This window comes from Cupressus sempervirens, chromosome 11 (assembly GCF_028749045.1).
Source record: "Cupressus sempervirens isolate cs-2001-9-10 chromosome 11, ASM2874904v1, whole genome shotgun sequence".
Lineage (NCBI taxonomy): Eukaryota > Viridiplantae > Streptophyta > Pinopsida > Cupressales > Cupressaceae > Cupressus > Cupressus sempervirens.
Genome location: NC_143128.1, coordinates 77,731,458 through 77,803,546, shown reverse-complemented (window position 1 = coordinate 77,803,546; position 72,089 = coordinate 77,731,458). Strand labels below are relative to the sequence as shown.

At 33.7% G+C, this 72,089-nt stretch overlaps 1 pseudogene; it reads right to left on the bottom strand.

Annotated features, from left to right (window-relative positions):
• Positions 1 to 48,353: 48,353 nt before the first annotated feature.
• On the bottom strand, positions 48,354 to 49,674 carry LOC149528320 (mannosyl-oligosaccharide 1,2-alpha-mannosidase MNS1 pseudogene; annotated as a pseudogene).
• Between the last annotated feature and the right edge of the window lie 22,415 nt (positions 49,675 to 72,089).

Below are 72,089 nucleotides of genomic sequence, written 5' to 3'. Positions count from 1 at the left end.
TGAGATTTTTAGGATCATATATGCTAAGTAAAGGAACTCTAGAAGCAGAGTCTATCATGTGTAGAACTTCTTTAGGTAGTGAGTTTTGATAAGCTTAGGGAGCTATTCTCCCTCTAGTGTAGAGAGATAATAAGAATACAATTCAAAGGAAGTAGTGGAAATATAAGATCCCAATCAATTACATTTGAATTTCCCTTTATGTTCATAATTTTGTTGAATCTTAGGATTCTCTCTCAAGACCAAATCATCAACTTCAAAAGCTCTATAATATATTTTATTATTGTAGTTAAGTGATATTATTTTTTGATAAACTCTCATATGATTGAACACAACTTGTCTACATTCATTTAGTAGTTCAATTTCTTTAATTTGTGATATTTAATAGTCTTTGTTCATTACCATCCATTTTAGGGAGACTCTAAGTGAAGGTATTCCTACCTTAATATGTAAGACAACTTCAACCCCATACATAAGAGTGAAAGGAGTAGCTCCCATTGGTGTGTTAATTTTTATTCATAGAGAAAGATTAATTTGACGATGCCCATCCCTACAAGATCTACTAATTCTTATGTGCAAGATCTTCAAAATTATCTTATTTGATGCTTCAACTTATCCATTTCCTTGAGGATGGTAGATGAATGAACAATGTTGTTTGATCTTAAATGAACAATAACTATAGAAGATGACATACCACAGTGATAAATTATGTAGTTCAGAATAAATATGGACACCTTCTTTCTTATAGTAGCAAAAAGTGGTACACCTTCTACCTGCATAATAAAATACTTAGTAGTTCTGATGAATAAATTTGTATCCTATTGATGAATTGGGATGTATCTAGCCTACTAAGATAAAGGCCCACTATTGAAAAGGTAAATGTGTGATAGATGTTATAAGCTCCCTTCTTGGATTATGTATCATATTTCTATGCATTTGAAACTTCTTACAAGATTTAACATATCTAATAGCTTTTTTTTTGCATAATATGCTAGTAGTAACTAGTCCTAGGTATTTTTTAGCTAGCAAAATATCATTAGAGTAAGACCCACATATTCACTCATTGAACTAATCTAATACACATTCATATTTGTCTCTCTCTAGACATCTAAGAATCATTTTTCCTAGATCCCTCCTAAATAAGTCACTAAAGATGATGGTACAATGAGAGTCATTATGGATGTACTTAGATTTTTCTTTGTACATGTTACATTGTTAGGGATTATTTGGTCACATAGATAGGAATATATTTTGGCATAGCAAGAGTAATTGTGACCAATTATGGTGAAAATGACATGGTTATCAAGGGAATTATATGCAAGACATTATAAGTCTTCCACCAAGAATTCATATCTAGTTTCATGTTCCTACAACTATAGGATGGAAGCAAGTGTAGTCATAGGATCAATAGCTTTATTCTCACCTATAGGGAATTGTTTAAAGATTACAAATAAAAATTATTTCCTAACATCATCAACCATCTTCTTGTAGGGAATTAGTTTCTCATATGTGGTTTGATATTCATTACTAGTTTGGTTTATTATAGGAATTGAATCTCCAAAGACATAAAGCTCAGTAATCCTCCATTTACTATCCAATTTGATACCATTTTTTAAGTCCTCATATTCAACAATATTATTTGTATAAGGGAACTATAAATTGTAAAATTTAGGAATGGTGTACATCCTTGAGGTATGACAAAGAGAACTCCAACACTTGAGCTATTTTGCATAGAGGATCCATAACAAAAAAATTTACATGTGTTATCATTCATGTGCATGATAGATGAACCAAAAAATTTAATCTACATAGGTACATTATCTTGTATAGAGAAATATACTATCTAATCAAAAAGAACTTGTCCTTTTATAGCCTTATAATCAATATAATCAATATTAAATTAGGAGAGAAAAAACATATATTTAGCTAAGCAACTAGTAATTGTATCTTTTCTTATTAGATACTTTAATGGATCAATTGTAGTTACAAGTTGTGTAGTATGTGATAGCATGATATCTATTTTTTTGGGATGCAAATACTACTATGAAACAAGATTTTTCAATGTTGTTGTAATTGATCTCATAAGCTAGCAGTGTTTTGTTCATGTAGTAGATAACCATTTTTGTGCATGTTCATCTTGTTGTGCTAGTATACCCTCAAGAATTGTGTTGTAGCTGAAATGTATAGAACAAGAGGTTTCCCAGAAATAGGAGCCATCAAGAGAGGAGGGTTTTCCAAGTGTTCCTTGATTTGAGTCAAGCTCTTCTCACAACCTTCATTCCACAGACACTTATCTCCCATATGAAAGTTATTGTTGAATGGTTGTTCTCTCTAAGAAATTTGAGAGATGAACATCCTAATAGATTGCCAATATCCTTGTAGAATTCTCATTTGATTGATGTTTCTAGGAAGTGGCATTTCCATAATAACTTAACCTTTCTTAGGATCCATATTAATTCTCTTGGAATATATGATGTAGCCAAGTAATCCCATATAAACTTTTCTTAAGATGAAAACTAAGATTAAATTGTTCCATGTGATCTAAGAATAAACCCAAGTCCTCAAGATGTGTGTTTCTTTTCTTAGACTTCACCAAGGTGCCATCCATGTCATCTCATAGTAATATGAATCATATCATTAAAAAAATAGTGGTCAAAGCTCATTGATATGTAGCTCTAGAATACTTAAGTCCAAATGGCATGACATTCCAATGGAAGGTTGTCTATGCACATGTGAAAGCAATTTTCTCTTGACCTTTAGGAGCTATCTTGATTTGGTTAAATCTAGAGAATCCATCCATTAGAGAGTACATCTCATAGGCCACACTCATATACACTATTATTTCAATGTTAGGGAGTGAAAAATCATCCTTTGGGAAAGCTTTAGTTAGATCTCAAATATTAGTTTAGACCCAAATAGATTTGTCATATTTAGAAATAGGTACTATATTGGATATCCATTTAGCACAATTGATAGCTCATATAAACCCATCTTGAAGGAATTTCTCTAGTTCATCTTTGATGAGTAGAGCCTTGTGTGGATGCATTTTTATTTTCTTTTTTCTTTATAGGTTTACCACCAGGAGCTATGGATAAGTGATGCATGATAAGGCTAGTGTCCAAACCTAACATATCTTAATAAGTCCAAGTGAAGCTTATTTTCTTATCCAAGAAAAAGTTAGTGAATTTTTAATTTTCCTATTTTGACAAAGACTAAGCTAAGTGTATGATGTGAGGTACCTCATATGTCTCAATGTTGATTGTTTAAATAGGTTTTATTAGAATTTATGACCTCTCTTGAACTTAATTAGGCACACTAGCAAGTATCTCATTTGTGGGCACATCAGGGAGCTTTTCACCCTCAAATACATCTTTTTGTTTTACTATTTTTGTCTCTGACACCAATACAAAGTGGTTTTCTCCATCAAAGCACCTATTATTTATCATTTTTGTTATTTTTTGTGACTAGGATACTTGATGTATAACTCAGTCATACTTATTTTTGGTTCATTAGTGGAAGAGACCGCAAGTTTGACAACATTAAAGTAGCAATAAATCTCATATCATTCTAAAAGGTTAATAGCTCAAGTTGTTGGTTTCGTTGTGACCAATAAACAAGGTCAAAACATATCAGTAAAAATAATGCAAGAGCATCTTGGGTCAATAAGAAATCTTGCATCACCCAAAAAAATTCTTATTTTTTGTACAAGTTTACTATTTGCAATGTAGCCATTGTTTCCTTGAGTTTTCTATTATATGTAATTATTATCTTGTTGAGGACCTAATTTTAGTCCTTATTGCAAGAGCTGAAAAGCTAACATTTCTTGTTCTATGAATTCTATGTCATTCTTTCTTATCTTTATTTCTTTCAATTTTTATCTAGCATGGTCTATTATTTCTTTTCATGCAATTTTCTATGATGAAATGGCATCCTATGTTGTTGGAAGATGACTCCTTGATTGTGTTTGAACCTATCCAAAATAGAATGTGAGAAATTGATACCTATTTCTTGGGTTATAGATTATATCTCCAAGGTAAGAACTATATAATTAAATGCATGATTGGATGACTTATGGTCTAGCTAGCTATATAAGAAGCTTGAATTACATGTAGGGAAGTAGAATCAATTAGTTAGTAAGAAAGAAGGAATATAAATATTTCAAACTTGGACTCTAATATGGAAATTTATTTGTATATAGTCATAACCTAGAAGGCCCCATAGCTAAGTGTGAGTGTGAAATACAGCCTCTTGGTCCACACACACTTCAATATGATATTTTTTTGTGCACTATGACACTGAAGTGAACATAAGGTTGTTCATTTGATGTGTGTACACAAGGTGATCTATTTCTTTCTAACTAGACAGGGCGACTTGATACTCTCAAACTCAAGAGCCCAATAACCATAGACCATGCTTAGAATGAAGGATTTGAATAGAGAATGAGTTGCAATGCATTTACCCTAGATGAATATGCATGTTCATTCCAAATGAAGATAAGAAATTAAGTGAGCATGTATGCAAGTATTCTAGAATTGGAAGTATGTAAATGAAAGCCAAGTATGAAATCTAAGGATATTTCAATAGTATTTTACTACTTCTTCTCCCCCACTTTCTTCCCAAATGAGTGTTGCATTTATAGATTTTGGCAAGGCCCTTGGGTAGAGTTTGATCCAACCATGGTGAGGCTAGGGGTTGATTATTTTATTCATGGTGGAGATCCCATTAGAATAAATATTGTAGAGTGGAGATCCCACTCAGAATTGTTTAAGAATATACTTGGACCCCATAAAGAATAAAATTTCCATTCATGAATAGGGGATCCCTTATTAATATTAAATTGATTTTTCAGAATAATGACTCATTAATACTTATTCTAAAATTAATATTCATGTGTCATAATTGAATGGGTTCAAATTGATTTGGCTTGTTTGATTTATTTGAACCTATTCCATTCCAAGATGTAATTTTGCATTTAAGGATGTGACCAATTTTTCATTATTACAGTTTTCCCCTCTTTGAATTAATGTGCAAGTAGTGCATTGATTCAAAGATAATCATGAATTTGAAGCATTTGGTGAGAACTGAGATTGATTTTAGATCTAAAGACACTGAGACCAATTGATGAGATTCTAGGGTTATCTCCAAAACAAAGCTTAGCCCTCTAGAGTCTAGATAGAGTGCCTAGATACCGGTCTAATAAATTGAAGATTTATTTTATAAAATTGCTCCAAGAATGAGATTCAATCCTCAATAATTAGGGTTAGAATGCCCTGATACCAATATTTTTGGTTCAAAGATTTCCATGATACCTATTTGATTAGCAATAATTGAATGAGATTCATAGGATCATCTCCAGAATGGAGCTTAATTCTCTAAAATTTAGATAGAACACCTAAATATTGGTTCAAACATAGATAACAATGTCATGTCATAAGTCACATGACTATCCCCAAAACAAAGCTTAGTCATTAAGAGTCTAAGTAGAACACTTAGATACTTATGGTAATGAATGTTATAAAATTGATTGAATAGATAGCGTATGATGCCAGAAAGGGGAACAAAGTTGCCCCAAGTATTGAGATGCCTTGAGAAGTTAGGACATTATGTTCAAATTTGAAATCATACTTGAGATATTTGATAAGGATTCAATGATGATATCATGATTGATGTTATAATCGTACTACCCCCTTTCAAGAGAAAAATCAAAAGTTGACACCTCAGTAGGAAGGCAATTTAGATCAGTTTGGAGGTTGTGGTTGACCACAATGGACCATAGTTGACTTTTTTTTCTTCAAAAAATTAGGAAAAGGTTGAAGCAATGGTGTTTCGATGATATGCCAAGATTCACATGGTGTCAAAAAATCAAATTGTGCAAGCATGTGATCGCGTCAGTCCCAATATTTCAAAGTGTGATTTTGAGAAATTTACGTGAGTTAGATTTCAATTTTGGTCCCAAAAATGGATTTAGAGCTGTCAAATCAGCTAGCGGGGGTGATTTTTACCTCCACTTTGAAAAATTAGGTCAACTAGAATATAAGGACCCAAAAGGGTTATTTTTAAATCATTTGTGCATTTGAATTTTGTGAGAAAGGAGATTTGAAGAAGAAATCATGGTGGTCCTAGTGCATTCACATAGGTTTAAGCATTTGAGGCATCACAATGAACTGACAAACTCAGGCCTCTAGTAAGTACTCGATTAACTAAGATTTGACGCAGTTTAGTTGAAAATTGTGAATTTTTGGCCCTTTATAGGAAGTCTCACCCAGCTTTCCACATAAGGAAATAGTTTTCTCGTGTGCATCTAGGAGAAAGCTCGTGCAAGAAAGTACCACAGAGTCACTTTCTCATGCTTGACCCTAGCTTTTCTCATCTGAGGGCCACCCAAATCTCACACAAGACTATGCACAGAAGCATATCCTTGCACAAGACTTAGCATTTCCTTGCTTGAGGAAAGCACTTTCTCACACAAGGAAAGCACTTTCTCATGCAAGACTATGAAATCTTGTGTGAAATTTGGCAACAACAGCGAGCAATTTATGAAGTTTTAAAATGCCAATTTAGCGGTTAATTATGTCGTGAGAACTTTTTAGCATACTCCATGATGTTTTTAGATTGTAGTAGTAGTATGCATTTCACTCATATTGAGTACTGATTGGTTTTATGTTGATTATGTGTACATAGGTGGTCTTTCAGGATATATCATTTAGATAACACTACCTAGCCATCAGGGTCTTGATCAGATAGTTGGATGTAGCATAGCTTACAGACATTGACACTCTTGGTGTTACATATCTCTATGATATCCCCTCACTTGTGGTGAATCATGCATTATTGATGGTCCTTGTCAAGCATTTCCATTTTGAAATGGATACTTTTTATCTACCACTAGGAGAGATGAAAATCACTCTTGAGGATATATATAGGATACTTTGGATTCCCTTCCATGGACCGAGGGTCGAGTATGACACATAGCCATGTCTCGGTACCTTGTCACTTAGAGCTATATTCTAGGAGGATTTCATCATGGGGAAAGCCATCCGATGGGATGATCTATTGTAGAATTTTGGTCCTATGCATAGACTGGCCACCATTCTTAGATGTTTCTTGGGTTGCTATCTGATGTTAGACCTAAGGCAGAATGGGCTTGAGTGCAGATGGGGTCAGATGCTACAAAGGATGTTAGAGCACCCAATACACTTTGGATGGGATTAGTGTATGTTGGCCCATATATACCATGAGATGCTAGAGATCTCCTATAGGGATGTAAGGTCTATGGCTACAAGAGTATATGTGCTATAGGTATGGGCATGGGAGTACCTTCCCATCACTAGGCCTATATGCAAAGATATGAGGTAGTTGCATGAGCCATATATTTGTAGGTACAAAGGAAAGATGACCTAGATTGCTTTGGGTAAGACCGATCAGTGGTGTGGGAAGCTTGATGATCTTGTGACACTAATATGGTGGCCTTGGAGGGAGATAGAGGCTTGTGATGACACACGAGCAGAGCTTGGATACATGTTTGCTTCTCAGCCACTATTTGGCCATTCTTTCTAGGTGATCGAGAGATTTTTGTTGACATGTGTGTGGCAGCAGTATGGCCAGCCACAAGATATCTCCTAGGAGTACTGCACTTACACTCACTTTGCCTCAGAGGAGGCAAAGGGATGGTCTATCAATTTGGACACTAGGTGATTGATGATTGAGATACGAGCTCTAACCATTGTACGATGAGATTATATGGCTGCAATTGTAGATAGGGGTATGACCCTAGTGTATAGAGAGTATTTTGTGAGCCACCCATTTTCTAGGTTCATAGATCTTGTGGGGATGGCAGTACTAGTATAGCTAGTACATGCTCCACTGCCATAGCAGCCACAATAGCATGAGCCATGATAGAGGACTACATAGGTCTAGATACCTCCCCAATAGATGAGAGTGGATCCTGGTACTAGTAGGAGTGGGGCTATATATATGAGATCTCATGGTGAGATGGGTGCCCCTAGCATATCAACAATGATACATAGAGGCCACGAGTTGAGGAGCAGTCCACTCAGTAGGATATGGGTGAGAAGGAGATGCCAGACCAACCTGTGGCAGATCCACAAGATGGAGACCTTATTGAAATGCACCCAAGATGCCCTTAGGAGGGCTAGGGATTGAGCCAAGATAGTGCAGTGACAACTGGCAGAGATGCAAATGTAGCTTGTAGTGAGAGATACATGCCTAGCAGAGCAAGATCAAGAGATTTTCTTGCTATGAGAGTAGCTGGAGTACCAATAGGATGGGGCTCATCTCTAGTCATCTAGGGCTTTTTATTATTATGCCACTTATGTTGCAACAGTACCTAACCCATCAGTATAAGTTCCAAGAATCTCTAAGTATGTGAGAGAGTTTGGTGTTGAATGCCCACTAATGATACTAGGATATTCTACCTCCTCCTCCTAGACAGAGGGAGTGGGAGAGAGTTAGCTTGATTACCTTTGATTTTATACTAGCTATGTATTTATTTGATGTGCTAGCATTAGGTTTTTACCATTTTGAGATTGATTGTCCTTGAGTAGCACATAGGTTTGTATTAACACACATTAGACTCCATTGGATGTGTGTGTGTGTGTGTGTGTGTGTGTGTGTGTGTGTGTGTGTGTGAGCTTAGATTTTCATACCATGTGCATGTGTTACACCACTATCTCTGATGATTGTCTATTTATGAGCAAGGTAGATGTGATTGATATCATTTTCTTAGATGCATGATCTTATAGTGTATATATCCCATTAAGATATGTGACTAACATATGATGCAAGTTTTCATGTATACTCCTTATGTAGGTGATTGACTAGATTTACCAAGATCAATTAAAGAGTAGAACTCTTGCAATGCAAAGATGGGTTGTGGCATATTAAGACTCACTTTAGTTGAGAGATAGAAGTGAAGGTGTATTTCATCCTGTATCAAAATGCAAAGCTAAAAAAAAATCCAACCTAAGTGAAATGCAAGCCTTAGGACTAGTTATTGGACCCATAATATTTTTTATTTATTTATTTTATCCTCACAGAGCTTTGAGTAAGACCCAGGCATGTCCTTCAACTCACACTGACATTACAATCATGTGGAGATGTATATGACATGTGTCTAGTTTTCCAGGATTAAATGTAAGCATTCGAGGTAGAAGAAGCCATCATGTCTAGAACATTTGTCCCTTTTAATGTAGCAAGTCAACATAAGCATCAAAGCATAAATGCTAGCATAACCAAAAGGTTTATTGCATGAAAAACATGCTAGACATGCAAGAGATCCCTCTCATGCTAAGTAATTAGTAGTGTTCTGTCCACAACAACCCTATCGTTCATGACCTAAGATAGAGGTATGGTAAGCATACTCGTAGTGACCTATACGTTCACTTAATAGGATGAGCATCATGATTTTACTATAGCATGAAGAATTCACTCCAACAAGCAAGGAGAAGAACCAACCCTATCAAAAGAATTCATATAAAGTGAGTCAAGGTATACATGGCCATCCAATATGAGATAGAGGCTCTTATAGTAGACACCCATTTAATAGGTATCATTTGGATCATTGGGACTAAACCAACAAGCAACAAGAAAATAAAAATCTTGCCCCCAATCCTTGCTACTCTAGTCCAAAAGAGACGTCAACAAGTTTCTCATGGGGAATGACAAAGAAAAAAAAACCACACACAAAGAAAAGCTTAGCATTGCTCAAACAATGTTATCATTTTTAGTTCAAAGTTGTTAGAAGATTGATTTGATATGATGAGATCTCTTCAAGAAAAGGAAAATAGTAGGTAGAAATAGTTATAGGACAAGAGGTGACTGAAGTTAGAGAGATTAGGCGATAGTAGACAAACACAGCAAGAACAATTGGTGACTGACACAAAGAGGATCATTGTGGAGAAGAATCTTGATAGTAAACTAAGAAACAATAGGCAGACATAGTTAGGACAGTTGGTGACTAAAACTTGATGGATTCTTAATGAATCCCATGGTGTTTCTCCCAAGATGGGGATGAACTCAATTCAAAGAAACTATGAACAGAGTATCAACTAGAACCGAGAGTGTTGTTGATTCATTTTGGTCTAAACAGTGTCTCATGTGGTCATCCACTGAGGGGACAATGTCAATTGAGAAGATCATGACTATTTAGGAAATTTTAGAAATTTGCAAATGTTTTTGGTTTTTTTGAGAATATATGAATGTTTTTGGGATTTTTAAAGTTTTACAAATGTTTTTGGAGTTTTTAGAGGGCTAGCTTGTGTACAAGAAAGAATAATACACCAAAGCAAGAAAGGCACATAATGCAAAGCACTAAAAGTAGGAAAAGTGACAAAGGAAATATTTTTGGTGCTACCAAGGCATCTAAGGCCAACCTTTTATTAGGGTAACCAATTTTTTGGGACATTTTGCAATTTTTAGGCATTTTTAGAGATTTTAGAATTTTTAGGATTTTTCAAATTTTTAGATTTTTTTAGAGATTACCAAATGTCAAAAAAGATCATATTGGCTTTTCCACCAATATCTAGTAAGGAGTGTAACCAGATAGATGACTATCAAAGCAAATGGAGGAGAAGTAAATGGGCCATGCCAGATGGCATAGTGAATGTTATCCTCAAGGAAAGTTTCCATAAGATTGCCCAAGCTAGTGAATAGGTTATAACAATATAAGACCATGGTTCCATGGGAGGCAACAATCTTTGATATTGACCTAATGTCAAAAGATGCAAGTAATTCAAGAGAATGGACATATCAAGAGTTTACTAAGAACTAAGTTCTTTTTTTTTTGTTGATCAAGACTAGAGGAGTAAGTGAATGAGATAGAAAAGTTTTTTTTTTAAAATTATGGAGGTTATGTGTGAAGTATGCAAGGAATAAGCAAGATCATGATAGAATGTCATGGATGGAAGAATTATGCATGACACCTATTTACCAGGTTTTCATCATGGTATTTATCCCAAATACCACAAGAAGTGGTTTTTACATAGGATGGATTATTTCTCTTTAATTTTTCTACCAAGGTGCCACAAGAAGTGGTTTTCACCAAAGCACTTTTTTGTTCTTTTTTTAAAATTATTTTTGAATTTTTAGAAAGAGCTCAAGCTTTTATTTCAAGTTAAATAATGCTCTTATAAGAAAGATAAGTTGTGATAAGTCAATGCTATAGCTAGGCATGCTCAAAGATGCTGATAAGGTAATCAAAGGGAGATGTTAGGAAAATGAGAGGTAGATGATGGATAAGGTTGTTGGTTTTGGATGGATTGAAGGAGGATAGATAAAAGGGAAGTGTAGGCTTAAAAATATTGTAGAAGGGTAGGTGCAAAAGTGGGAAAGATCAACAAAGGCACAAACCTCAAAGGGTAGTATAAGGACTGAGTAGATATGGATGAAATAGCTCAAGGTCTAGATATATAAGTTAGTGGAGCTATTTTGGAGGAAGGTGGAGTGAAAGGATTTGAAACCTTTTTAGGAAGATGTTTGGAAGAAGATGGTGTGGAAGCATTTGGAAGCTGAAGTGTCAACTTTGATCTGTTTTCATTATTCAAGTCCTTCAATAGAGACTTGGGAATCCATATAGCTTTTGACTTTTCATTATATGCTTCAGAATGCATTCCTTCAACAAAAAATTTAGGAACCTATAGTTTCTTTGGTTGAATTCTTTGAATACAGACCTTTGTGGTCTCTTTGCATATTTTCCTTCTTAACATTCACATGTTGATTAGAGGAGACACAGTGAACCTTTGAAAGTGGATTCAAGAACTTATGTTTGAGTTGATCATCCAAATTTCTTTTAAAAGACTTGGGACTTGTGGATGAATAAGGTCTATATGACTAGTTTAGAAGGAAGGGTGAATGTGAGGAGTTCAAATATTTGTACCTTTGTTGATCTTTGGGTAGTGTAGGAGGAATACATAATGAGCTATGAGTGGAAGTAGGAGATAGAGGAACATATGGTTGCAATATGGATGGAAGACTTGAAGGTATTAGCTTAGATGGATAAGGAACAAGGATATATTTGGAGGATGCAAATGGAGAGTGAAAAAGTATATTAGCATGTTTAGAATGAGAAATGTGGCCAAGGCCAATGATAGACTCATGAGTGACTTTTATAGGTGCAACACTTGTGATATGAGTACTTAAAGCTTGAGCATAGTCTTGAAGTGAATGTAATGAGGTGGAACATGAGAGTGACTGAACACTTTCCTCTTCAAAAGGAATTTTAGATAGCATAGGAAAAGTATTTTTCTCTTAATTGTTAATAAAAATCTCCTTAGGGATGGTGGAAAGAATATCTTGATCTTGCTCAGTAGAGGTGCATGACATGGGAGATGGAGGACTAGGTGGCTCTTGAGATGGAGGCATGAGATCTTGGAAGATTTGGAAGTGGATGAAGGACTCTCGTTCTTGATCAAAACTTGTTTCTTCATCTATTAAGTAGTCCTCTTGAAATTAAACCACTCTTGAGGAGGAGGGAATATCCAAATCTATATTTGAATCTATTTTAGGAATCTGTATAATAGGCTCTTGAAGTTTAGTAGGAAAATCACTCAAAGTGGACTTCATAGGCATAGTAGTGCATGAAGGCGTATGAAATGTGGAGGTAGTGAAAAGACTTATTGGAAAATCCTCCTTAGCTTGATTTTCTTTTAAAGACAATCCTTGAGAATACACATAGTCAATAGGAGGAATAGTGAGTTCTTTATTGAATGAATATGCATTGGAAAGACTAGAATCTTTAGAGGGTGAAAGTATGTTGGAAGAAGTGGAAGTCACTTTTAAGCCATAATTAGACATGGTTTCATGATGTTGATCCTTCTTGAGAGTGGCATCTTTAGTAAATGAGAGCTTAGATTTTTGAATTATGCCTTTATCAAAGAGATCTTCTATCTTCTTTTTCAGCTCTTTACAATGTGAAGTTTTATGCAAGTTGTGTCTACGATAGGCACAATAGTTGCTCATAAAGGAAACCCTCACTAAAGTAGCTTTAGGTAAAATAATGAGTTTTTCTTCAAGAAGTTCTTCCAAGGTTAATTCGTAAGTTTTTCCCAAAGGTATGAAATCACGCTTTGGTTTAGGCTCCCAAGGTTTTTATTCAAAGATATTTCTATAATTCTTGGGTGTTTGTGTATTATTTTCCAAAGATTTGGTATCAAAATTGTAATAAGTTGATGACTTGTTGTCATTAGAGGTATTGGAGCTACCTCATAAGGAGAATGTGCTCAATGATGTGTCTTCTTCTTCTTTTAGTATTTGAAGTTGAGCACCTATTATTTCAATTTGTCTCTTCATATTTGCAATTAGAATTGTTTCCTCCTCACTAGAAATGTTAGAGTGAGTATATTTTGGTATAAGCCATCATGATAAGCTCCTACTACAAACAAAGGAATGATGCAATGTAACTAGCTAAAGACCAAATTGATGCTAAATTTGGATGATGAAGCTTAGAATAGCTTGTTGTTTTTGACAAAACCTAATAGTTTCATGCAAGGAAATGATAGAGAGGCGAGAAAATGCAAAAAGCCAAGCAAGGAGATAGCTCTGACAGACTAGTTTGATAGTATGAAGGTAGAAAATTACACAAGGATTCAGGTAGATGTGCATGAGAAAGTGCAAGATAGCACATTAGGATTCAAGATAGCATTTTTCATAGTGTTTGCTAAAGTTGTACGAAGAAGTACTGAATTGGTAAATAGAGCAAGTTTTCTGGCAATTTTGGCCATAGAGGTCACTTTCTTGCATAAGGATTCTTTGGGAACCATGCAAGGTAGTGCTAGTAATGGAGTCATAAAGTGATTGAAAGGCATTTTCTCGGATGAGATTTGCAAAAAAGTAGGCAAACTTTTGACCAAATTGGTAGATTTTGACTTCTTGAAGAGATTTGATGATTTGGACTATTTTCCAGATAATTTATGATAGTGTTTGATAGTTTTCAACCAAATTTGAATGTTGTTTTTAAAGCTTTTGGATAGTATGTAATATTGTAAGAAAATAGTTGATCTTCATACAAGGGACATATAGAGTAGTCAAAAATAGTCCAACCAAGGAAAAAGAAACTTGGAAGGATGAGGGGAGTCTTGACCTTTTAGCCTAATTATTTTGGACAAGTTTAAGGCTTGATAAAAAAACATTCTCTATTCTTATAACTGAAAATGGCTTAGTGACCAAAACCCTTGCCCACACTAAGTATCTCACAAAACTGACATGTTGTGGGATGAGTGAACCTCAAGTTCAAAGAAACCCCATTCATGTTTTCATAATTGTGGAGTACAAATGGTGATTGTAATTTCTTTGAGTGATCTGGGTAATCCACTTGGATCAATCCTTGCATAAGGATTATGACACTTTTAGAGGTGAATTGGGTAGAAACTATCTACAAAGTGTTTAATAGGATTACATTCACATTAATCCCTAGTAGCTTCACAAATGAAGTTGAGGCTAGCAGCCCACACCAGCATTTGTATGTGCACACACTTGACTAGCAAGACTGGGAGTAGTACCACTCAGTGCAACATACATAGCCTCTTCTTCATATGAGATATCACAATGAAGAAGAGGAAATTAACATGGCTTTGGAGTCTTTAGCTCAACAAAGCTTCTTTATTATAGTAAGGTAGAATCACTGGTGAAAGATGTGTGCTCACTTGGGTCATTCCTAGAGGTTGGATCACTCCAGTAGGACCTCTAAAGGATGACTCAGACTGGAGGTTGGATTCAAGGGTCAAAGTTTCTAAATTTCCCAAAAGGGAAAAGAGCATACTCCTCTACCTCATCTCTTCACTCAAAGCACATAGAAAACATTCATCACTGAGCTAGCTTATCAATTCTAACTTGTCCATTGAGACTCATTTAGGAGAACCACTACCTTTCTTGCCTCCCTCAGGTACCATCTTTCAGAGGCTTCTAGGTTTGTAATTTATTCTTGGGCATCACTTCAAAGTAGTAAAGAGCATACTCCACTCCTCCCCTATCTTGCACCCTACAAAGTTCATAAGCCCTATTTAGACTGTGTTTTGAAAGCATTAAAAGACACAATGTTTTATTGAATTTTCTTTGGTGCACATCCTACAATCAAACCATTCACATTTTCTACATAAATATCTTCATCAAGTTTCCTACAATCAAAGTGTTAGAGTCATTGTTTCAAGTTCTTTGTCAAAACATCCTGAAAACTACTATTATGTTGCATCACAAGTTAGGAATAATAAAATAAATGCTGCAAAATAGAGATTAGATTGTAAAAAATCACAAATTTAGAACAAGAAATGTAGATTTTAGAAAAATTGGCACTAGAACTTGTGTGAGGATTCTCTATACTATGCACAAATATTCTCTTTGTGCCATGTGAGGAAGAGTTATTCTTATGCAAGAATACAAGATTTCACATGAGAAAGTATAGAGATACGCATGAGAAAATGCACTAAAGGGGTGCAAGAACTTTTTTTTTTTGCATAGGTCAGTCTATTTTTTTTGTGTAGACTAGTCAGTTTCTTTGCTTGAGAAACCAGTTTAGTGCATGAGAATCTGCTATTGTGCATGATAGAAAGTTAGAAAAACATGAAAATTTCAATGAGAGATGCTAGAAAAATTGATGTTTTTAAGCCCCATGATGGGTGCTAGAAATGTGAGGGTGAAATATAGCCTCTTGGTCCACACACACTTCAATATGACCTTTGTTTGTCCGCTATCACACTGAAGTGAACATGGGGTTGTTCATTCAACATGCATACAGAAGATGATCTATTTCCTTCTAACTAGATGGGGTGACTTGATAATCTCAAACTCAAGAGCCCAATAACCATAGACCCTTCCTAGAATGAGGGATTTGAATGAAGGATTAGTTGCAATGCATTTACTCTTAGATGAATATGCATGTTCATTCCAAATGAAGATAAGCAATTAGGTGAGCATCTATGCAAATATTCTAGAATTGAAAGCATGTAATTGCAAGCTAAGTATGCAACCTAATGATGTTTCAACAACATTTCACTACTTCTTCTCCCCCTTTTCTTCCCAAATGAGTCTTTCATTTATAGATTTTGGCAAGGCCCTGGGGTAGAGTTTGATCCAACTATGGTAAGGTTGCGGGTTGATTATTTTATTCATAGCAAAGATCCCACTAGAATAAATAATGCAGAGTGGAGATCCCACTCAGAATAAACAATTTGAAGTGGAGATCCCACTCAAAATAAACAATCTGAAGTGGAGATCCCACTCTAAATTGTTTAAGAATATCCTTGAACCCCATAAAGAATAAAATATTCATTTAAGGATAGGGGGTCCCTTATCGATATTGAATTGATTTCTAGAATAATGACTCATTAATTCTTTTTCTAAAATTAATATTCATGTGTCATAATTGAATGGGTTCAAATTGATTTGACTTGTTTGATTTGTTTTATCCTATTCCATTCCAATATGTAATTCTGTATTTAAGGACATGACCAATTTTGCATTATTATACTAAGCATATTGGATGTTATTAAATATATTTAATAACACAAGCTAGTAATCAATCTGTAAACCTATGAATTTTGTTATCTTTTGGATGTAATTATGTATTTTCTTCTACATGTACTCTTTGTAGGATTATTATGTGATTGGAATTCCATCCTCTCATATACCTGTAGGACCAAAAAAAGGGCTAAATGCATAACATACTATGAGAAATCACAAACTCAATCAACATACGTTACCACCCACTAGTCTACCATGTAAGCTAAACCAATAAAGAAAGAAAAGAAAGTTAAAACTCCATCTTTCATTTGTAGCTCCCATGTCCTTCTTTGTTCTCCAAATGATGTAGCTCCAAAGTTTCTTATAGTGCACACAAAATTGAAGCAAAAGTCTATGATAATGGTGATAATGCTATGAGAATACTAGAAGTTATGATTTGAATGTGAGAGATGGAGTGGAAAATCTAAAGGAAATTAGGACCTCAAGAACTCAAGAGTTAGGACCTGAAATGAGAGAGTGTGCTCATTTTATAATCAACATAGAGGATGAGAGCATTGGATTTGTCAACCATAGATATGTGATGTGGCAAGATATTCCTTTAGAATCCATGATGCATATGACACAAGATGCCAAGTATAATATTCTATAATGCATGGAAGTCAAACTTGGCTAAACATGGAAGAGAATCTATGATGTGTCATAACACACTTCAACCCACTTAAAGCCAAGAATCTATGAGAAAGGGAACTAAAGATAGACATGTGTAAGAGAATAATAATCTTGGGTTATGACATATCTTCACCAAGTGTCAAAGTAGAATCCATGAGGTGTCATACTCGAGTGTCATGATTGTAAGGAAACTTAGGTGTAGAAACAACTTCCTACACTAATCTCTTAAGAGATGTATGGTGCAAATCCCATTAAAATCTTTTACACTTACAAATTCAATATCATGTAAACAACAATATTTTAGCCAACCAAGAATAAAGAAAATAGATAGAGAAAAAAGAACATAACACAAATATTTGTCGGTGGGGAAAAACCTTTAGATAAAACAACCCCACCCCTCCAGAACCTGCACAATGTATTATCTGCAACACAAGGTTACAATACACTTGCAATGCAAGTTCAATAGTGACAACAAAAGACTCTAGTAGCAACTCACAATACCAACAATAAACTTTCTCACATCCCTTCTCTTCGCAACCCTAAAAATTCTTATAACATGCACTTCACTTTAGGTCTACTCCCAAAGGTAACCATATTAGGATTTTACCATTCTTTGAGAAAATAGGAACCCCAAAGAATTTTTTGGGGCAATGCCCCAAACCCTACTATTGGGGTAGAGTGTATAGTACTCAAATTTATCAGTTGCCACATGTCTTCACATGTGATTGAATCTTCTTGACATAACTCTTATGTGTCATAGGAATCCATCATAACCATTTTAGCAATGATATCCTTATACACAATTCAAGATGCCAACACATCAACATTATTTGCAAGAAATACATTTTACAAAAAAAAAAAGAATAGGAATTATCCAAGATTGAGACACCTTATTCCTAACATTCTCCCACTTGTTGAACACCTTGTAAGAGCAACAGGAACATAATAGGAACTAACCACTGTAGGCCAAAAGGCCCATAGACTCTGAACACCATCTGAACTTCTCAGTGCCCACTAGTTTTGTTAATGCATCTGCAACATTCTTAATAGTATCTACCTTCTCCAAATTTACCTTTCCATATTCCACCATATCTCTCACATAGTGAAACTGCACATCAATGTGCTTCATTCTAGCATGGAAAGTTTGATTCTTCACAAGGCAAATAGCGCTCTAACTGTCACACCAAATAGTAATCTATTCTGCATCAACACCAACATCAAAACACAATCTCTTAAGCCAAATAGTTTCCTTACAATCATGAGTAGCATCCATGTACTCAACTTCTATAGTGGAAAAAGAAACCATAGGTTGTCACTTGCTCATCCAACTGATGGCACCACCAAACATAGTGAACACATAAGCACTAGTGGATCTCCTGCGGTCAATATCACTTGCCCAATCTGAATCCATGAACCCACCAATACAAACTAAATGTGGAAATCCAAAAGAGTTACCATGATAATATATGGAGTAATTTGATGTACCCCTCAAATATCTAAATACTCACTTAACTGCATCCCAATGTACCTGTCTAGGATTAGCCATAAACCTATTCAAGACTCCCACTACTTGGGCAATGTCTGGTCTAGTATAGACCATAGCATACATAAGATTGCCAACTACACTAGCATAAGGTACTCTACTCATGTCCTCCACCTCACTAGGAGATTTTGGACAATCATCTATAGATAACTTTGTTCCCACAGAAATAGGAACACATAGTGGTCTACAATCTGCCATGATCAACCTGTCCAACACAAACTTCACATACTTACTCTGACTCAACCAAAGTTTTATGTTAGACCTATCTCTACTGATTTCCATACCCAAGATGTACCTATCTACCCCAAGCTCTTTCATCTCAAACTATACTGACAACTAAGATTTAAAATTATAAATCATATCCTTACCCTTCCCAAATAGAAACATATCATCAACATATAATGCAACAATAAGAAGGTGATCATTTTCAACTTTGAAATAAACACAATGATATGATTTTGATCTTAAAAATCCAATTGAACAAATCCTAGGAGATTGCTTCAAACCATATAGAGATTTCTTTAATCTGCAAACTAAGGATTCTTTACCTTTAACAATGTAGTGCTCAGGCTGTGACATATAAATCTCTTCCTCCAAATCAACATGAAAGAAAGCTGTCTTCACATGGAAATCTATTCTATCTCTAAATCATATGATGTAGTAAGAGATAATAGAAATCTAATGGATGTCAACTTTCCAATAGGAGAGAATATTTCACCATAATCTATTCCCTCTACCTATGACTACCCCTTTGCAATCAATCTAGCTTTGTACCTTTGAACACTACCATCTACACAGAATTTCTTCTTGAACACCCATTTATAGCCAATAGATTTTCTCCCTTTAGGCAAAGGTACAAGGTCCAAAGTTTTTTTTTTCTCTAATGAAGCCATCTCATCACCCATAGCCTCAATTCAAGAACCTGCATCTTCCATGCCCAAAGCCTCTTTCATAGATCTAGGCTCATCAGTGTTAGTAATCAAAGAAAAAGCACAACTGGAATCTAACATGTAGAATAACCACACCTTTTTGGTTTCTTTCTTTCTCTCATGGATCTCCTGAAGGGCTGTAGTTGCGTTTGTTCTTCCTCTTCTTTTGAACTATCAGAGCTGCTAGAGCTCTCCTCATCATTAGACCCAACATGGTCTCTCTGTTCAGTCTTCTCAGGGGTAGGAGGCAACTGAACAACATCTTTTTCCTTTTCTTTTTCATCTAGTTGTAACACAATAGGAGAAGATGTTAGCTCTCTAAAAATAACATTTCTACTATACAACACCTTACTAGTTATAGGATTCCAAAGCTTGTATCCTTTCACACCAACACTATATCTAATGAAAATATATTTAACAACTTTGTTTTCCAACTTAGATCTTTTCTCCTTTGGAACATGTGCATAAGCTTCACAACCAAAAAAATGAAGATGTCTAATTGAAGGCTTCTTACCAGACCACACGTCCATGGGTGTCTTACCAACAAAGGCTGGTGTAGGAGATATGTTAACCAGATAGCAAGTAGTGGCCACAGCTTTAGCCTAGAACCTTTGTTCTAAACCAATTCCACTAAGCATACTCCTAGCCTTCTCCATTAGTGTCCTATTCATTATCTCTACAACTTCATTTTTTTGTGGGGTATAAGGAGTTGTCTTATGCCTCTCAATACCTTGTTCTTTACAGAATTATTCAAACTCTGTTGTGCAAAACTCACCACCATTGTCAGTTCTCATACACTTAATCTTCTTACTAGTCTGATTCTCTACAAGGTCTTTAAATTCTTTGAATTGACTAAAGACTTGTGTCTTAATTTTAAGGAAATAAATCCATGTCCTTCTACTGTAATCATCTATGAAAGATACAAAAAATATAGACTAGGAGATTGAAGGAACTTTTACAGGACCAAATACATCAGAATGAATAAGATCCAAAACATCAGAAGATTTGTGAGAACTAGAGTAAAATTGAACACTATTTTGTTTACCATAGACACAGTGTTCACAAAAGTCAAACTTGAGATTGCAATCATTTAACCCCTCAACAAGATTTTTATTTTTTAGGGTTCTGAGACCCTTTTCACCAATGTGACCAAATCTCATATGCCACAACATTGTCTTTTCTGTAGGAAGCTTACCTTCCAAAGTGTTTGCATTGCCATTAGAACCAATAACCATAGAATTCTTAACTGCTCATTCAGATGGTGAGGCTAAAGAACTATTACATAGAGGAATACACACATCTAGCTAAAATAAGGTACCTCTCCTAGTACCCCTTGCAAGCACTATCAATCCTTTCATCATCTTGCATCCTTCTTTGGAAAAAAAAACTTGCACACCTACATCATTCAGCATACTTAAAGATAATAGGTTTTGTGCCAAACTTGGAATGTGCATAACTCCATTGATTCCCTTTACTCATCCATTAGGAAATTTGATAGTGACCCTTTCACATCCAACTATCTTTATGTGAGAATCATCACCCAAGTACACCTTTCCACCATCCAACTCTTCATATTTTGAAAACCAAGTTTGATGAGAGGTCATGTGAAAAGATGCACCCGAGTCAACCAACCACACATCATCAAATGCATGGGCTTCCAAAGCTATGATGAATGCATTGCCATCTTCTTGAGATCTTTCTAAAGCTAAATCTAAACCTTTCTTCTTCTTCTTCAGCTCTTTGCAATTTTTATGAAAGTGCCTAGGTTTATCACAGTTCCAACATTTTTCCTTGGACTTATTGGAAGTCTTTGACTTCCCACGAGATTTGGATCTACCCTTATTATCAGACTTATTGTCATTTTTCTTCCCTCTTTCCATGGATCTCCCACAAATAGCAAGGGCTTCTTTTTCTAAAATGGAAGCCTTTCTTCGCATCTCCTCTGATAGCAGTGAAGACACTACATCATCCATTTTGAAGGTGACTAATGTTCTTTCGAGAGCCATCACAAGACGGTCCCATGAATTTGATAAAGAACACAAAAGTGTGTAGCAATGATCCTCCTCCTCTAACTTGACACTAGCTGATGTCAACTATGTAGGTAGTAGATTAAATGCATTTAAATGATCCATTAAGGATCCACCTTCCTCCATTCATAGAGATTACAACTTCTTCTTTAGGAACAACTTGTTCACCAGAGATTTGGCCCGATACATGGCCCCAAGTCTTTCCCACAAACTATGTGTGGTTTTCTCATCTAGAACATTTAGAAGAACTACATTGGTTAAACAGAGTCTTATGAGACCTTTAGTTTTACAATCTTTGATATCCCAATCTGCTTGAGCAATAGTTGCTAGTCTTCTAGCACTTGAAGTTGCTTCCCATAGGTCATGATCTTCCAACATGTCTTCCATCTTGAGTTTACACAACTCGAAATTAGTGCCATTAAATTTCCCCACCTCCATTCTTCCATATGATGAACTCACCATCTCAATCTACAAATAAGATTTAGGATGCTCTACACAAGACTCCCACTCAACTTTAGATTATCTCAAAAAACCCTACCCAACAACTAGGATCAAAAGTTGATTAGGCTTTGATACCACTTGTAAGGAAACTCAGGTGCGAAAATAGCTTCCTACACTAATCTCTTAAGAGAAGTATGGTGCAAATCCCATTAAAATATTTTACACTTATAGATATAATATCATGTAAACAACAATATTTTAGCCAACCAAGCATAAAGAAAATAGATAGAGAAAAAAAAACATAACAAAAAGATTTTCTAGTGGGGAAAAACCTTTCGATAAAACAACCCCACCCCTCCAGAACCTACACAATGTATTATCTTCAACACAAGGTTACAATACACTTGCAATGCAAGTTCAACAACAACAACAAAAGACTACAGTAGCAACTCACAGTACCAACAATACACTTTCTCACATCCTTCTCTTCACAACCCTAGAAATTCTTATAACATGTGCTTCACTTTAGGGCTACTCCCAAAGGTAACCATATTAGGGTTTTACCATTCTCTGAGAAAATAGGAACCCTTAAGAATTTTTTGGGGTGATGCCCCAAACCCCACTATTGGGGTAGAGTGTACAATACTCAAATTTATTAGTTTCCACATGTCTTCACCTACTGTTGAATCTTCCTTACATAGCTCTTATGTGTCATAGGAATTTGTCATAACCATTTTAGCAATGATCTCCTTATACACAATTCAAGATGCTGACACATCAACATTATTAGCAAGATTTTTTTTTTACAAAACAAATAATAAGAATAGGAATTATCCAAGGTTGAGATACCTTATTCCTAACAATTATGATGTCAATATTTCATGGAATGTTTGAATTAAAAATCCTTTATTCCAAAAAATAGAAATTAGTAAAAAAATAGGATTAATGGAGGAAAATGTGACTTAGAAAATTAAGAATTTCCATGGTTTGTGAATGATGAACCAATTAATTAATATAATATCAATTAATTGAGGATGATAATTAGGAAGAATAATTAGTAAGAAAGATAGGATCAAATTATGGGTTATTTAATCCTATAGAGAAAATTAGTAGATGATAAATTAGTAGATGATTGGTCAAAATTAATTAAATAAGTGAGATAGTATCCTTTGATGAAAATGTGATGATGATATAGATCAAATGAGATGATGAAAAGTAAACCAAAGCCATGGTCAAATTGATTGATTGAAGTTGATAACATGCCAAGGACACATGACATGAATTGATTGATATGTAACATTTAACCGACATTGTAAATGCTATAGGATCGAAATTGATTAAAAAGGTTTGATCATAATAACATTGATGGACACTGTCAATATTATTAAAATGGTTGATAATGCCATGATCTCACATTGAAAGCCTCAACAATGTCAAATATTGGATGACATGAATGATAGTTTGACCTAGCACTGAGAGCCATGATAGTACTAAGGTCAGATTGATAAGATTGATAGGTTGATAGGTTTCCAAGGCACTTAAAACCACAACAATACCTAGGAATGGATAACTAATGATTGATTTAGGATGTTTGATATGTTTTGAGTTGATTAGGACTGATTCTAAGTTGATTTGGGGTGATTTTGAGTTGATATGAAATGGTTTTGAGTTGATATGAAATGATTTTGAAATGAAATGAAATTGATGTGAAAGAGGATACAAATGATAAAGTATGATTGATTTGGCCAAAAGATCAAAGTTAGTAGAATGAGAAAATGGGGCAAATTAGTATGAAGAAGTGATGAAATCGTAGATGTGAACCATTTTTTAGTGTCTACAACACCTTACCCTATGTCAAGTGATATTAAAGCTTGATGTTTATTTCTTGTGAGTTGGATCTTGAAGGACCTTAATTGGATTGGTTATATGGTGGTACATCTAAAATTTTACCTATAACTTGTCGAAGGTTGTGATCTCATGGGAACTATTTTCAAGATTGTTCTAGGTAGAAAAAATATAAATAATTCTATAATTGACATTTTGAGATAGACTATAGAGAGACTTGGAGCTATTGAGACAACTCAAAGAATAGGTGTACATCTTGAGGATGTTAGTGATGATGAAGAAGAAGTACCTATTCCTAACCTTGAACTTGAAGTGGAACAAGATGAGGAAAGGCTTCTTAGATTTCTATCTAGGGAAAACTATAGACCTATTAATTAATTTTGTTTCTATGATGGAATACTTGAGACTAATGATCAATTGGGTTGATTCTCTGAGATGGATAAGTACTTTGAGTATGAAATATCTCCTATTAAATTAAAGGTGAAGATAACAGTCCCAAAGTTGAAAGTTCATGTTGTACTTTGGTGGGATCATTTGTAGACTAAAAGGTAGAAAAGAGGGAAAGAAAAGATCAAAACTTGGGAAAAGATGATTGGCATAAGATGGATAAGTACTTTGAGTATGAAAGATCTCCTAATAACAAAATGGTAAAGATAGCAATCACAAAGTTGAAAGTTCATGATATACTTTGGTGGGATCATTTGTAGATTGAAAGGAAGAAAAGAGGAAAAGAAAATATCAAAACTTGGGCAAAGATGATTGGAAAACTAAAGAAGAAGTTCCTTCCTACAAATTGCCAAGTTAACCTATTGAGAATAATGTTGAATTTAAGACAAAAGTATTTGTGTGTAAAAGAGTAGATTGAGGAATTATACAAATTGGATATTAGATATGGTCATATAGATGATGAAGTGGAAAATATAGTTAGATACCTAAATGGTTTGCGAACATCAATTCAAGATGAGATTAGATATGTTAATGTGGATAGTGTGGAAAAATCATATTAGTACACTTTAAAAGTTAAGGAAAGGTGGTGAAGAAACATGATCAAAGACAAAGAGGGAGATATGGAAGATTTCAAGGAAGTAGAGGCAGAATGTATGGAAAAAATTGTAGATCTAATATTGAAATGCATGATAAAGGAAAGAAGAACTTCTTGGAAAGAGAGGCAATTACACAAGAGGTAGCTACACTAGTTACTATAGGAATAGAAATAGTGGTAAAAGATGAGAGATCTTGGTTCAAGGGAACATTTTTCGAGTATGGAGAAGGAAATAGAACCTTTGAATATAGTAATTATGGTAAGAAGTTTGTAGGTAGTAGAAAAAATACTTTGGCTTTGGAAGAAGTTGTTGAAACACCTAATGAACCAAAGCATGGTGAGAACTTGATGTTAAGAAGAGTCTTTTAGAATGAGGAAACTAATGAAGAAACTATTCTGAGAAGAATTTTTTTCAAACCTAAGTGTAAGATCATTGGAAAGTGTTGCAAGGTAATCATTGATAGTGGAAGTTTAGATAATTTTGCATTTGAGGAGATAGTTAATAAGTTGCAGTTGCAAAGATTGACGCATCCTAAGCCCTAACATTATTTTTGGATCTAGAAGGAGCTTAAATTACTTGTAAGTGAAAAATGCCTTGTTAAGTTCAAAATTGAGAACTATCATGATGAAGCCTAGTGTGATATTATGTCTATGGATTCTTGTCATATTCTATTGGGTAGACCTTGGAAATATGATAAACAAGATTTGATTGATAGTAGATTTAATCAGCATACTATTTGGCTTTATGGGAAGAAGAAAATTTTGTTACACTTGGTAGAAAAGCCTGATGAGAATTACTATAATATAGTAAGAGTATTTTTGGTTGAAGGAAATCATTTTGTTAAAGATTTAAAGGAGAAAAATGTTTCTTTCTTTGATTCCTAGAAAGACTAAGAAGCAAGATGAACTTGAGCATGCACCTAAGATTGAATCCTTGTTGGTGAAGTTTCAAGATATTATTTTTGATAATGTACCTGATGGTTTACCTCCTATGAGAAGTATTAGTCACTTTATGGATTTGATACCAAGATCTAGTTTTCCTAATAAAGCACCACATAGATTAACATCTGATGAAAATGTTGAATTAAATAGACAGGTGCAAGAACTACTTGAAAGGGGTCTAATTAGATAATGTTTGATTCAGTGTGTTGTACCGACTATGTTAGCACTTGAGAAGAATATAGAATGGAGAATGTGCACTAATTCTAGAGCTATAAATAAGATCATAGTGAATTATACATTTCTATTTTCTAGGATGGATGGCATAATGGATTTTTTGAGGGGAGAAAATTATTTTAGAAATATTGATTTAAAGAATGGTTATCATTAGATCAAAATTAGAGTAGGAGTTGAATGGAAAACTGCCTTTAAGACAAATGAAAGTTTGTATGAATGGTTGGTCATGAATTTTTGTTTAACTAATGTACCTTTCACTTTCAAAAGGCTAATGAATGAGGTTTTGAATAAATTCTTCAGTAAATTTTTGATAATATATCTTGATGACATTTTGATATTTAGTAAGACTAAAGAAGAACACCATGAGCATATTAGAAAAGTGTTGTAGATTGAAGGAAGAAAAGTTGTTGATTTACTTGAAGAAATATTCTTTCATGGAGGAGATTATGTATCTTGGTTCTATAATTTCTATTGATGATTTGCATATGGATCCTAAAAAGAAAATTTTTATTCTTTATTAGCTTACACCTAAGAATGTTGGATAAGTTAGATCATTTCATTGATTGACAAGTTTCTATAGAAAGTTCATAGAAAATTATAGATTTATGTGTAAAGTTATGATAGGAACCATGAGAGGTGACCAAAAGGATTTCAAGTGGGCACATGGAGGATATAATAGTTTTGCAACATAGAGTAGCAGAATAGCCTACACTTTCTTTTCTTGATTTTAGTAGGATTTTTCAAGTTGATTGTGATGCTAGTGGAAGTGTCATTGGAGCTATTTTGAGTCAAGAATGAAGACCTATAGTTTTCTATGGTAAAAATTTGAATGATGATAAGAAAATTATTATATTTATAACTAGTAACTCTATGTTATTGTTCAATATTTGAAGATATGAAGACTTTGATGTCTAAAGATTTTTTGTTGTACACTGACCATAAAGCTTTGCAGTATTTGGGAAGTCAAAATAAGATGAATCAGAGATGTATGTGTTGGAATTCATAACTAAGGGGGTGGGTGGGGGGGGGGCGGGGGGGGGTGGATGGGGATGGGGCATGAATAAATTATCCAAGGTCCACATGTACAAATAAAACTTTTCACAACTTAGTGAACCCATATCCATAAAACATTTTCATCATGCATGCATCCATTAGATCATACAATCACTTAAACTTGTAGGTTACTATCAAATCAACTTTGCAAAAATGTAAGCATGAAACATAAAAGATTCAATAATACATTTAACACAATGATTTAACTTGGAAACCCAATTTTGGAAAAACCACCAGTAACATGCTACTCATTTCCACTCTTCTTAGGTAATTCCCTTATGAAAAGCCAACCCTATTAAAGGTTACAATGCACACTATTAAATTTGACCTAGTTAAAGGATTTCAATCATCCTATTAGGAGTGAGCCTTGTTAGAGGACTTTAGATCATTCACTTGGAATGTCACCTAATTAAAGGATTTACAAATGATTGTTAGGTTAACCTTAATCCAAAGGTTTTACCCTAGACTAGTACAATGATTAAAAAGTAATAGTAAGGCTTAAATAAATTAATATATTTTTGGATTCGATTGTGTAAATATTTTTTACCATCAACGTTTTGAATCACACCATGTGATCTATCATCGGGATGAAGAGAGCAAGTGATCTCTTTAATAGTAAGGCTTGATCTGATAACAACCTACATCACACTTGCAGACTACAACTCTATATTTTGGTCCTCCATTCTACTTGGTTTTCACAAACTTCAGCTTTGGTAGCTTGTTCACCCTTCAAGCATCCATACCCTTAAGCCTTCTTTCTTTGCTTTCCAATAGAAGTATCTTCTCTTAGGTCATTGAATGAAGCAATATCCTAGACTCCTTGTCTTTTTTAGGTTCTCACACATGACAACATTTTCTTCTAACTAGTTATCTCTATAAATAGAAAATTAAGATATTTTTTCATTCAACCTCCATTGTCCATTTTAGGGTTCGATTGGAATATGTAGGATTAAATGAATCTACCAATCATTTCATTTTATTCCCTTCTACAAACCTCTCCTTCAATCCACTTTGAATTTTCCTCAAAATGGTTCATCATGAATTATGTGTCACTAGCTCATCAAGCTTATCTTCCACATGGTTCATAAAATCCAAGAAATCAAACTTGTTGGCTTAGATTCATCAAATTCATGATATTTCTCATAATACTAACACTAGGCATTAGCTTTCTTCTGATACTCAACACATACTATGTTTTTTGGCATCCACTATCAAAACACTTTGTACAAACTAAAGTTTACTAGTGCTCAGCATCAAATGAACTTTACTTACCTTACATTATATCACATGACATACATTGAATTTTGACTTTTCTTGGATCCAATTGATTTTCTTCTTGTCTTACACTAACTTTTCTTAACACCTACTATGTAGATTGTTAAGCTTGGTAGACATACTTTGTTTAACTTGTTCTTCTAAACTTAATCAGTGTATCTATCATTTGTAACCTTAAATAGATTATCAATACACTATGATATCACTATATTAATTGATCCTTGTACTTCTTTTCCATATCATAGCTCAACCTTTCCTCTAGGTGCTATTGTTACCTTATTTGATCAAATCCTCTTCATAAATCAAACAAATGATGGTACTCAAATAATCTAAGCAATTATCTTACCAACAAGTAGTAGGTTTGATAGTAGTGACAAAAAAATGATTGAAACACATATTTATACTTGTATCAATCTGTTTTCAAGAATCTCCCTCTTTGGCATTGATGGCAAAAAAAACTTAATCAGTACAACCAAAAAAATACCAAGAAAAAAGAAAATAATTCCTTGTATTGAAATCTCTCTCTATTAGCAACTTTCATCTTCTAAATAGGTTATGAAATTTTATTTTGATCAATATACAATTAGCCAACTCATCCTTATAACTCCCTCTAGATCACTTCTTATATCTCCTTTAACATTATCTCCCTCTAAGAAGATATTCCATATTTCTCTCCCTTGGATTTCTTTCTCCTTGTATCTATATATTCTATATTCTCCCTCTTTGACAAAAATGTCAAAGACTTGTCATTTTAATATGCAGATGTGAACATTTTCAATTTCTCCCTCTGTCACCTACCTTGTGATTGATTTGTAGCTCCATCTTTTTTATTACTTTAAGAAGCTCCCAAAGTAAGATCCAATGGATCAATGTGTAACATATGTCAATCATCTTGTTTGATGTGGGGCACTTCTCATGCTTCTAAACTATCCTTTGGTAGGGGTATCACCCCTCATTTACCTCTTAGATACTCATGAGCATCCTTAAGTAATGTTTTTTGTGAAGATATCAGCTATTTTCTCTTTTGTGTTAACATATTCCATCTTCACCTCTTTATCTTGAACTAACTCTCTCAAGTAATGATACTTTATTGCAATGTGCTTATTCTTTATATGAATCAAAGGATTCTTTGATATATCTATAAAACTTATATTATCACAATAAAGTATCATAGGTTCAATGATTTCCTCCTTCATATGTTTTAGTATTTGTTTGATCCATTCAATATTTGTACCATTTACTACAACAACAACATATTTAGCTTTAATAGTAGATTGAGATATGCAATTTTTTTCTTGCTAGTCCATCTAACCAACTTTTTTCCTAAGAAAAAAACTCCTTCACTAGTGTTCTTTTTGTCATCAATATTTCTATCCCAACTAGCATCAGTGTAGGCTCTCAAATCAAATTTCTCATTTTTCTTATAGTATAGGCCATATTCTTCTATTCCTTTCAGATATCCCATTATTATCTTACTAGCCATCAAATGATTCTCCCTGGGATTAGTAGAGAATCTTGCAACTATTGTAACAAATAATGCAATATCAGTTATTTTGTGTACTACATATTGTAATTTTCTAATCATAGACCTATACAATGTTTGATTCATGTTAGCTAAATCATCATTTTTTCACAATTTATGTCCTATCACCATAGGTGTGCTTATTGTCTTAGAATCTTCCAATCGAAAATTTTTCAGTATCTCCTTTACATACTTTGATTGAGTGATGTATATACCATATTTCATTTGATGTACTTGCAGACCCACAAAGAACTTGATCTCTCCAAACATAGACATTTCAAATTCTCTCTTCATTTCATTTGCAAAAGATTTACATAAAGCATCTTGACCTCCAAATATGATATCATCAAAAAAAAAAATTTAGATCATAAAATACCTTTTCCTTTCTCTATCTTTAAGTATAGATTCTTGTTATCATCAAACATATCAAATCCAATGTTCACAAGATAACTATGAAGCCCTTCATACCATGCTCTCGGTGCTTGCTTCAAACTATATAAAGGTTTTTGTAGTCTACATACCATTTTTTTTCTCTTAGCATCAACAAATCCTTCTAGCTATTCTATATAAACCTCTTCCTCCAATATACCATTTAGAAATATAGACTTAACCTCCACTTGATAAACTTTGAAACCTTTGTATGAAAAGTAAGCAAGTTGAGTTCTTACTTCTTCCAATCTTGCAACAAGAGAAAATATTTCTCCATAGTCTATCCCTTCTTCTTGTGCATATCTTTTACAAACTAATCTTTTCTTGTTTCTTGTGACTTCACAATTTTCATCTAACTTGTTTCTGTACATCCATTTGGTGCCAATCACATTCTTATCTTCTGATCTAGGAACTAGAGTCCATGTCTTATTTTTCTCAATTTGTTCAATCTCTTCTTTCATGGCTTTACTCTAGTGTACATCTTCTAAGGAATCTTTCACTATTTTAGGCTCTTTCATGCTAAGAAAACATGTATCATTTCTCAACTTGTTCCTTGTCATTGGTCTTGCATCTTTATCTCCAATGATTTGTGTAGCAGGGTGATGTCTCCTAACATACTTAGATAGTCTTGGGTCTACTCTATTTTTCTCATTTGGTCTCTCAACTTTTGAATCAATATGTACATCTCTATCAGATAGTTCAACATCTCTTTCATGTACACTAATCTTAGAATTAGAATGTGCCTCAACTTCATTCTGTAACTTGACACCTAAATGTAGTTCAATTCCTAAATGCAACTTGGCATTCATAATATGTGACTTGGAAGTCACTAAAACTTGCCATTGATTTGCAACTTGATTTATAGCATATTCATTAGCAGACATACCTTCATAAAAGTATACAAATTATTTGTATTCTTCTAGTCCCTTCATAGGTTTAGCCTCATGCACTTTTGTATATTCATCAAATTTCACATTTTCACTTTCCACAACTTTGTTAGTGTTAGTATTTAACCACTTATAATCTTTACTTCTCATGGAATAGCCAAGGAATATACCTTCTTCACTTTTTGCATCTAATTTACCATTCCTTAGATCCTTGAGAATATAACAATTTCTTCCAAATATCTTAAAATATTTTACATTGGGTGAGTATCCATACCATAGTTCAAAAGGTGTTGAATGAATACCTTTCTTGACTTGCACACGGTTCAATATATAGACAACTATACTCATAGCTTCTCTCCAGTACTTAAAAGAAACATTTTTCCCCATCATGAATATCCTAGCATAGTCCATAATATATTTGTTCCTCCATTTAGAAATTCTATTTTGTGGAGGGGATGTGGGGGCAAATTTCCATCTTTTGATCCCTTTGTCATTACAAAACATCTCAAAATCATTTGGTGTAAATTCTCCTCCTTTTTCAGATCTCAAACATTTCAGATTCTCACTTGTTTCCTTCTCAACTCTTGCTAAGTACCACTTAAACATTTAGAGAGCATCAAATGCATTTTTTATAAATATAGCTATCTTAATTCTAGAATAATCATCAGAAAATAGCATAATATACTCATCTCCTTTGTAGCATTGCACATCAATTGGTCCACACAAGTTAGTATGAACAATCTCTAATATTCCTCTAGAGGTGTGAGTCTTACTTTTAAAACTCAACTTTGTAATTTTTCCTAATTGACATTATTTGTAAATTATATTGTCAAGTTTCTTCGACTTAGGCAAACCTCTAACTCTTTAAATGTTACTGATACTAACCAAGTTATCAAAATTAACATGACATAACCTCTTGTGCCATAGCCACACATCATCAAATTCTACAACTAAACAAGTAGCATCCTCTATATCAAGGTAGAATAGATTACTTCTAGCGTGATCACCTTTTTCAATTAGTTTTCCATCAATATCATATATCTTAGCAATCTTGTTCTCAAACTCAACCTTACAACCTGAGCTATTCAATTATCACACACTCAAAAAATTATAGTTAAGTCCTTCAATATAATAAGCATTGTCACATAAAATATTTTCAGTGATTTTCATAGAACCTTTTCCTTTTATCAGAAAGGGTGCATCATTACCAAACATTAAACTATTTCCATCATAATAATTCAAGTTAATGAACTTACTTTTATCTCTAGTCATGTGATGTGAATGCCCGCTATCAATGATCCATATGTCATTCTTGTTCACACAATACACTATTATAGTTGCCTCATCCTCATTAGATTAATCCTTCATTATATCATACACCACTTCATCATCATGATCGCCAAATCCATCTTTAGTTTCCTCTTCATTGATGTAGCAAGACTTCTTGCCTTTGTCTTTGTAATATTTGTTGTCTTCATCTCTTCTAGTTGTGTACTTGTCTCCACCTCTATAATTATTCTTCTCTGGACATCTAGTAGCAATATGACCAACCTCATTACAATTGAAACACATTATAGGTAACCTATCTTTGAACTTTCCTTTACCTCTATTGAATCTCCTTGCTAGTAATGTTTCAAGTTGTTCTACATCCTCCTTATCTATATCACTATCACTAAAAAAATATTGTACCTTTTTCTTTCTCTTCTCATTAGGTTCCTTTAGTGACAACTTACCTTTGAAATTAGATTCAACATTGTCAAATTTGAAGTTATCAAAATTAGATAGCTCAAAAGTAGTGCACCTACCTACCATACCTTCAAGAGTTAGATTAGAACCTAGTACACATCTCAATTCTTGTATTGTAGAAACTCTAATAGCATAAATATGAAGAAGTGTTTGCAAAACTTTGCTTAGTATAGTCTAATCATCTATCTTATCAAAAAATCCCCTTACAGCATTAACATCTTTTATCCTAGAGCAATATTGAGCAATATTATCACCCTCTTGCATTATCATATCATCGAACCTACCTGTAAGACTTGCAAATTTGGGTCTTAGAACATTTGCATCACCTCCATAGATGGTGTGTAGAGCATCCCATATTTTCTTTGTACTATCACAACCCTTGATATCATCAAACTTGGCATAACTTGTTGGAATTAAGTCAAGTTTTTTATTAGTGACAAAATTTATTTAGATTCTATATGGTTACTAAGCTCTTTTATTAGTCTCCAGTGTTTGCCATGTAATTTAGTGGTTACCAAGCTTCATAGTTCCTACTGAGCATTCTAGTGGTTACCAAGTGAATTCAGGCAGTGTGAAGTCCAATAGTTCTTATCAAGTAGTTTAGTGGTTACCAAGCTTTGTAGTGTCTACTGAGTCATCAGTTCTTGTGAAGTAAAGTTAGTGTTAACTAAGTAATGAGATGATTAGTGTTTACTAAGTGTAGGCATGGTAAATGTGGAATTCAGTTTCTATCGAGTGACATTGTATCTACCAAGTCACCAGTGTATACTAAGTACAAAACTACATTGAAGTGATGAGTATGGACTGAGCCTCTACTTCTACAAAGTGCATGATGATGTTGAGTACTAACAATAGATGCCATGTATCAGAAATTCACCAAGTCAGCTCTTAGAACCTGAGTATCTACATTTGGGCCAACTTTGTAATATTTGTGTTAACTTGTGTAATGACCGACCTTGTAATTATATGAATTGGATTGGTATATATGTAATATATTATATCATATCCAAAGTGTGAAAAAGTAATTGATATGAGATTATGCAAATGTGAATCAGTAGTAGAACAAAGTGTATTACAAGGCCATGTCAGGAGTAGTAGAATTACATCTATCACATAGAGGTGATCAGTACTTCAAGGATCTCAGTCAACAATTTAGTTGTAAATCATATCCACTATTTCATCCTAACAAGTGAATCAACTTCAAATCCTTTAATAGGGTAGATTTAACAATCTTTTCTTTAAATCTCTTTATCGAGTACATACTTCATTATATGTTTGTAAAACTTCTAACAAGGTGGACCTAATAGTCCTAATTGCTCCTAATAGGGTAGATCATCAAAAGTGATCATTGTAAGCCTTAACAAGCCAACTTTATGCTATAGTATTAAAGTTTTATGGGTATCATCCCCACCCAGTTTTACTTTCTATTTGGAAGGTTTTTATGTCATCAAATATTGTGTTCAAAGTGTTTTATGCTTTCATTTTCTTATGCATGTAGTAGATTAGATCTATTAATAGTAATTTGATTATGCTATTGTGTTCTAAATTTGTTAAAAGTTTTGAGGTTATTGATTCACCCCTCCCCTCTTAGTAACCTTAATAGTCTTAAATATTTCCAACAATTGGTATTAGAGGTTTGTGGTTCTCAAGATAAAGTTTGATAGCTTGGGTAAAGATCAAGGACAATGGAGATATTTAGACTTGACAAAGCTATTGAAAATGAAAAGCTAGATCTAGAGATGGCCATAGCTCAACTCAAGAAAGCAAAAAAACATCTTTCCCAATCTCTAAAAAGAAGAAAGAAACTTGCAAATCAAATGAATGACCACTAGTATGTTGAAGAGAAGATTGAAGATTTTTTCGCCTCAAAAAGTTTAGATGAAGCAAATGATGCAATCAAAGAACTTCTAGAAAAGAATGGATCCCTACAAAAAGAAGTAAGAAAATTGAAAAGAGAACAAGAAATTCAGTCAATAAGATTGTGTGAAATTTTAGAATAGAGAAATAAGGCAAAAGAAGTCTTGGAAGTAAGGAACAATGAAATTCAAAATCAATCCCTTCAGCAAGAAAATCTTAGTAATCAACTCTCCAATGCAAATGAAGAAATCATGAGTCTGAGATCTAAAAATGAAAGAATAATGAAATCCCAAGCAGACATGTATCAATTGAATTAGAAAAATTAGTAGAATCTTTATAGGGAAAAGGGCAAGGCAAGACTTGGATACAAAGAAGAAGATGAATCCTCTAAACAAGGTACTCAACAAAATCAAAGACCTACTTGCAATTACTATGGTAAGATAGGTCATACATCAAATAAATGTTGGAATAATGGAAAGGTATAACTCAATGAAAAATGCTACAATTGCAATCAACATGGTCATAAAGCTAATGAATGCAAAGAGAAACCAAAGTTTGAGGGCAAGTGTCAAAAATGCAAGAAAAAAGGTCACAAGGCATCTGAATGCAGATCTAAGTTATTCAATCCAGCTAAAAAATTTGTGAATGCAATATTTGGTTGGGAACAACACTTGGTGTAGATGTCATTATTGTGGAGAATATGGACACATTGGCATTAATTTTGTTAAACATCACATGGGAAGAAAGGACACCACCATAAGATGTTACACATGTACTGAACTTGGTCATATAGCTAAGAGTTGCATGAATATAGGTAGAGTTGAAGATGAAAAGAAAGTAAAAGTAGATAGAATTAGGAAGTAGATGAGACAGTAGTGGATTCCCAAATCTACAAAGCAAGCTAGTTCAAGAAATGATAGTCATGTCACTCAAGAAGTGGGTGACCATTTCCAATTAAGCTCTTAAGGAAGAACTAGAACTGTGTTTTCAAGGTCACTGTTGGAGTTCTTTCTGGTAAAGAACATAATAGGTAGATTTAAACCTGATATCAAGAAACAAAGACTAGGGACATGCCTAAGGACGAGCTAAATCCTATATTTATCAAGGCTAAATCTTAGTTTTGGACCAATTAATAGAGTCATATCAGGACTCACTTCACTTTAGGCTCTACTAAGCCAAGGCGGGCAAACCTAAGGGATTTGTCTTATTTATCTTGATACCTCTTTGAAAGACTACCCTTTATAGTAGATATGGTCAATATTCTTCTTCAATTTGCTAGAAAACTTCCTAATTGCAGTAGCTAATTACAACCAAAAAAAGAAACAACAAATAAGCCATGACCTCCAATTCTAGTTCTTCAAAATATAAAATGGGAAATTGATATTCATTTTGATTTTGATTTCTCAGCATAACCAGGGTATGCAACAACAAAGAACATGTATCCTTCAAGTTGACCAGTCCCTTATCTATTGGGCATCAACTAAGCCTTCACATATAGATGGCTACCTGGAATATACTCAAACATTTAGGAATTTGATTTATCTATTTGACTTGCAAACATACATCAGTCTTCACTAAAACTCTCATACTTATGATGAAATCCTTCTACTGTAACCTACAACCCTATTAATATAAACAAGCATTTACTTGGAGCTTTGTTCCAACAGCAAATCTATTCTGATATACAACCTTAAGTGGATGTAACTGGGTTCAAGCTCTTAGTTCTTAAACATAGAACATTGCAAGTAACAGAAGTAGGAGATGAGAATCAGAATGAAACTAAGAAAGCTGAAACTCTTTGTATTAATTTCGTTGAAAAGAATACAACATCTGCATACGAAAATTCAAAAGATACACAAAGAAGTGACTATGTAATATATCTGTGCTTCAAAAGGAATACAACATTATTCATAACAAGAAAGACACTGAGAAAATTGGTATCACAACTCAGAAAAACTGGAGCTAACCTTGTGGTCTCACAAGCTCTAAAAAATTGGAACCTAGACAAAGAGTAGAAGAGGAAGATATATAGGAGAAGATATCTCAGGAAATGTACTCTGAATTTGACATCTATCCCACTGAGAAATCTTCACAAATGGAGTTGCTGAAACTGAACTTCCTCTATCTACCTACACTTTTAAAACCATTAATGATGCCAAAATATCTGATATAAGGTCCCAAGAAATCTGATTTCAAAATGTCATGTCTGATCTTCCATGAAATGCAACTTATGCTACTGTTACCAAGATCATAACTGCTCCAACTGCATTGAAAACCATCTAATCAATCTTGAAACTTGCCGGAGAGGTCATGGATGATGAAAAATCCTTATATTTGGTTGCAATTTCATCTGCAACATTTAAATTTCACTTTTCACCACGAAGATCATGAAATCATAAAATTTCTTGTAGCTAGTTCTTGTTGATACCTGTACAAAACCTGATTACATAAATGAAGAGTTCACCTTCTCCTGATTCCATCGGTATATAACACTCTATATTTTGGATCAAAATAGCTCCCTGAAGATCATACTAAAAATCAAGCTCCCCGAGTAGTACAGAACCAATTAAAATGAAAAATTTAAAAGTTCATATAGTGAAAACTATATAAAACTTAAAAATAAATCAAATCTCCATTTGAAAATCTAGGCATTCAAATCATTTGTAATCTTGATTTTATATCATTTTCCTTTCTCCCCTTACCCCTCCAAACTGTCTATGACACTTGGTGGATTCCCATTGGGCCATCATCATTTGAAATGCCATTAATTAATTAGATTTTTTCAATCTTGTAGCTCTTTATTTCTTAATATTTCCTTATAACCCATCGTACCATCGCTGGCTCAAATCCAACCACCTCCAATCATACGACAAAGGAAAACCCATAATGTCGAGCTGCTTCATTCTTGGGCCTACAATCATACGATGGAGCCATAGCATCGCGTGACCTTTGAAAATTATGCCCCGACCATACAGTGGAGCTATATGGTCGGGGACCTTTATATCTCTACCTACGACAATACGAGAGCATTAGAATATCGCACATCATCGAGGCCGGACCCCCGATCACACGACATTGTTGTGACATCGCACGATTCCAAACCACATCCCTCGATCACACAATGGGGTCAAAATTTTGTTGAGCATCAATGGGGCCCTCTGCATGAGCAACGACTTCACAAGTATTGTGTCTTTTAAAGACAACATACGTTTTTCTACATGGGCATTAAAAATATTATGAAATTCAAACCCCCATCAATGTGTGATACACCTGCTGTAACTTTCATACTACCTTACAATGTGATACCTCTGTTCTGTGCGTGAAGCCCCAACCATGACACTATGGAGATCCTGTTCCAAAGCATGGGCTGCTCCCATCCCAAAATGTGGGAGTTGTTTTAAACTGCCACCCAACTGCAAAAAATGTGAGGCACCCCAAAAATGTGTGAAGTCTCCCTCTTGTTGATGGACGCCTTCTTGTGGAGCTCATGCATGCCATGGGCCTCCATAAAACATGGGAAGCCTGTCACTATGTATTTCCCCTACCTATTGGATTTGCCTCCATCTTGCCAATGTGTCTCCTCACTCAAAATGTGAGGCTCTCTACATAAAATGTGTGACTGCTGCATATCTTTTGGCCCAGCAACCAAAGCTTCCCCTTGGACGTGCATTCCCTACCATTAGAGATAATGATATATACACATATTCTTCCAGTATGTAGGAAACATGTAGCTACTCCTCCCTAAGACACAATTTGAAGCAATCATCCTATTTTGTGATGATTTTAGCCTTTTGATACAATATTCAGTGTGCAAAAGAGTCATAAGTAATCTGCCAAAACTAACTTCTCTAACTTGTTGAGGTAGATGCATTTGGAACACAAAGATTTGTAAAATTAGTCCTTGTAGATTGCATTGCATTCTTCTTTGTCTATGGAGCTGAATCCTAGCTGTTCTATCCTTCTTATACATGGGAATCCAGAGTTATTTTGACTTTTAGTAAGACACTGTACAATCAACAAATGGCCCCTTGTGCCCATTGCACAGTATCGAATCCAACACATTTATTGACCTTAAAAGATGGCGAAGAATATGGTGAAGCATAGTAATGACTACAATCATTTCCATCTCCTTTTCAAAATCATCAACTTGCACACAATCTTTGTCAGCTTGATGGAATTAGTCGGACCCCAAAGTGGGTTCGGCTAAAAAAAAATTGTTTTTGAACAACTGATTCCTAGAATTGATCGACTAACACCCTTGAACTATTTGGCATCGAACTTGATCACAAACTAATCGCTAAAAACTCATTTTAAATCATTTTTGCACTATTGTGGAATCTCTACCAGGAGGCCTATTGCTTGGCTTTAAAAACTGATTTAAACACCTGATCAATCCCTGAAATTTAGGATTTTTGTTCTCTCTGACATCATCAATAGGCCTGCTAGATCTCACTACATGACAACATCGGGGTCAAAAGATATGGACCTCCGAAGTTGCCAACTTAGATTTACCTACAGAATAACATGTCAAAAAACTAAAAGTTGTGTTTGGTTTGAGCCTTGAGGACTGGGAAAATGGGCAATTGAGGATCTGGAAACTGAGAAATTGGTTCTTTGTCATGAGAAGAGTACGATTCTATGATATTAGCTCATGACGGATCACAGGGAAAATTTGGCAGAGGTCTGAAGTTAGCTACCTGGATTTGCAGGATAGGAAACACTAGGAAAACAACATTTTTTGCAAATGGAATGACCCTGGTGAAGTGTGAAGATGGATTTGTCAGGATTTGAAAACTGACACACTCGTAGTATTTTTAGAGTAGAAAATAGGGGAACAAACCATTCAATCCTACCAATCATCAAAACAAAGATATAACATCTCGAATAGGGCTCCCGATCAATCCGTACTTCTGAACACCAGTGAAACTTTTAAAAATTGCAAATGGAATCGCATTTGAAAACTGATCCAATGGATTCGTCATAAGCTCCAAACTGAAACATAGAAATTTCTGACCCCTAGAATATGATGTAAAAGGAAATTTCTCATTTGGGTCAACTGGTCGAAAGTTATAGCTTGTCAAACAGGGCTACCTAGAATTATGAACAAAATACAAATTTGCAACAGGGGTAACTGACCAACTTTGAGTGGTTTAAAACCTAGTCAAATGGATTCAAAATAACTTGAAAACTTGAACATAGGTTCTTGGATATGGATACTAAACATCCCCAAAGTGGAAAATCATGAAACATAACCGAGTAAAAGATATTCAAATGCAAACATGGCTCTGTGTTGCTATTTGACACTTGGGCAGAAAGTGCAAAATTGAAGATTATTCAGAATGGGACTTCGCAGAATGGTTTGAAATGTCAATCTATCATCATAGAACACATATGTAGGCTAAAAGAAGGGTGTTAGAAACATGAAACACCATTTAGACCTTATTTCTATAGCCAGGTACACAAGCATGAAAAGCATTTATAGGGGCTCAAAGTAACTCAAAATTTGGAATAGGCGCTCAAAATGGGAATGCAACTTTTAGCACCAATAGTCACATCTTAAACATTTCCAATTAAAAGGAAGTAAAGATTCATATTTCTATTCAAGATATAGAAGAATCATTAGCAATAGTTATTACCGAATTGACTTCTCTACTGAACAAGGTTAGGGTCATGGACTCTACCAAGTAAAGTCAAGAGTAACATGGTTATGTTTGGTTGCTGAGTTACAAGCTTTCACAGAGAAATCTATACAAATAGTGGATGAGAGGCTATCACACACAATGTCATTATGGCTCTCATTGTATCGAGCATTAATGGGAAGTTTTTATCAAAAGGAAGGAAATTGACTTCATTTTCACCATGAATTTAGTATATTGTGAACATAACGATATGTAGAGCATCCCAACGATCTTGAGCAGAATTTGTAGCAAAATTTTTTCAAAGATTTTTCTTAGCTTATTGATCTTTCATGGCATCTAGTAGTAGCAGCAAGGTGAAGAAAGGATCTAAAATGTTGGTGCAAGGTGTTGAGTGAAAAGCCCCTAATTTCAAACTGGTGTCAGTGATTGCCAAAACCCTCGACCTGAATGGAGCTCAGTCGTATATACCACCTAAGGTACTTCTGATAAATGACATTCAAACTCATTTTAAATGTGTAGTTTAGGAGATAGGAACCTTTGAAATGGATAATACCCTAAGTGAACTCTATGTGGATGGAATTCTCAAACCTAAGCATAAAAATTTGAAAGAAAAAGGTTTAACCCATATTCCTCACCTCCCTTGAAACTTTCAAATTAAATGGATTAGGTATATCCTAAGTCGAGTTCATAATGGTCAACTATTGTTAGAGAAACTAGTTTTAATTACAAAGAAAAGTCACTGGTCTCCCCATACTCACCAAAGCTAAAGTCACTAAAACCCTATGTTGGGATGAGTTAGAAAAGAAAACCCTAGTTGAGTGGGATAGTAGAGAAATGAAATTTAGCAGTGTATCTAATAGAAAACTTAAATTTGGTATCCATGTGATGGCACACAAGATTTACAGGTCAAGCTGACTCAATAGTGTGTCATGTGAAGTAGTTGACTTAGCTTATAAGGTCGTAAAGAAGAATTTGTCATATGACCTAGTAGATTTTTTGTTGAAGTAGCTAAACAAAAATATGGAAAGCATTAGAACATCAAAGAATAATCCATGCAAATTTGGTTCATTGTTAACATGTTTTTTTTTCTATGTCCAAAAGTTTTTCCCCTCTAAAGGCATAGTTGTATGGAGAAAAGACACACCAGTTTTATATCATATCAATGAGTATATCGCATGAATGGGTGAAAATTTTGACAATATCATGGATAATTATTTTGAAACCTTCAAATAAAAGATGAATAATAGATTAAGGATACCAAAGAATTTGGTTGAAGATTATAAGGATGATGTTTGCTTTATGGTTGATAGTGATAGAGTATACATCCAGGCAGTAAGGCCCAAAGTTGTGTGGGTAAAACCTCTTCCATATGAGGTTAACATTGATGAGGAAAAGGAAATCATTGAAGCCTTGGTAAATGATCCTATAGATCCAAAGGAACCTCTCTTTGGAACCTATGATGAGGCTAAAGCAAGAATTGAACTTGAGATCAAGCTTCCATATGTAGTGAATAAAGGAAAGAGGAGGATATCAAAGTTGAAAATAGCAAGTACCCCGTGATTACCGAAGGAAAAGGAGAAGTGGAAGAATTTGAAAATGAAGAGAAATCTAAAAAGGAAGAAGAACCAACAAGGAAGAAAGGCAAGGTGATCATCACCAAGCCACCAAAACCATCCACTACAATATTCACAAGGAGATCCAGGAAGAAAGCGTGAAAAGATAATAATGATGTTTTCTTCAACTAACCTCCTCTCACATTTCAATAAAGGCTAAATTCATTAAGAGAAGGTGGAGGAATAAACAATTTTAAGGCACTCAAATATGAGACTAGTACTCCAATAGAGCAGAAGGAAGTTGAAGATCTGATCATGGACAAATTAGGAAGATGGAAATTCTCTCCTAATCAATTTGCATCACAAGTCCCTACAATTTTGTTGGATAAGGTCAAGGTTAGATGGGAGAACACCAAACAGACTGTCAAAGACAATTTTGCTCAAACATTAAAATAGTTGGTGCCCAACTTGATAGATGCAGTGGTGAATAAAACATTAAAAGACAATTAGAACAAAATGACTTAAAAGTTCAACACTTATCTAGTTTTGATGAAAGTGTTTTGTGAAGAATGCTACAAAACTATGGAAAAATTTATTCCATCTTCACAAACCTAGTGAAAATCTTCTTGAAATCAAATATGATGATAATGATGACAGTGACAAGGATGAAGAAAATGATGAAGACAATACTCCATTTGTCACAATTTATGCTGAATAATATCAAGAGTTGATGAAGGACAATGAAGAGGAAAAAGAGGAAGAAGTTGAAGAGGAAGCTGGGCAAGAAGAAGAAGATATTGACCCAATCAAGATAGTTGTGGATATTGTAGCTTCCCCTCCTCACTCTCTAGCAAAAACTACAACATCATCAAGCATAGAGACAACTTTAGCAGCTTTGATTGTGACAACCATTGACACATAAAATGTCCAATCACTCCCTACTACCTCTTGGCTCAGCACATCATAGATAGAAGTGTCTACCACTTCATCCACTAAGTTGCAAAATCCTTTAGTTAACAAGCCAGTCTTAGCAATGGATACAGAGTGTTCCACAATTTTAAGTTCTTTAGTAGTAAGTACAGTGTTGGATTCTTTAGTTTTGACTACTTTAGTTGTACATGCTCCAAAAAGTGCTTCAGTTATAAATATTTATGTCAGTACTTCACTTGTAAATACCTCAATTTTGGGAAGTTTGGCAAATACATCAGTTTTGGATTCTACAAGTATTCTAGTAAGTATTCCACCAGTAGGCATTGTACAAGTTTTCACTTCTAGCCCTACTATTTCCACTATTGTTTCTATTTTGAATCCTAAAGAATTATCTTCAAAGATAGTTGAGCCAAAGACTCAACCAAGACTTTTGATTAGTGGAAAGGAAATAGACATAGATCTAGACGAGGATATTGAAATTCCCAAATTGGATTTAGATAGTGCCACTACAAATCAAATGCAATTAGCTAGTCAACTCCTCCATAAGAAAGCAATACAAAAGAAACTTAGAGAAGAGAGAGATAGAGAATTTAGGATTATTGAAAATGCTAAGAATATTTTTACTAAAGCTATAGGTGTTGAAGTTGATTCTTCTCAACACATTTTGTTGCAATTAAAAGAGGTAGTTAGAAAATTCAATGAAGATTCCAATGGCCAAGACAAGTTAATTGAGAAAGAAAAAAAGAAGTGTGATAACAAAGTGCTTAGCAAATAGATATCTAGTAGGTAGAGCTTTCTTCAATTTTAACAAATCTTGAAACTTCTTACACAAATGTGACATCTCTTTTTGCAAATTTATGTGATGTTACCAAGCATACTAAGGAAATCAAGAGAAAACTGAATAAAATTGATGAAGATTAGATGGCTAGTGCAAAATAGTTGCAACTTGACCCCAGTTCAAGCTTTGCACATAATATGAAGATCAGATTCTTATCAAATATGTAGGTAGAATTATTGAGAGAGAAAGCAAGGATCTAATTTAAACTCATAGACATTCAAAATATGATCCTTCCCATCACGGATACAATGTAGAAGCACATTGCCTATTCCAAAACATTAATCCATGATAATAATTTCTTAATTGCAAATCACATGATTGAGCTCTCTATAGAAGTACATGTTGCTCTTCAAACCTACAAAGTTTTGCAAGGAAACTAGGATAAGACCTTAACTCTTTTTCTCAAGGTACATTCTAAATTTCTCTCACATTTTGGTGTCTCTATATAAGTAGATTGTGTATAAATATTTTTCATTATTGTCAAAAATGGGGAGAGACATGTATATAATCAAGGAAGAGAGATATTTGTAAATATCATGAGAAAAAGATTCCATACTAGGAGATACACTTAGTATGACACAATATGTTTATTGTATGGGGGAGATATATGCATATATGCAAAGAATATATATAACAGAGTTACAAAGACAAATTTTGATAAATCTCAAAAATCAGCATGCCATACCAAGCTAAGTATCACACTACACTATATATAAGTTTTGGCTGATAAGTGTTTCTATCACTAATGTCAAAGGGGGAGATTGTTGGCATTAAGTCAAGTTTTTTATTAGTGAAAAAACTTATTCAAATTTTGTATGGTTACCAAGCTCTCTGATTAGTCTCCAATGTTTGCCATGTAATTTAGTGGTTACTAGGCTTCATATTTCCTACTGAGCATTCTAATGGTTACCAAGTGAATTCAGACAGTGTGAAGTCCAACAATTCTTACTGAGTAATTTAGTGGTTACCAAGCTTTGTAGTGTCTACCGATTCATTAGTTCTTGTGAAGTGAAGTTAGTATTAACTGAGTAATGAGATGATTAGTGTTTACCAAGTGTAGGCATGGTAAACATGGAATTCAGTTTCTACCGAATGACATTGTATTTACCATGTCACTAGTGTATAACGAATTTGAAACTATGTTGAAGTGATCAGTATGGACTAAGCCTCTACTTATACTGAGTGCATGACGATGCCAAGTAATGATAATGGATGTCGTGTATCAAAAATTAACCAAGTCATTTTTCAGAGCCTGAGTATCTACATTTGGGCCAACTTTGTAATATTGGTGTTAACTTGTGTAATGGCTGACCTTGTAATTATGTGAATTGGATTGGTATATATGTAATATATTTTATCATATCCGAAGTGTGAAAAATTAATTGATATGAGATTATGCAAATTAAATACAAGCATACAAATGTGAATCAATAGCAGAACAAAGTGTATTGCAAGGCCATATCAGGAGCAATAGAATTACATCTATCACACAGAGGTGATCATTCCTTCAAGGATCTCAATCAACAATTTAGTTGTAAATCAAATCCACTGTTTCATCCTGACAGGTGAATCAACTTCAAATCCTTTAACGGGGTAGACTTAACAGTCTTTTCTTTAAATCTCTTTATTGAGTGCATACTTCATTGTATGTTTGAAAACCCTCTAACAAGGTGGACCTAGTCATCCTAATTGCTCCTAAGAGGGTAGATCATCAGAAGTGATCATTGTAAGCCTTAATAGGCCAACTTTATGCTGTAGTATTGAAGTTTTGAGGGTATCATCCTTGTTGGTGTTTTGAAATGCTACAGGTTTCAAATTACCCCGATGAGAATATGGTACATCTAGGGGCAGCTAAATTCCATCTTTAACATATCATTTTAGACATTGGGCCAACCATAATGCTTGACCCTTCTACTTTAGGCTCTGAAAAACCTAGGCGAGTGGACCTCTGATTCAATCAATATGGTACTAGTGAAAAAACATACTCCTGAATCTATCAAAGTAGATTTAATCCTTATATCTCATAATAACTCATGCAATAACACAGATCTACAATAGCTAAATGAAGATATATGAAATTCATAAGCTGAGTGAGGGTTAGACTTTTCATCTCTTCAACATGAAAGAGGGAAAAGCATTTGATTAATAATGTTGAATTCAACAACATCCCAAACATGTAGCAGTAAGAACTAATGATCCTGTAGTTGATTGATGCCTTATCTATTGGGAAATTCCATGAAACAATCACATACATATGGATACCTTAGACATATTTGTATCTTTAGATATTTGATCTATCAATTCACCTTATAAATAGACATCTATGTTCGATCTAAATCTCATTCTTCCCTAATATCCTCCTCAATAAATGTGCAACCATATTGATTTCCCTAAAGCATTTACATAACTCCTTGAATTATAAGCAACAATGAAACAACATACAACCTTAAGGGACTATAACTATGACTTAGGCTCTTTGTTCAAAGACATAAAACATTGAGAATTATTGATAAAGGAGACAAGATTTAAAATGAAACTCAACACCTATTATTCTTTGTATTGATTTCCTTGAAATAATACATTCATATGTTTAAAATTAAAATATAGAAACACCTAATAGATCTAAACTATATATGTTCTCTTCATTACTGATGTTCATACAAGAGATATGCTAAAGAAAATGTGGTGTCATAGTGATGGGAACACATCAAAACTAGAACCAAAAAATGGTATCATAGCAGTGAGTAGTTTTTCTCCAAAAACTAAAATCATTACAATGAGAAACAATGAGAATGATATAGGAGGAAGTGAATTCCTAGATCTGATCTAAAGATGACATGTGTCCACTTGAAATCCCCTCTCCTAGAAATGAAAATAATCTCTCTACTCTCTCTCTCTGTTCAACTACATTTCAAATTCTTGATGATTTTGCCTCCCAAAATCATAAAGTGATGCAAAATTTTGATGGAAAAATAACCACTTTTGATGCTAGATCTCAAATCAAGGCAAAGGCCAAAATTAGTTAAATGGCCTCTAGAATGCAATATAATCTTTTCAAAATTGTTTTTTCTACATTTAGGCTTCAACAAGACTTTATATTTGCCTCCTAGCCAATTTTGATGCTCCATGATGGAATTTGTCTATTTTGTTGAGAATGCCTCAGAAATTACAAATCTACTTATAGTGCAAATTGGTGAATAGTTGTGCAAAAAATAACTCCATATTCATAAATTTCACTTCCTCTCAGTTCCAATAGTATATTGAAGTCCATATTTTGGATAAAAATTGCCCTAGTTTTGCCCCTTTGAAAATTAGGCTTCCATTTATATGTTTCAAGACTACTCCTCAAATATTTAACCTTTTCAAAGGTTTGAACTATATTATAAATCAGACATTTATTTAAAAAACTTTGACTTGCACGTATTTTTGAGGAAGAAATATTTAAAAAATAATGTTTGAAAACTTTTGAAATTTCCCCTCACAGATTCCATCGTGGTTAAACTTATTTGACTGAGGTGCCACATGTTGACCTCTGATTGGCTCTGACCTACACAATCATTGGACCCCTCCAACTAGGTTCCAGATGTCAACATCTCATTGGTCCTCATACCACATCACCATGCAATATCATTGGTCACTATGTCGCTATCCTAGCCAGCATTATGCCATGTCATCCTCTAACCTTGCAACATAGTGACCTTGAAACATGTGTCATCCTTTGCCACATCATCACCTAGTCATCAATCCACCTCATCATGCCACATCAATGCCACCTCATCACCAACTCACTGCCACATGCCAACATCTCATTGGGTTTCCATGTTTCTATGTTAATAGTCATGCATCTTCACCTTAGTGACTTGGCAACCACTGTTAGATGTGCCATGTGTCACCATTTTGTGCATCGTGAGATCTGTATTACCACATCACAACCTTCCTTGAAATTTGTGCCACATGACACCTTGTGGTTGGTCCAAAACTCCACATCACTAAGTCATTTTGTACACACTACTTAGTTGCCACTTGCCATTATCTGATTTACGTTGATGTCACCACATCATCGATAAGTCACTACAACTTGCCTTTGTTGGGTTTTAGGTTTTCTAGTAGGTCGCTTGTCAAAATCTTCACTTTCTAGGAGGTCACCATGTCACTACCAATGAGACCCTCCCATTTTTTGGTAGCAACATGACGACCACCAGAAACTTCAACTTTTCTAGCTGGCAAGCTTCTACTTATGTGCTAGTTCAAAATTTAACTATTGCCTCTAGCTGTCAATGGTTAGACCCACGCATGGTTCATGCTTCAAAAGCCTTTTTCTTGTAGACATCTAACTTTACATGTTCTATTGTATTTAAAAACTCAAAAAGTCTAACACATAACGAATGTGGGACAAAATTTTTTTATGGTTTCCTAGTTTCCTACACTAACCTTTGACTAGTGGTAACACCATGGAAATGTTGAGTGAGAGGAAGACCTCCTCTTTCAATTGTGTGGGTGGTCTCTTGACCTATAGATCTTCCAACAATGTGATCTCTGGTTTGTTTTGACTTCTTGCAATTGTTGGACATATTGATGATTTTTGAGTGTCTGGGTCGAATCTATATGAGTCATGAGTTTTAATGGATGGGCTTTAGTGTTAAAAACCCATTGATCAAGAAGAATAATAGATGATGGTGAGGAAAGAAGGTAGAAGTACTTCAAGGTTTCAGCAAGAAAAAGCTTTGCATCATGTCATCCTTTTCACCATTGTTCACATCTCTAAGTCCCACATAGTTGGAGTCAATCTGTGATTGCTTTTGAAATTCTTGAAATATATCCCTATCCCACTCTCTATATGTTTCATCTCTAGTAATTTTCCAAAGGTACATTAGTGACTCCATAGTTTCTAGCCTCAAGATGTTCCATGATGTACCAACTACCATATCCTCATCTTTATTGAAGATGTAGTTTTCTCCAACTAGTTTTACTTGAGTTGAATTATAAAAGTTGTAGCAAGTCCTAGCAAGCTCCTTTGCAAGATAAAGATACATTAATCTTTTCTCTGATTCATCATGAAAAGCTCCAAGAGAAAACATACTAGGAGCAAAGCATGCCATTTCATCCATCTTATCTATAAGTGCACTACTAGAACACTCTACAATATAAGTAAAAGAAGATAGCTTTGACTTCCTAATCAAGTTCTTTAACCCTTCCATAGACTTTTCCCACATCTATTTATAAAGCTTCACTTCATCAATTTTTTTTCCTTGAATCCACACTTCAAGCAAGTATTCATAAAAGTTGTCCCCCATAGTACCAAAAGTAATCTTTGAGTATGTTTCAGCATTGCCAAAATTTGGATTAATATATATAGGAAGTAAACCATCATCTGGGAGAATTGCATGTAGTTTCTTGATTACATTTTCAACCTTTTCTTGGTACTTAGGATCCCTAGTTCTTTGGGAAAGGGCAATGAATTCCACTTGCTCTATATCAGAATCAGCCAGTATACTTGCCCCCTCTATCTAACCAAGATTGTGGGTATTCTCATGCACTAAATTAAGATCTACTTTTCTCTTTGAAAAAAGATGTTGTCTCTTGATAGATCATATGAACTAAGTAGTCCTCCAACCACTCTTATTGTAGATTCAAAAAAACTTGGGTCAACATCTTTGTTTATGTCTAGTGAGTTGGTCACCCATTCTTTTGCTTTTTGAAACTGCTCATCTAATCCCATTATGTACAATGTATCAAGAGAGTCTATAATGGATGCCCCAAGGCCTCCAAAGTTATTCAACCCACTTTTTTATTGTGGCTTTTCCATATCCTCCTGATCAAGGAATCTTTTGAATGATAGAACTCTCTAGCCTTTTATGAGTCTGAAACTCATTGTGTGCACACACTAAAATATCTTTTGCCAACAATTTTAAATTTGGATAACCAATATCAGAATTTGACTTCAAGGTGTGACTATTTGAATCTTGGATTTCATCACACCTCTTAAAAATATGGGAAGTACCTCATATAAGAAGTGTTTGAAAAATTATGGAACTTAAAATTTCTAAATGGTTATCAAGCACATTGTCCTGCTTAGTCGAAAACAACACTCTCTCCTCCAAAGTGTATGGAGGGTAGAATTGAAAAACTTTTAAGTAATTCACATGAGCATCCATTTATAATGTCTTTAAGGCATGTACATAATTAAGAGGGTTCCAATCACTATCAAATATTATTACAATGTTAATTGAAGATTTGGCTTCTAAATATTTCAACTTCTTATATTATCAATCAGGTGCAATTAGTCGAGCCCCAAAATGGGTCTGGCTAAAAAATGTTTCATTTTTGAACACCTAAACTATCCAATTGATCCATTGAGCATCTAATACTAATTTTATCAAGAATCAATCAGCTTGCATCATTTTTTCAACTTTTAAAACTTATTTCACCTCTTACTACAACTTGTCAACTTTGTGCCAAGAGGTCATTTAACCGGCTTTAAAAATTGACTAAACACCTAATCGGGCTCTAAAATTTGACACACCGATTCTCTATTCCACACACTCTTACCTTGTCAAATCTCGGCTCATGATGAATAACTGGGAACATTTGGCAAGTAGTCAAAGTGGTATACTTCAAATTTGCAAACTGGAAACATTGGTAGAAAAGCATTTTTTGCATATGGAATTGACCTAGGATAGTGTGTAGACGAATTCATCAAGATTTGAAAATTGGCACACTTAAAGTATTTTTAGAGTACAACATAGTGGTACAATCCATTCAATCTCATCTATCATGGATATCAAGTTATGACATCATGAACAAGGGTACTAACGAATCTGCCTTTCTTGACACCTGTAAAAAATCAGAAATTGCATTTGGAATCATGTTTGAAAACTGATCAAATAGATTTGTCATAAGCTCAAAATTGAAACATAACATTCCTATAACCTCTAAAATGCAAAAAAATAAGGAATTTTCTCATTTTGGCCAATTGGGTCAAAATTATAACAAGTCAAACAAGGCTTCCCAAAATTTAGAATAATTCATATCAGCATGACAACAATAAATGACCAACTCTAAGGGATTTAAAACCTAGTAAAATAGACATTAAATGACTCAAAATCTGAAACATAGGCTCTCTATTATGGACACTAGACTCTCCCAAAGTGGTGAGTCATGAAACATTACTGGGTGCGAGATATTTAGTTGCAAACATGGTCTCCTAAACACCTAGGTGAAAATGCAGATTTGACAAATGCTCAAAATAGGACTTCACAAAATGACTATGAATGACAATTTATCTTCATGGAACACATAGGCATACTGAATGCAAGGTTCTAGAAGGATTAAACACCTTTTAAGCTTATCAAGTACAGTTGGGTACATATGCATCAAAAAAGCATTTATAGAGCTTGATTTCTTAATGGTACTCAAAATTTGGGCTTCAATTTTGAGTCCCAACAATCCCTACCCCAATTTTACTTTCTATTTGGAAGGTTTCTAGGTCATCAAATATTGTGTTCAAAGTGTTTTATGCTTTCAGTTTCTCATGCATGTAGTATATTAGATCTATTAATAGTAATTTGATTATGCTATTGTATTATCAATTTGTTAAAAGTTTTGAGGTTACTAATTCACCCCTCCCCTCTCAATAACCTAGCTATTCTTAAATATGTCCAACATAACTTGGGATAGAGGCAATCTCCAACATTGCCTAGTTGTGTTCTTTCTTCTTTTTTAGATCTTCAATAGTTTGGACTCCAGTAGGCTCAACATGCTTATTAGCAATGGTGGATTGTGTGTGATCTCCAAGACCTCCTAGGTGTAGCTTCATCAGAATTTTCCATGTAGAAAAGTTATCTCTATTGAGCCTGGGTACCTCTCTTTTTGACATCTCTATCTTTTTTCTTCTAGTACCTTCAAACTAGTCCTCTTAAGTAGATGGCTCTGATACCAATTGTTTGAATTCTTTTAGACTAACTAAAAGGGGGGGTGAATTAGTTATCCAAGGTCCATATGTACAAATACAACTTTTCATTGCTTAGTGAACCCATATCCATAAAAAAAACTCATCATGCATGCATCCATTAGATCATACAATCACTTAAACTTGTACATTACTATCAAATCAACTTTGCAGAAATGCAAGCATGAAACATAATAGATTCAATAACACATTTGACATAATGATTTAATGTGGAAGCCCAATTTGAGAAAAACCACTAGTAACATGCTACTCATTCTCATTCTTTTGAAGTGATGTCTTATGAAAGGCTGGCCTTATTAAAGGTTAAAATGTACACTGTTAAATGTGACCTGGTTAAAGGATTTCAATCATCCTATTAGGAGTGAGCCTTGTTAGAGGACTTTAGATCATTCACTTGGAATGTCACCCAATTAAATTATTTACAAATTATTGGTAGGTCAAGCTTCATCTAAAGAATTTACCCTAGACTGGTATAATGAATAAAAACTAATAGTAAGGCTTGATTTGATAACAACTTACAACACACTTGTAGATTATAGATCTCTATTTTAGTCCTCCATTCTACTTGGCTTTCACATACTTCAACTCTAATAGATTATTCACCCTTCAAGCATCCATACCCTTAAGCCTTCTTTCTTTGCTTGCTAATAGAAGTCTATTCTCTCAAGTCATTAAATGAAGCAATACCCTAGACTCCTTGTCCTCCTTAGGTTATCGCACATGAAAATATTTTCTTCTAACTATTTATATCTGTAAATAGAAAATTAAGATCTTTTTTTAATTCAACCTCCATTTTCCATTTTAGGGTTTAGTTGGATTAGGTAGGATTCAGTTAATCTACTCATCATTTCATTTTGTTCCCTTCTAGAAGCATCTCCTTTAATCCTCTTTGAATTCACCTCAAGATGGTTCATCATGAATTTTCTTCCACCAACTCATCAAACTTATCTTCTACACAGTTTGCATAATTTAGGAAATCAAACTTGTTGGCTTAGATTCATCAAATTAATGATCTTTCTCATAATTTTGACATTCAGCACATATTGTGTTGCTTAGCATCCATTATCAAAACACTTAATATGAGCTAAAGTTTATTGGTGCTTGACATCAACTAAACTTTACTTGGCTTACACTATATCACTTGATATACACTAAATTTTGACTTTTATTAGCTCCAACTAATTTTCTATTTGGCTTACACTATCTTTTCTTGGCACCTACTATGTAGATTGTTAAACATGGTACATATAATTTGTTTAACTTATTTTTCTAAACTTAATTAGTGTATCCATCCTTTGTAGCCTTAAATAGATTATCAATGCACTATAATATCATTGTCTTAACTAATCCTTGTACTTATTTTCTATATCATAATTCAACCTTTCCTCTAGGTGTTATTGTTACCTCATTTGATGAAATCCTCTTCATCAATCAAACAAATGATAGTACTCAAATCATCTAAGTAATTATCTTACTAGCAAGTAGTAGGTTTTACATTAGTGATAAAACAATGATTGAAACACATATTCATACTTGTAGAACATTATCTTTGTGTTCAAACATAAAATTGGGTAGTCAAATAAAGTTGATGTTTTGAGAAGAAGGAATTTGCTGATAGAAATGAGGGTTAAGGTGCTTGTTTTTGATGATTTAAATAATTTGAATGAAATTGTTCCTAATTTTGCAGAGCCTTGGAAAGCTTGTAAGAATCAATTGATGAGAAAATAGAATAAGTGGACTAATTATTTCATATAGGAAGACTTGTTGTTCAAAGGAATTCAATTATGCATACCTAGAGAATCTATGAGGGATAATAGAGATTATTTTTGGCCTTAAATTTATAAGGATGTATAGAGATTGGCTAGAAATTGCAGAGATTGTCAAATAAAAAAAGGAACTAGTCAAAATTTGGGATATATTCACCATTTCCTATATCTAATCAACCTTGGGAAGATATTAGTATGAAATTTGTTCTTGGTTTACATAGAACTTAGAGAGGTAATGATTCTATTCTAGTAATACTTGAAAAATTTTCAAAAATGACTCATTTATTACCTTGTAAGAAGACATCTGATCCAATACACATGGCTCAATTATTCTTTAAGGAGATAGTAAGATTACATGGGTTGCCTAGGACTATTGTTTCAAATAGAGATACCAAGTTTACTTATCATTTTTTTGAGGACACTTTGGAGGAAAATGGATATAGAATTAAAGTTTAGTACTATATTTCATATGTATACTAATGTACAAACTAAGGTAGTAAACAAAATTTTGGGTGACTTACTCAAGTGTTTGGTTGGAGATAAGCCATCTAATTGGGATTTGATCTTAGCAAAATAAGAGTTTGTGTATAATAATTATGTGAGTAGGAGTACCAAGAAGACACCTTTTGAAATTTTTAATGGATTGAATCCTAAAGAAACTACTAAACTAAGATATTTTAATACTGAGATGAAGAGAAGTGCTAAAGTAGAGGAATTTTTAGATTTCATGAGGACTTTGCATGAGGAAGTAAAAAAAAATGGAGAATAGTAAAATTGAATATAAAAAGAGAGTAGATAAATGGAGAATATTTAAGTATTTCAGAGTTGGAGATGAAGTAATGGTTCATTTGAAGAAGAACAAATTTTAGTTGGCACATATAGTAAGCTAAAGAGGAAGGATTTTAGTCCTTGTTAAATTCAAACAAAAGTTTGATAGTGGAAATCCTTTTGAAATTGAACTACCTAAAGACATGGAAATTTAACCCATATTTAGTATTGTAGACATATTTCAGTACTTTGGACTAGATGAGGAATCAAATGATAACCTAGATTATCCTAAAAGGAAGATTGGAAACATTGAGAAGGTTTTGGATAGCAAAGTAAGTAATAGTACTAGAGGAAAAGACTTCATGGAATATCTTTATTACTGGATGGATAAACCAATTGAAGATGATGTATTCTTTAGCTCATGATGAAGTGTGGATGCCTCTTTCAATCACTACTCTAATATTTTTGACTACATTATCGACAATAAGCAGCTTTCATACATCTTCTATACCAAGTACAACTAGTAAAACCTCATTTTACTATATTTTGATATGTGCTCATCATCTATTATTTTTCTTGTTGGGTGGATTTTATACTCATGGACCTATTTTTTGAACTAATAGATACACCTATAGTTGATACAAGAATAGAGACCACTACTAATGAAGCTCAACCATTTCTTGGATCAGCCCATGTTACTAGTATTGGTTCATTTGTGGGGTCATTTTTGTTGAACAAGAAAAATATTTTTTTGTTTAAAGTACCAAAGCTTTGAGGTGGTTTAAAATTGTTAGTATTTATAGTGTAATTATAATTTACTTATACATAACTCATTTTGGACTAATAATCCCATGTTGTCTTTGTAGGAAATGATGTTTTCTATGATACTCTTTTTGAAATGCCATTGAAGATATTTGGATCCACCATACATAAAAGGTACATCGTTTCATATCATTGGTACAATATTATTCTTTTCTTCCATTTATTATACTATATTAAATTTATTGATCTAACCATTTTATCTTTTCAAAAAAGGTGGAATGAATAGGGTCTTGAATTAAAAAATCAGCCCATTACATCTTTTGAGGACCTCTTTGGAAAAATTATTTTTAACAATGTCCTACTTCTTAAAAGAGCATCTAAACATATAAATAACATGAGGGACCAAAATAGAAGAGCTCTAAAGGAAAACCCAAAGTACGAGCATCCTCATATGATTCCACCAATGGACTAGAATGAGATAATAGAAGATGCAAAAGAGAAAAGTGTTAGAAACAATAGTCCACCAAGATAACTAAGAGAAGGTGGGGGAATTAGTTTTCCAAAAATTAAAACATTTTTCAACCTTAGACAATCTCATCCATTCAACCAAAGTAAACAAAAATGATAACAAGATGCACATAGACAATTACACTAGATATGTTAACTAGGGAAACCCTTGATCAGAGGGAAAACCTCAATGGGAATGATGCCCACAAGATGATGTACTAATATAAATATTTATTGTTAGAGGATGGACCCTATTAGGATTCTATTACAACATTTAGTACATATGAGTCTCTTTTAAGAGACTTTGGATCTTTATTAGGAGATTCCAACCCTATTAGGAGTTTTTCCAACCAAGTTAGAAGTTGTAGTACAATGTATGCAAGAAGAACCCACTACCCAAACATGCAATTTCAATTACAAAAATATTTCACTACCCAAACAAGTAATTTACTATTAAGTTCCTATTTCCTCTATTTTCCAACCAAACCATTCACTATCAGACCTTGTAGACTAGGTCACGAGCCTTAGATCTAAGTATCCAACTTCAAATCACTCAATATAACATTGGAAATGAAGTTTCCTTCACATTCCAATCTTGTGCTACTTACAATCACTTCTCTTTGATACTCATGGTAAAGGAAAATATCCTTTCTTTATATCAAATCCATAAAACAATTCCCTAAGTTAGTTCTTACACCTTCTTAGTTAATTATCATAGGACCACATTAAGAACATGTTACACTTAGCAATAACTTTAATCTTTAACCTTTTTACTTAAATATGTTTCCATACACATAAAATTATGACAAGAAAAATTAGCCATGTCATCACGAATATGTCTTTTTCACATCTTTAACTCTATCTTATTAGACTAACAACTCTGCTAAGAGATATAACAAGTTTACGAAAACATGCATCTATAAACTCTATCTTTGACTAGTCTTTAAGAAAAATTGTATAACTTCTTTTAGATTTAATATCTTGTTCTTTCAAGGTTAGATGCATATACTAGACACTTAGTAGTATCTCCCTTTAACCTTGCTACTGAAAGTAGGTCAAGATATGTCTATACTGATTTGATCTTTCCACTATTCTTTTGTCAGATACCACAAAAAACTACTATGTTTACATCAATGACAAACACAATCATGAATGTAACATATCATCATGATAAAATATCAACAATACTCTCCCAAAGGAATATTATGAGCATTCATGGTTCCAACAATCTCCAACTTTGGCATTGATGGTAACATAGATGAAAAATATCTAGTTCCAAGAATACCGACTACAAAAGATTGTTAATCTTTCTTTTCAAATCCTCTTTGTCAATAATTCTCCCCCATTGATATACCTCAATGTGCTTCCTATTTTTCCATGTTGTACTTCTCCAAAACTATTTTCATGCTAAACTTCTCTGAAATATGTTGTACTTATTCTTTCTTCTTTTTCATGTTGAACTTCTCCCCCATTGACATCAATGTCAAAGTTTTCAACAACCAAAAATTTCTTCAATAATTAATTATTACTATCTCAAGTGTCCAAAGACACTATTCAAAACAACATCCAACAAAATCCTAGATGACTATGTCCATCATAAATATTCCCCCATATAGGAAGCATCAACATTCAGTTTAGACAAATAATAGTGCTCTATTAAACTGGACTGATGCACTCTTGCATCATCATCTACTCTAATGTAGGAAGGGGCATAACCCCTAGCATGCCTCATAGATACTCAAAAGTCTCTTTGGGAAGAGGCTTAGTGAAAATATAGATGCAATTTGCTCTTTAGTGCTCACATTCTCTAATCTAATTTCCTTTTCTACAACATTTTCTCTCAACATGTGATACTTAATAGAAATATGCTTAGTCTTAGAATGCAACACTAGATTCTTAGACATATTTACTATGATTTTATTGTCACAATGTATGACAGTAGGTTCACTGATTTCTATCCTTATATCCTTCAGCATCCGCTTCATCCAAACAACTTGATTGCAATTTTTTTCTGCTATAATATATTCTACTTCTATTGTACTTTGTGAGGTACAATCCTACTTTTTTCTTAGCCAAGAAACCAAGCTTCTTCTAAGAAAGAAGGCTTCACTATTGGTGCTCATTTTGTCATCCATACTACCTACCCAATCAACATCATTAAAAGCACAAGTTAGAGTGAAATTGTTAGATCTATCATACCAAAATCCAAACTCTAGTGTTCCTTTCAAGTATCTAAATATCCTTTTGAGTGCTACATAATGTGCTTCTCTGAGATCAACTTGGAATCTTGCAATAATTTCAACTGCATTTTCTATATTCAGCCTTCTGTGAGTTAGATATTGCAATCCTCTGATAATAGTTTTGTACTTCTTCTGCTCAACAATAGGTGTCTCATTCTTTATAGATAACTAATGTCCAGTTACCATAGGTGTTCCAAAGGGTTTACTGTTTCCAAACCAAACCTTTTCAGTAAATTCTTCAGATACTTTGTTTGAGAAATAAAGATTACTTCTTTATCCTGTATAATGTGTAATCCTAGAAAATATTTCATTTCTCCTATCATACTCATTTCAAATTCCTTCTTCATTTCTTCTTCAAACTTATTAATTTCATCATCATTTCCTCCAAATATGATATCATCAACAAACATTACCAAAATCATTAATCCATCATCAGTTTCTTTCCAATAGAGATCACTATCTACCATACCTTTTCTATATCCAAGATTTGTCAAATGCTTGTCCAACTTTGCATACCAAGTTTGGGGTCCTTACTTCAACTCATGCAATTCTTTCTTCAATTTGCATACTATGTCCTTATCATTTATCAAAGGAAAACCTTTAGGCTATTCTATGTATACTTCTTCTTCAAGTTCTCCATTCAAAACTGTTGAATTGACATCCATCTGATACACTTTGAGTTTCTTATGTGTTGCATACACTAAGAATAACCTTACTGCTTCTATTCTTTTTGCAAGAGCATAGGTCTCATCATAGTCTATTCCTTCTTGTTGTGAGTAACCTTTACATACCAATCGAGTGCCTTTTTTCTTACAACTTCACCTTGTTCATCCATCTTGTTTTTGAATACCCATTTAGTTCTTATCACATTCTTGTCTACTAGTCTAGGGACCAATTTCCCTATCACATTCTTTACTATATAATCCAACTCTTCTTTCATAGCTTACTTCCAATGATCATCTTTACATGCTTCATTTGCATTCTTAGGTTCAACTTGAGATCATTGTTAGTCTCAAGGAATACTTCATCATTCCTTAGATTATTAACAACAACATCATCTAAATTGTAATTAACTACTCTTTCTTGAATCATGAATTTATCATCAACTCTTACATTTGCACTTTCCATAATAGTCTCCAAAATTGTTTCTTCTAATACTTGTTCTTCATTAACCAATCTAGACTCATTAATACAATCTTTCAAGGATCTTTCCATGCTTGCTCTAAATTCTTCAACTTTATCAAAAAGTAGATTGTTTCTATCTTTTTTTAATCTCTTAGGACATCTACTAAAAAAATGATCAAATTCTTTACATGTCCAACAAACAAAAAATTTCACACCTTCTGGCTCTCTCATTGTAAGTAGATCAATAACTTCCTTTGTCTTTATGTCTTCTTTTGATCTAGATCTATCTTTGCTTCTGCTTATGTACTTTTGTATACAATAGAAGGATTCTAGATCTGAAAAATCAATGCTCTGTTCTTTACAAAAATTTGATAACTCACCAAGAATTTTCACCATTTGGGTGTCAAAATTTCTTCTTTTAGATGTTGGACTATCTTTCCTAAACATGCTCACCATGAATCTCCCAAAGTTGTTGAACTTTATCTTCAAGGATCTAAGGCTTTGATAACAGTCCTTCGAAATAATAGTCCACCTTAGAAATAATAGTCCACAAAGATAACTAAGAGGGGAGGAGGGGGGTGAATCACTTATCCAATAATCAAAACATTTATCAACCTTAAACAATATTTTCCACTCAACCAAAGTAACAACAACCATAACAAGATGCACATAGATAATTACACCAGTTATGTTAACTAGGGAAACCCTTGATCAGAGGGAAAACCTTGATGGGAATGATGCCCACAAGATGATGTACTAATATAAATATTCTTTATTAGAGGATGGACCCTATTAGAAATCTATTACAACATTTAGTACTTATGAGTCATTTTTCGGAGACTTTGAATCCCTATTAAGAGATTCCAACCCTATTAGGAGTTGTATACAATGTATGCAAGAAAAGCCCACTGCCCAAACATGCAATTTCAATTACAAGAAGAGCTCATTTCCCAAAAAAGTAATTTACTATTAAGTTCCTCTTTCCTCTATTCTATCAACCAAACCAATCATTTTCAAACCTTGTAGAATAGATCGCAAACCTAGTATCCAACTTTGGATCACTCAATAAAACATTGGGAATGAATTTTTCTTCACTTCCTCTCTACTCTACTCAACTTCACATTCCACTCTTGTGTTACTTACAATCACTTCTCTTGAATACTCATGATAAAGTAAAATGTCCTTCCTTTATATTAAATCCATAAAATAATTTCTTAAGTTGGCTATTGCGCCTTCTCAATTAATTATTATAGGACCACATTAAGAACAAGTTACACTTAGCAATAATAATAATATTTTGCATTGCAACTTGAATATATTTTCATACACAACATTATGATGAGAAAACTTAGCCACATTATCACCAACATGTCATCTTCACATCTTTAACTTTAGCTCCTTGGATTAACAAATTTGCGAAGAGATATAAAAAGTTTACCATAACATGCTTCTATAAACTCTATCTCTAAAAAATCTTTACCAAAACTTGCATAACTTCTTTTAGACATAATGTATTGCACTTCCAAGGTTAGTTGCATATATTAGACACTTAGTAGTATCTCCTTTTATCCTTGCTAATGAAAGTACACCATGATCTATTCATACCAACTTGATCTTTCTGTTGTTCTTCTACCAGATACCATAGAAAACTATTATGTTGACATCAATGACAACACAGTCATTAATTAACATATCTACAATACTCCCCCATATGAATATCATCAACATTCATGTTTCCAACAAAAAGGCTAAAAGTTAGAGTAATTTAACCACCAGAAAACAAAAGAAGGTATGTCATGATAGTATTAAGTAGAATGTAATCATGTACTAAGTAGTGATCATTTATTTATATAATCTAACATGTTTCAAACTTTTCATAGACTACAGAACACATCAAAATCTACAGAAGTGAGAGTATAAAAGGTTGGCCAACATAAACTTGGCTCTAGTGGCTATATGAAACATGACTCTCAACTTGTAAGTAGGAGCAATGGAATTTCATATTTAAAAAATTTACATAATCTTGCAAACAATTTTTTTTTATCAAATCATACATGCAAAGTTGATGTTAAGAAAAAAAAAATAGGGCATAGAATTCCATATAGAGCCCATAGATGAAGACAAAAAAATTGTCTTAAAGCAAGGCTATAAAGTTGTGGTTGCATGCCTACACCTATTGATATATGATTGAAAAGATCATTTGAGTTAGAACATTATAGTAAGAAGTGTTTTCAATCATTTTTTTTTTACTAATATCAAACCTACTATATGTTGGTAAGAAAATTGCTTATATGTTTCAAGCACTATCACTTAGTTGTTTGATGAAGAGGATTTGATCAACAAGATGTAAGAAAAGTACCTAGAGGAAAGGTTGAGTTATGATTTTGTGTTGAAGTGCAAGAATCAGTTAAGATAGAGATAACATAATGTATTGATGATCTACTTGGGGTTACAAAATTTTTGGCTACACTTAGAAAGTTCAGATGAAAAAGGTTGAGTAAAGATCATTTGCTAAGCTTGACCAAGTTGATAGAAGGTGCTAAGTAAAGATAGTGCAAGCTGAGGAAAAAGTTAGTTGGAGCCAAGTGAAAGAATTTTCTAGTGGATGCCGAGCAAACGTACAATTGCCAAGTAAGTTAATAGATGCCAAGTGATTTTTAGTATGTGTTGAGCACCAATAAAATCTAGTTGATGCCGAGTGATTTTACAATAGATTTTGAGTAACATAATATGTGTTGAGCATCAGTAAATTGATAATGCCAAGCTACTACATTATAAAAAAGATCAAAGATTAATCAAATAAAAGCTAACAAGTTTATTTTATTGGAACTTGTGAATTAGGAGGAAGATTGATGAGTTGGAGGCACAAAATCTCATGTAAACCATTTTGCAGGTGAATTCAAATGGATTCTAAAAAAGCTTCTAGAGAAGACAAGATATGGGGTAGATACATTGTATCCTACCTAATCTATCGAAAATCCTAATTTTTGAGATAAATAGTGAGTGGGAAAGGGAGTTCTAATTTTCTATATCTAGGGATGTATGGTCATGAAGAAAAGGTTGAGAGAGAGGCCAGAAAGGTTTTAGATGCAAAAATCTAACAAGGTGAAAGAAGAAGGGATTGCTTCATCAAGTGACCTAAGTAAAGAAGTTTTCAATGGAAAACTAAGCAAGAAGGCTTAATGAAGATGAATGCTTGAAGGGTGAACAAGATTTCAGAACTACAAAGGTTGGAAGCCAAGTAGAGTTGAGGATTAAATAGTGATCTGTAATCTACAAGTAAGTTGTAAGTTGTATTAGATAAAACTCTACTGTTACTCTCTAACAATTGTATCAGATTAGGGTAAATCCTTTGGAGAAAGGTTGACTTAACAATCATTGGAAAATCTTTTAATAGGGTGGCATTCCAAGAGAATGACCTAAAGTTCTCTAACAAGACTCACTTTTAATAGGGTGATTAAAATCCCTTAACTAGTTCACATTTAACAGTGTGTGTTGTAACCTTTAACAGGTTTAGCCTTTAATAGGGCATCACTTTAGGAGAGTGAGAAAGGAGTAGCATGTTACTAGTGGTTTTTCTCAAATTGGGTTTTTGAGTTAAATCATTGTGTCATGTGTACTGATGGATGTGTTATGCTTTATGCTTTACTTTTCTGCATGATAGTTTAATAGTAACATATCTATTTTGGTTAACTCACAATGATTGCATACATGGTTTAAAAAGTTTTACAGGTTCACTAAATTATAAAAGTTTTATTTGGATATCTAGATCTTGAATAACTAATTCACCCCCCCTCTCAGTTATTCTAAAGAATTCCTACATAGACCAAGAATCTAAAAGCCATACCAAAGAATCTAGTGCACAATATCATACACAAGTTAATTGGTCAAATAAATATTAAATTAGATTGAATAGTTGATAAATTTCATGTTTAACATACATTGATTATTTATGTTTTATATATCAAATTATGATAATAATGTGCATAACATGTCACTACAGCCTTCAAATCTTGTCAGAGAACTTATGCGTGATGAAGGCCATGATGTGCATCATAGTGGTAGAGGTATTAAATATCTATTGAAAATTAATTATGAAATTATTAATATAATTTAACATCTTCAATTGCAATTTTTTGCTTAACCTTTTTTTTGAATATTTTAGAGCATGTTGAACATTATGGTGAATGAGTGGAGCATGTTCAAAGTGTTTACCATGTTGAGGTAGTGATTGATCAAAATTTTATTGTACAAGATGTGGCATTATCAGGTAAGAAAAATGCATATTATGTACTATTGGTTGATGAAATACTTGTAACAATAAAATAAGAAGAAAAAGAGTATGCCAATTTAACCCATTTAATTGTTATTGCAATAGAGCTCCCTTTAGAGCAATAGCCTTGTGCTCCTCAAAACATGAGGAGACATCATAATTTGACATTACAAGTGACACAAGAGCAGGAGAATGAGGAAGATATTGATACTCCTATCAGCCTTTTTCTTAAGAAAGATAAGAAAAACAAAAGAAAAGAAAAGATTTTTTTTAAATGCTCTTTGATAAACCTTGTTTGATAAACTTTGTTGGATAATGAAAGAACATTGTTTTAAGTAATTATCTATGAATGTTGCATATTATGCTAATTAATATTATTATGTGTTGATGAAGTCTTGATTAGAATTGATAATTAATGAATGTTATGTCATTGTATTGATTGAATGTTATAGTTCATAAATGGATAAATGAATGAATGACACATGTAATTAGATGTTAATGGGGAACTTAGATTGATGTTAGGTGGAGGGGGTGAGGTTATATGAGCTTCCACCTTCACGTGGTTGGCCTTGTTAAGTAGAGAATATTAAAGTATTCTTGAAACCATGTGAAGCTCAAGCTAGCATGCCTTCATTAATTAATCAATTTCATTCATTGTAGATCTTTTCTTATAAGTGCATTTTGAATGTGTCACTATCAAGAAACTATCAAATAAAAAACTAGATGGCCCAATACTTAACTTGTCTGGTATGATTGAGCTTCATTTTGTGTAAGTATTCTCTTCTTGAATGCACCAAATATGCATGGTTACTCTTGTAGAGATCAATTTTGTGAGTAACACTGAAATTAAATCCCTTTTATATAAAAATTATGACATTGAGAAATATGAGATATGTTTTCTTTAATTCTTCTATGGTTCTCTTTATTGGTGTTATGGTCATTGTTGTAGTTATGGTTATGGTCCTCTACTTTACTAGCATTGATTAATAAGAGTGGTTTTGATGAACCACTCAATCAAGTCAAAGTTTTAGGGTAAACAGAACAATAGTATGCTATGATCATAAAAAATCTAGAGAATGTTTTTCATAGGCATGACAATTGAAAAAAGAAAAAAACTATAATTTTGTTTTAAGAATAAACTATAGAAGCCTATATATTACTATTTTTCTATGATTAGGAAAAGAAGATCTAACTATGGGGTTTATATTGATTTAATTTCAGCACCAATACTATGGAGAGCCAATGCCATGTAGGAGTCAAGAAATATCTTACAGCAATGCCACCACAATGGGCTATCTTAGTGCCTCTCAAGCATTCACTAATTTTTTTTTATTGATTATAGGTCTAAAAAAGAATTTAACAATAGAGGATTCGTTGATAGAAAGGATCTTATGGTGGAAGTAAGTTTGTTTCACTAATTTTGTCTTATAACTTCAAATTCTAGTGATGAAACCATGTTTTTATGTCTAAAATATATAATGGGTTTACAGTGTTAGTTGTTTGGTTCAAGCTCAAGTATCCACATATTAAAACTGGGGCATTTGCATCATCTGCTTTGATTTTTCCTTTTGATCTCAATATAGATCTAGCTAGTTTTGACAACATTGTCTCAAATCATTTAGGGTATTATCAATTCTTTCTTCTATAGTTCATAACATTAGAATGCAAATTTTGGGTTATAACGTGTTTGTTCATTTGATCAACATTTTAGATTACATTTTGAAAGCAACAAATCATTAATTTCTTTTCCTTTTATTTACATATTTCCTTGATACTATAAGTGATTCAGTCACATAAACAAAATTAGTTTAACTTAAAACTTTGTACTTTATAGTTGAATTCTGATAACAACATTACAATTTGATTTGCTATGAAAAATATCCCCTTCTCATCATTATTTTTATAATTCAAAAATGTTATATACACTATATAATGAATTTAGGAGTTTTGATAGAGTGAAAGGGAAAACCACTTCAATGTGATTAAGAAGTCATGGAAGATATTGGAGGAGATGTCATCAACTCCAAGTGGTAGAAGATCCATCCAAGATTCTTTCAAACTTTTCAAGTAACATTATAATTTTTGGCACAAATATTTTTAAATATTTTATTGTTTTCCTATTAAAAATTGTTCACATTGGTGTAGAGATAGCGATGTTGATAAGGTGGAAGGCTAGTTGAATACAACTTGTTTTGAAGTGCCAGAAGTAGATTATCCAATCCGTACTAACTTCACATATTAATGACATTTATTTTTTCATTTATGATAGTTGATTAAATCTTAATATATTATTTACTCTTGCATTGTACTTGGTTCATGAACTACTTGATGGTCATGGCCAGACAATCTTTATAGCTACTACTACCATTGTTGTTGTGAAAGTATATTTTGAACCTTTCAACTAAAGTATGATAGCCCTACCAAAAATTTTGAAGAGGTGATTATTTTATATTATAATGGATCTAAATTAGGAAATAGTAGAGCAGAAATAATAAAATCTATGGAGAGAAAAGTGGCATGGGCATGATTTATTTTACTTTGGTTGATTTTCATAAAGTAAAAGTATTTTGAAGGTTGGAGTAAATTTGATTGGAGTTCAAATTTATCTTTTGTAGACTACATCCCTTTTACTTCTCTTTATTTTATTTCATATGACTTTTCATATCTCATTCCAATAGTATACTTAATGCATAGACACAATGTAGAAAAGAATGAATGTGTATACTTAAAGTGTAGACACAAGGTAGGAAAGAATTAATATTTTAGTGAAGTTTCTCAACATATTATTCTAAATTACTAATTTAGATAACTTTTACGAGTTTAAAAGTTTTGAAATACTTATTTACCCTACTCTCCTCTCATTATGCTCTTCAGAGTTAGGTTACATTTCAAGAATTTTTCATAGGTTTAATTAGAGTTTTCATTCCTCATTGAGTACATAAAATTTGTATTGATGTATCCCGACAAATTTGATTTGTCAATGAAATGAAAGGAAATTATATTTTGTGAGTGCAATAGCACTAGAGCTAAGTTTCTAGGTGCATTCCTTCATTGATGAGGTGGTGCTCTTATTCTTTCACATTTTCTTTATGTTATTTGACACATTTCTAAGTTTATATACTTTCTTACATATGCATTTAGGAATGGAACAAGTGGTATCATACTTCTATTGGTTCTCATTGAAGTGTTTTAAATTTGTATCATATATCCCTAGAGTTACCTGATTGGAGAATAAAGGAAAAGGTTTAGGATGGGGACCAAGGGCATAAGTTTTTGGGTGGTAGGGGAATAACAAAAAGGTGGTTGTGTGACTACATATGTGATGAAGGGTGCTCCCCTTAATACCATAACCACATAATAGGACAAAGTAACAATAGCAAATGTGAGAACAAAATATGGACTTCTTATTTGCACCACAAATGCAAAACTACACAATTCACAAGTACAATATGCTAACCCATATGGCCACCTTCATTGCAATAATTTGCAAGACAAGTTGCGAACTATCACCTAGAGTTGTCCTAGACAATGTTTGGGCCTTTCTTAAATAGGAAATTTTATGTCACCTAGGAAGGTTCTAGACATTAAAACTTAATACCTAGGGCCGATGGACCCTAACAAAACATATAGAGTCAACTAGATACATCTTTGACAAATATTTTAGATATTTTGGGTAGCTCAACTTTGAAAGGCCATAACTGTTGAACTATTTCTCTAATTGGCTATTATAACCACTTTTCATAAATGCTAGCTTTTGATCTATAGGCCTAGAATGAAGCAAGAACCCTTTTGTCAAGTTTTTAAACCTCATCCAGGCAATCTAAGCCTCCAACAGTGAGCCTAAAGACTTTTTTGCAAATTTTTCCATTGAAAATCTATAATAACTTCTCCAATTCTTAAGCAAGAGCAATGAGATTTTTTATGGTAGCCTTTTTTGGAATATTCAAATATGGAAAGAGTACTTATGAGAGGGGGGGGTGAATCATAAGTATCAAACTTTAGCCAATAAAATTTTAACTGAAAGTAAGTTGCATGCATGTAAATACATCAAATAAACATGTAACAAAACTCATGCATCAATAACTCATAACACCGGAATTTTGGTAACCCAAAAACCCTCCAGGAATAAGAAGGTAAAACTGGGGTGGGGATGATACCCACAAAAATTTACTGCAGCAATATTGTTCAACCACTTCTGATGGTTTGCCCTGTTAAAGGCTTTACACTATGTTAATAGTGACCTGGTTAGAGGATTTACAAACACTTAACATGAAGTGTCACCCAGTTAAAAGATTTTAATCACCTAATCATAAGGATCTTACAAAATAGTTGTAAGGCTAACCTATCACTATAGGATTTTGATTCTAATACAATTGCTAGAGAGTATTAGATACAATAAACCTGATAGATTACAATCCTTGATTGTTGAATGCAGGCTCCTTTTCTGCCTTCTCCTGATCTTGATCCTTTGTGATTTGATAACTCTTGTTTCTAAAAATAGATTTTCTTATGCACCCTTGTATGTCCTTCCATATGTATGTTTACAATGAAATTTCCTCTTCCTTATAAAGACTTCAAAGACTTAGGGTTTGATTTGGATCTACGATCCATACTGAATCTCAATTTCCCGCTCAATACTTATCTTTTGCTGATTGGTTGCATGCCTTTAGCATTTTTCTTATTGGCTGCATGAAAATTACATAGGAAAAATAAATTTTTTGATCTCATCATTAAATCCTTCGAGATTTACCTTCTGTCGGCTGCGAAAACTGTTTGCATCATAGTTTGTGCAATTTCAAACTTTTATGTTGATCTATTAAGTTACTCGGCTCCTGAAGTATTCCTGATACTCGGCACATGTTGTTTCTTGGATAGCTCGGCACCTAAACAAAATAGTATTACTTCGTACATGTTGTACTCAGCACTTGTTATCACTCGGCACCTGTTGCACTCGGCACTTGTTATCACTCGGCACCTGTTGCACTCAACAATTGTTATCACTCGGCACCTGTTGCACTTGGCACTTGTTATCACTCGGCACCTATTGCACTCGGCACTTACTTTTGATCTTGGTTAAGTGTATTGACACTCAGTTGTCAAATTTATTCTTTAAGCTAACAATCTCCCCCTTTGACATGAGTGGCAAAAACACTTAATTAAGATCCATGTGACTCAGTAATTTATCCTTCATTCAAAATTTGCTCCCAAAATTTTCTATCTCAAAATTTTCTATCTCCCCCTTTTATCATACTTATCATTTCATTCCTGTACTTAACTCCCCCTTACTTAATCACTTCTTATTACTTTCTTAGTACTTATTCTCCCCCTTTTTTGACACTTATGTCTAGGGTCTTTACAATGAAATGCCATACTTGGCCAAAAATGTGCTATTTACTTCAAGGAGTACCTTCAGAGTTGCATCCCAATTTGCTAATGCGACATCCAATGTCTTATGTTGGATGGCAATCTCTGCTACTAGGTGTACAAGTCCATTAGATGAAGAAAGATTAGGATCTTTCCTAAGGACTGTCTCTACATTTATCTGCTCCTTGTGAAGTAATTCCAAATGAGGAGTAATTGATGATTGAATTTGTATCTATTTGGCTTTTGTGGTTGCCTCCTCTACTGCTAAGATAGCTAACTCTCTTTGTGTGTGAAGCGATTGGACAAAATGCTTCTCACTCTGAGCTGGATCTGTGGGGAGTTGCATGCTAGAAATTTTCAAATTGTTTTCCAAGCTCAATATTTTCTGGCTAGTGTCCTATGTGAATGTGGAAAAATCACACAACTTTTTGTATAGGGAAAAGATATTTCGTAGTACAATTTTAACTGTTATAACTTTCTTTGCCAGTTCTTCTTTAGACGGTGCTATATCACCGGATATTTTACTATTTACTTTACCTTGGAACTTCTTTTCTGACCATTCAAGCAATCTGGCATTTGTTTCCTGGTCTTCATTAGTCACTTGGTCAACTATATCAGATAGTTGTTCCATGATTGGTCTTGACTTATCTGGAGATTGTAAGCAAAAAGCGTCTATGAATATATCTTTAATTTCATTCAATGTAAGCTTATGCTTGTATTCCTTTCTTAGTGCTTCTTGTCTCCTTCTTTTGTCTAATGCACTCTGAATTTCATTAATCTTTTCTTCAGTAAGAGTGCTAGATTCATAATATGGGATCTTTATTTCTTCATCAAGCTCAGGAACTCCATAGTGAAGTCTCCTGACTGTCTTTGATGAGCTCGAGCCTAGTGTCCTGATTTGCAACTGTAATCCATCTGTGCTCGGCTGCTGAAGAGTTTGTGTTGGAATACCAAATTTTGGTAATGCAACCAGTGTTTGTATTGTAGTCTCCTCCTTCTTCTTTGTCTCATCTTTTTCTTCAGCTTGAATATCCCTTTTATGAATGCTATGTGGGGTTGAACTTTTTGGTTGTTCAGATGTTTCTTTTATTTCCCCTACTGCTATACTCGGCACTTGGAGTGTATGAGTGACTATACTTGGTGGAGGTGGTGGTGGAAGAAATAGAATGCCAGTAGTTTGTATGGTCAAGGATGACACTAGTACTTTTACCTTGACTTCTGGATTCTGTAATTCATCAACACTGACTAGTACAAGATTTGAACTTAATTTTTCTACTAGTGATGATTGGTCAAGGATTTCCAAACCCTCTGCAATTAATGGATTGATGTTTAGATTTGAAGTATCTATAACATCCTTTATTTTTATGATATTTTCAAGTGTGATGGTGGCATGAGGAGGACTAGGAGGAGATACCTGTATATCTTGCATACTTTGATCTTGTGGCTTAGTTGTATCTTTCTCTTCCTCTTTCTCCTCATTGTGTGCCTCTTCTTCCTTTTCTTCTTTTCTTTCCTCCACTAGTTTCTTCTCTTTTTCTTTGGTTTCTGTCACCTTCTTTTCCTTTGTCTTGGCAATTGCCTTTGCCTTATATTCTTCATTATATACATCTTCAATTTTCTTGTAAACTATTTTCCACAATCTTGTGGATTTAGTAACTACCTCTTCAATTTTATTCTGCAATATGTTGAATGCTCTATACTTGGGAGTGAATCTATTATTATGCCTTTTTATAGATTTTATTATTTTATCTTTAGTCAAATCAGGCAACAATCTTGCCAATGTTGACTCCCTTATTTCTTTTTCCATTTGTAAACAAAAATTCCATTTATCCTCTACAATTTTATACAATTCTCTTGGCATAGATTCATCTAATTCTAGAGGTGTGTGCTTATACTCAGTCATCATAGCATACACAAATTCCTCTAATTTATTTTGCTCTTCTTTGGTGAGCTTAGAAAAATTCAGGTTCTTTAGACCTTTTAAATCATTATTTCTAATTTTTGAACATAATTTATCAACAGCAGTCTGGGGTTTGTGTCTTACCACTTGAAATTGACTATTGTCCTCTAACTCTATTTTCTCCTCATCTGTTTCAGGCTAAGGAATAAATTTCCTTTTCTTTGACTCAGCAGCAGTCTTCCTTGAGTCTTTCTTCTTTCCTTTTGCCTCTTCTTGGGATTTTTATGCTGTAGCCTTTGTGGTAGGTCTCTTTGATGCAGGGGCAGCCACTTTCCTTCCCTTGGATTTAGGAACAGAAGGAGTTGTGATCTTTCTCTTAACTAGTGCTTCCTTGGCTTCTTCTACCTCAGCACTTTCCTCTTTGTCTTCTTCTAATCCTTGGGTATGACCTTGAAGTTTATCTCCTTCTTCTTCAATGTCTTCTCCTTCTTCTCCTATTGTTCCTTCTTCTTCTTTCATGCCAAATTTTCTTTTGATTTGTTTCACCATTTTCTCTTTCTTCTTTACTGCTAAAGTAGTCTTCAAATCTGTTATCACCATTGATTTGACAACATCATAGGTTCCAAAAAAATTTGCATTTTTATCAGCTTCTTCTGCAAGTAGAGCTATTACTGCTGCAGAGGCTTGAATAACATCAAGTTCATAACCTAGTGGCCTAAGCCATCTTATTCTAGGTATAACTTCTTGTATGTAAGTATAATCTATATCTACAAGAAAACAAATGTCTTTTTCATATTTCTTAGTCAATGAGACTGGAATTCTCATTCTTTGTTTCATGGACTTTTTGAAGTCCTCAAAATAACCAGTCAATTGGGCATCAAAATTTTCACCCATCTATTCAATGTATCCATTTATTTGTTCAACAATTTTTTTATCTGGATTCCATCTTACCTTACCCATAGAAGGAAATTCTTTCATCAGATAGAAAAACATACACATCAAAATTGATCCAAATTTGCATTGAGCTCCCTTGCTCTTCCTTATAGCTCCAAGATTTTCATTAATCTGTTGAAACATGAGCTCTACCAAATCATTAGTGTGATCCCTTTTGATTATCTTGTATGCAACATCAACTGCTATACAAGGTACATTGTTCAACCTGCTTGATTGATAGAATTTTTGTGAAATGATTCTCACAGCAAAATCTAGTAGGGGATCTGTGACTATGTCGATAGTCATTCCTCTATTGTTCCATTTGGTACCTATATTTTTCTCTATTATTTCCCTTTTGTCACTTCACAGGGTCTTTGGCCGATCTAGGGTTGGAATACCAATAACCCTATGAACAATTTTCTTGGTGAATTTTACTGGCCCCGACTCTAACCAAGAAGCTTCGTCATGTATTTGGCTCAAAACTATCCGTATCCATTCAGTTTTTAAAATAGTCAGAAATGCTAAGGTTTTGGTCAATCCTTTTCTTTCTACTATTGAAAACTCATTTTTCAGTACTTTGTTTTCACATAGTTTATCATATGCATTATGAATTT